We start from the raw sequence: 72089 nt of genomic DNA, 5'->3' as shown, positions 1-72089 counted from the left end.
AAAAAGGAAAAAGAACTGGGAATAATGGACTCCATTTATCCACCATCCTCATGAGTCCCGCCTCATCACTTCTCCACTAGGATGGTATATTTTAATCACCCCAACATGGGGGCTCTAGAAAGTATGGTACATTTTGTCACCTCAACTTAGGGGCTCTAGAAAGCAGGATATTTTAATCACCCTGGCGTGGGGTCTCTGGAAAGCAGGACACAGCACTTATCTGTTTTTCAACATTAAACTCTTATAGCCTGAAGCCCAAACTTTTCCATCTCCCAATTCTTATCTGAGATCTGTTTAGTAATTTCTGTTTTGGGCTCTGTATCTTTGGCTTCCCCCCCCCCCCTCTAATTCATTTACTTATCTTTCCAATTCCTGCTATTGACTTATTGCACTGAACTTCAAACTTTTATTTCCACAACAAGTGCCAGGCCTTCTTCATCTTATCCTGATTACCTTCCCCTTCATTGTCTGCACAAGAAAAAATTCAATCAGCATCATGGACCCTGACAGTGACAGCAACAACCTAGTTGGCACTCTCTTTGGGCACTTTAATTTTTATCAAAGCCAAATTGGACTCAACATTACTCAAATTTATTTCTTTCTTTCTTTCTTTCTTTCTTTCTTTCTTTCTTTCTTTCTTTCTTTCTTTCTTTCTTTCTTTCTTTCTTTCTTTCTTTCTTTCTTTCTTTCTTTCTTTCTTTCTTTCTTTCTTTCTTTCTTTCTTTCTTTCTTTCTTTCTTTCTTTCTTTCTTTCTTTCTTTCTTTCTTTCTTTCTTTCTTTCTTTCTTTCTTTCTTTCTTTCTTTCTTTCTTTCTTTCTTTCTTTCTTTCTTTCTTTCTTTCTTTCTTTCTTTCTTTCTTTCTTTCTTTTTGCCATGTTTATTTTAATTGACAGACTAGAATCATGAAAACAAAATGTGAGACTTAATCTAACATGAGTTAGAATTGAAGACTATATAGGTGAAAGAATGCCTTGAGGGATAACCTAGCTATATCGGATGCTTTGGGAGAATTGGTACAAGGGATAAATGAACAATTTGGGGGATAACATCATCTATGACTTTGAACTATTATCTTTGTGCAGGCAGAAGCACTGCTGTTGATTTCCCAAAAAGTGGGAACTATTTCCAGGAACAGTTCCTCTAACCTTTGGTATTCTGACCATAGCTTCCTTCCTTTTTGCTGTCCCTTCTACAATACTGCATTCATGGTGATTCTCAATTGCTGCTTATTCCTAGCAAAGTAATAACTAAAGTGTTTTCCTTTAGAGTCCTTCATTCAGGAGTAACTTCCACAAAACTAGTTGACATAAAATCTAAGATGAAGTCAACAGACCTTCTGTAAGACTTCAAAAGATCTTGATTAAACTTGATTAAACCTTAAGAAGGTGGAAGGGGTAGGGAAGTAATCTTGATTATAAATGGAAGATTTCATCAAATATCTCATGTGGAAGGGGAAGAGTACAATTTGAGAGTAGTGTCATGTGTGAGCTGTTTATTAGTTTAGTTTGGTATGCATGGCCTAGAAGTTCTATAGATGTAATATTGCTTATGCGTGGGACAGTATCAACTACAAAAACAAAGACTCTCAGAATAAGAAAAAGCAACAAGGAGGGCAGTAGATGGCACAGTGGATAGAGCACCAGCCCCGAAGTTAGGAGGATCTGAGTTCAAATCTGGCCTCAGACAAGTAACACTTCCTAACTATGTGACCCTGGACAAGTCACTTGACCCCAATTGCCTTAGGGGAAAAAAAAAGAAAGAAAGGTAGAAAAAAGGAAAAGCAAAAAGGAGTTTATTATGTTCTAGAGAGAAAGGGCACCTCTCATTCCATAAGGTATCTGTCAGTAAAAGGAGTCCAAAATAAGAACTACAAAATACAGGATTAAATACCCTGAAGACAGAAGTCCCCACCTCTGCCTGGCCTTTTCTCCATGGTTTGGGGGAGTCCAGGTTTACATTCTAATCACAAAAATCTAACCCAGAATAAAAGAATAAATTGCCTTTAAAAGAGGTACTTAAATGCTAATTAGAGGTGGTAGGAAATAGGAGGGGACAAACTCCTGTAACTTTTTAGCTATAGTTCTATTTGTTATTATAAAGTCTTGAGTTATATATAAAGTCTTAAAGTTATATATAAAGTTATATATAAAGTTATATATAAAGTCTATAAAGTTATAAAGTCTTGAGAGTATAGTTTAAGGTCATATTCTCATGAGAGGACTTCATTCAGTTTATCCCATACAATCCCTCCTCTTTTATTTACTAACCATTGAAGATCTCTCACACCATTTTTGATATATTTCCTCAACCATCTTGTCCTCAGTCTCTAATCCCTGTGGACCTGGCTTATCCTTTTTCTCTACGGGCTCCCCATCTCCCCTGAGGGCTCTCGGCCTTCCTGAGAAGTCAGGAGATTGTGCTGAGATTGAAACAGAGTTATAGCAGGTGGAAGAGTGATACCAGGTGGAAAACTACATACAATAGCAAGTTGTTTATGTGGTCCCTCCTGCTCAGTATATATTTAGCACATGCATATTAGGGTATAAAAAGGGGAAAATCCTTGAAATAAATGGACTCCATTTTCCCACCATCCTCAGGACTTCCGTCTCATCACTTCTCCACTAGGATGGTATATTTTAATCACCCCAGTGTGGGAACTCCAGAAAGCACAATATGTTTTGTCAACTTGGGGTGACAAAATGTTAAAGCACTGCTCACACAACTTGACAGATTGCCTAATATACAATAAAGCAAGCAACATAGTAGCTTAGATATATCACCTCTAATTAGGAGATATAAACATGTGACCTCTTTAGGAGGAACAAAATTTTTAACTTAAAAAATCAAATCAAATGCAGATTTAAATTTCTAGTTACAGTGCTTTAATATTAATTCCTACTTGTTTTTAAAATCTTATATCAGAATAAAGAAGTACACAATTTTGGTACATACTAGTTAATAGTAATTATCTCATATAATTTCAGAATTAGAATTCCAATTTAAACACACACAGCCTTAAAATTTAAAGTGGCAGAAAACTGCCCTTTCAATTCCATCCACAGGGCTCTAAGAAATTGTTGAACTTTAGGACCCTGGGTGAAGAGGGTTGGAGAAATTTGGACCCAGGTATCCAGCTACAGGTCTATGGCCTAGTGACTACCCCACCCTCTATGCCAGAAATGCTGAAGTGGCATGGGGGCCCATATCAAAGATGTTGGGGCACAAGCACAAACCCCAGAAGAATTCAAGCCAGCCAGAGACACCTCTCTAGCTAAAATAGATTCCACAAACCTGAGAAGCTTGGAAAATACCAGAAAGCACAGTTTTTTGTGGTTTGTTTTTTTTTCTTTTGCAACTTTTTTTTTTTTTCCTGTAAACCTCCAATTAAGCACTTTTAAAATTCCAAATAAGGGGTAGCTAGGTGGCGCAGTGGATAGAGCACCAGCCTTGAATTCAGGAGGACCCAAGTTCAAATCTGGTCTCAGACACTTAACACTTCCTAGCTGTGTGACCCTGGGCAAGTCACTTAACCCCAGCCTCAGGGGAAAATAAAACAAAATAAAACAAATAAATAAATAAATTCCAAATAGCCAGATCTTTTCCTTTGTAATTCTGCTGAGTGAGAGAAATACAGAAGACAAACACAATCTCACATTCACACACAAGCACAAACTGCTTTTCTAAATCAATCAAGCTCCTGTTCTTGGCCCCATTTTGAAGTGGAATTGAGGAGAGGAGTTCTGGAGGCTCTTTTGAATTTACATCCAACCCTCTCAGGATGGATTGTTTCTCCAAAGAAGGTGGGCACCTACTCAAACAAAACAAGAGTATTTAATTCCTATACATTTTGGTATGTCATCCCAATTCTTCCAAAAGAGCTATCTTCCTGGGACACCAGACAGGTTTAAAGCCAGCATGTTTCCTTTCCTAAGATTCACAGTGTCTTATCTTCTTTTAATGGAAGACTCACCTGATCTTACCAAAGGAAAATAAGAAAATCCTTATGGACTTCAACTGCCTAAGATTTTCCCATTATCCAGATGGCTCACCAGTTGCTTGGCAGAAGAAAAATCTCTTTATAAAGTCTTTCTTAATACTTAAATGCTAATTAAATGGGAAATAGAAGGGGACAAACACTTGCAACTTTTTAGGTATAGCTCTATTTGTTATTATAACATCTCAAGTCACAATTAAGATATAGTTTAAGATCATATTCCCATGTGAGGTCTTCATTCAGTGTATCCCATACACTTACATGAATGACTATTAGATAGATAGGAAATAATGCAGTCTCTTGATTATAGAGATTCCATGCACATACTAGAGATAATTTAAAACAGCTTTCTAAAAGTGATCTCTTCAAAGGATATGAACAGACAATTCTCAGATGATGAAATTGAAATTATATCCACTCATATGAAAGAGTGTTCCAAATCACTATTGATCAGAGAAATGCAAATTAAGACAACTCTGAGATATCACTACACACCTGTCAGATTGGCTAAGATGACAGGAACAAGTAATGATGAATATTGGAGGGGATGTGGGAAAACTGGGACACTAATACATTGTTGGTGGAGCTGTGAAAGAATCCAGCCGTTCTGGAGAGCAGTTTGGAACTATGCCCAAAAAGTTATCAAATTGTGCATACCCTTTGATCCAGCAGTGCTGCTATTGGGTTTATCTCCCAAAGAAATACTAAAGAAGGGAAAGGGACCTGTATGTGCCAAAATGTTTGTGGCAGCCCTTTTCATAGTGGCTAGAAACTAGAAGATGAATGGATGTCCATCAATTGGAGAATGGTTGGGTAAATTATGGTATATGAAGGTTATGGAATATTATTGCTCTGTAAGAAATGACCAGCAGGAGGAATACAGAGAGGCTTGGAGAGACTTACATCAACTGATGCTGAGTGAAATGAGCAGAACCAGAAGATCGCTGTACACTTCAATGCTGTATGAAGATGTATTCTGATAGAAGTGGAAATCTTCAACATAAAGAAGATCCAACTCACTTCCAGTTGATCAATGATGGACAGAAACAACTACACCCAGAGAAGGAACACTGGGAAGTGAATGTAAATTGTTAGTACTACTGTCTATCTACCCAGGTTACTTATACCTTCTGAATCCAATTCTTCCTGTGCAACAAGAAAATTGGATTTACACACATATATTGTATCTAGGTTATACTGTAACACATGTAAAATGTATGGGATTGCCTGTCATCTAGGGGAGGAAGTAGAGGGAGGGAGGGGAAAATTTGGAAAAATGAATACAAGGGATAATGTTATATAAAAAAAAAAGTGATCTCTTTATTTGTCACTCCTTGAATTTTTCAACCTATTCTAGGTATTCCATATTTTTGTGATCTGGATAAACCACTGTGGTTTGCTGGACTCCATCAATATTATTTTGACTTCAGTGATGCCAGTTCTTTCCCCAAAAATAATACATTTATTTTTGACTGCTAAGAACTTTTATGAACAAGATGTATAAAGATAAAATATCATGAGAGGGTGGCCTATTTGGAGCATTGCTCCTATTGATACAGTAGATCCATTGTTCCACAATGATGGATTTTGATATGATGCTATAAGGTTAAGGTGAACCATATCTTCTAATTCCTTAAAGTAATATCAATAGCAGAGATCCACTGAAAATACATTTGGTGTTAAAGAAAACCTGTGAGAGTTGTAGCCAGGTCATAAAAGTATAGAATATAATGATGGTAGTCATCTACAAATCCTAAAAAGTTGAAAATCCTTTGTGGTCATGGGTGTTCCTTGTTGCCAAACTGGATTGACCTTTCTAGATCTACACCACCCTTCCCTATATGCTAAAAGGACTCTATTTCCTCTTCTCAAATTTGCATTTCTCTACTTTTATAAAGAATTGGCTCTGTCCCAGCTCTTAGGTTATTGAAGGATAATTTTTAATCAAGATTAAACTTGATTAAACATACTGATTGGAATTCTAGGATTAGATCACAATTCAAAGTAGATTTCATATAAAAAATTTCAAAGAGAACACACACACACACACACACACACACACTGGTGGGAGCTTGTAAAATAAGGTTTTTATTGTATGTTGGCATTCCCTTCGTTACCCTACCACTCCAGTGTTCCTCAAAGGAATGGTATTTGTAGACCCCTCCCATGTGAGGGGGTACCCTGGGGCTCTATATAAATTTGAATTTGTGAATGGCTAAAACAAACAAAGCAAAAAACAACACCATCCAAACTTTATTTGGCACACTGCACACTCAAAATAGCACTCTCTCAGCATAAATTGGGAGTTCTGAAAAGCCATCATATTCTATTACATTCCACCATGAGGAAATATGGCCTAGAGGATAGAATCTTGGATCTGGAACCAGGAAGACCTAGCATCAAATTCCAACTGGAATATTTACTTGTATAACTACAGGTAAATTATTTAATCTCTCAAAATCTCAGATTGTTTTATTCTTTCATCCTCATAAAGACAATTATAAAATATATAGTAGGTCCTCTTCACAGAGCAGTTGTGGGACTTAAGTGAGATCATGTATATAAAATACTATGTGAATTTTAAAGGGTCATAATATAAAATGTTATTTATTTTTATTATTACCTTCCTGAAATCAGAAAAGAAAAAAAAAAAAAAGGTTGTAGGCCCTGTTTATTTACAATTTAGTGAACTGAATCTTCATGTACCTTTCTAACCATAAGAAGCAGAGTGTGCTGAGCCTTCACTATAAAGGCATCGTGAATCTAATAGCCAATACATAATCTTAGCCACCTGATCCTCCCAACCCCAGGTCTTCTGATAGCATAAAGGGCCCAAAAAGGGAGGTAGAAGGACTGATAAAGCTCTGTTGCAGGGTTTTTGTCCTTAGTTCCTAGTATGCTTCCTTTCTAGACCTTTGTTGTTCAGTCATTCAGTCATATTCAAGTCTATGTGATCTCATGAACTTTGACCAAGAAGTGTTCTTGGAAAAGTTACTGGAGTGGTTTGCCATTTCCTTCTCCATTACTTCCCATTTTTATAGATGAGAAATTGAGATAAAAAGGGGTTAAGTGACTTGCCCATGTTCACACAGTAAATACTGGAGATTAGATTTGAACTCAGATCATTACAGGCTTGAAACTCTCTTATATCACCCAATTTTCTCTTGCCTAGGTCTTTTCAAGGATAAATAGAATTTGAAGGGATGAAGGTTCTTGGGAAAAGATTAATCAAACAATTCCATAGTCAGAGGTGTTCAAAAGAATTGAAAAATATTTTGAGTCTACCAGATGCACCTTTAGAGCACCCACTGTCCTAGAACTTCTTAGTCAATGATCAGGAATATGTAGTTTGGATTTCCAGAAAAGCAGAACATTTGCTTTTGGATGCTCCTTCATCAAAGAGCTCCATCTTTTTTTGCCTTTGCCTCATAAGTACTCCTCCTCTGCAATCCACTAAGTATATTTTGCTGGTGTCTATTTGAGTCTGGGTTATATAGTTTTTTTGAGAGATGAAATTCTTTCAATTTGTCTAAATCTCACCCTAATATGTGGCCCTTGTTAACCTTCAATGAAGCTATATTCTGATCTCTGTGAATTAGGAAGTAAATTAGTGATAGACTTGAAGGAGAGACCCAAATTAAAATTCCTGTCTTATCTACTTACTAGCAGTGTGACTCTGGTTAATTAACTTAATCTTTCTCAGACTCAACTTTCTCATCTGTAAAATGAGAAAAATAATACCACAGACCTCCTGGGGCTGTTGTTAGGTTCAAATGAGGACATATGTTGAGTGCTTTACAGACACAAACTGAAAAATGTAGAGGGTGTGACCCTTGAGAGGATGTGTTATTGGTCTGGCTGGAAACTGAAGCCAGTCTAGACTCCAGTATGTTATTTAATGAGTTCTGAGAGGGTTTTTTCAGCTTAATTCTAGATGGTTCAATTCAGATTATAACAGCCAGATCCTTTATTAATTGATCTATGAGAACTAGCTGATTCTATTAGAGTTCATGAAAAAACATGGAGAAATTGGTGGAAGAATCTATATTAGTGGCCCCATGTTGTTTATAGATTGTAGTTTGAAATTTCTAAATAGAAGGCATCATAGAGTCCTGTGGAAACCTCCCTTTCTACTCCCCTATCCACGAACACTTCTAATTGAATTGATATAGGTAACTAGGTGGCACAGTGAATTAGGCTCCAGGCCAGGAGTCAGGAACACCTAAGTTTAAATCTAGCCTCAGACACTCACTAGCTGTTTGCTTCAGTTTCCTTATCCGTAATATGATTTGGAGAAGGAAAGATAAATCACTCCTGTATCTTTGCTAAGAAAACCCCAAAAGGTCACAAAGAGACATGACAGAAAATGACTAAATAATAATAAATGATCCAATAAACAATTTTCCCCACAATTAATAAATACTAGGAGAACCATTTCATAATGACCACAAACAAACATAGAAAGGAAAACAACTGTGAAAAACTTCAAAACCCTAATCAGTACAATGACCATTCATGACTTTAGAAGACTTAATAAAGCCTGTTTTGGCAAAGGAGTGATCGACTAGAGCAGTGGTCCTCAAACTTTTTAAATTGGGGGCCAGTTCACTGTCTCTTAGACTATTGGAGGGCCGGACTATAGTAAAAACAAAAACTATGAACACATTCCTATGCACGACGCATATATCTTATTTTGAAGTGAAGAAACAAAATGGGAACAAATACAATATTTAATATGAAGTAAAGTTAAATCAACAAACTTACGAGTATTTCAATGGGAACTATGAGCCTGCTTTTGGCTAATGAGATGGTCAATGTCTGGTTCCATATTTGTTACTGCTAGTCGCAACAAGTGATGCAAGTGTGCATCCACTAGTCTTGATCTGGTTGGAGATTTCAAATGTTTCATTCTAGAAAAAGTCTGTTCACAGACATAAGTGTTGCCAAAGATGGTTGCTATTTTGAGTGCATGGTTCCTGAGATGAGGATATGTCTCAAAGGGGAGAGATGCATAGAAATTATGAAGGCTTCTTGACTTGAATGTGACTTTCAGAGAGTCACAATTCTGCAGTTCAGCCAGTTCCATTTGGTAAATTGTATCCACATTTTCAATGTCAATAGAAAATGAGTTACAGAAAAGTTGTATGTCCTGTTCATGGAGATGAAGCTCTTTAAATCTAAATTGGAACTCCTTTTGCAGTTTTCCCAATGAATCACACATGTTTTGTTTGGGAATGCAATCAGCGGTTTTCTGCTAACAGATTTTGAGTTGTGGGGAGATGGCAGAAGTTTTCCTCCTTCACTTGTTTGATGAGGAGGCCTAATTTTACTTCAAATGCTTATCATGTGATTGCATATCACAGATGAGCTTCCCCTTTCCTTGAAGTTGCATATTGAAATTGTTGAGTAGCTCTGTTACATCTGTCAGAAAGGCAAGGTGCCATTTCCATTCTGCATCATTGAGCTCTGGTACTTCTTTGTTTTTTGAAAGCAGAAAAGTTGTAATCTGTGGAAGTAAGTCATAGAAATGTTTCAAAACTCTCCCTCAACTCAGCCAGCGAACTTCTGTGTGATACAGAACATCTTCATACTCAACATTTAGCTCAGACAGAAATTCCTGAAATTGTCTGTGATTTATTGCATTAGCTCTAATGAAGTTAACACAAGATACCACAATTTTCATAACAGAGTCCCACTTCAGTGATTTCCTACACAGTGCTAGTTGGTGGACGAGGCAGTGTATGGCTATTGGATGAGAATGATTATGTTTGTCCATCTCTTGGTTAATGCTAGCAATTACTCCTTTCTTAGACCCCACCATGCTAGGGACACCTTCAGTTGCCATGCTGGCTAGTTTAGCCCAGTCCAACTCCAAACCATTCATAGTTTGGCAAACCTTTTCATAGATATCCTCTCCTGTAGTTGTTCTTTTGATGCTTTGCAGTGCAGTAAGCTCTTCTATGACTTCAAAATAATCATTCGTCCCACGAATAAAAATTAGAAGTTGTGCAGAATCACAAACATCATGGCTTTTGTTGAGTGTCAAAGAAAAATATGATTTTTTTTTGTGGATTTTTGCAATTGCTAATGCAGATTGTCTCCCATTTCTTCAATTCTCCATGTAACTGTAGATTCTGAAAGACTCACTGTACTAAATAAATTGGCCTTCTCTGGACACATTTCTTTGCTCCCTACATGAATGGTCTGCCAGTGCGTGCTATTAGCTTGGCAACTTGAAAACTTGCTCGCAGTGATGAAATATTTAGCTGTTTCTGCTTCACAAAAATAGTTTGCTGAGTTGTCAATGTATTTTTCAGTTTTTGTGCATACCCTTTGACCCAGCATTGCTGTTATTGGGATTATATCCCAAAGAAATACTAAAGAGTGGAAAGGGACCTGTATGTGCCAAAATGTTTGTGGCAGCTCTTTTTGTTGTAGCTAGAAACTGGAAGATGAATGGATGTCCATCAATTGGAGAATGGTTGGGTAAACTGTGGTATATGAAGGTTATGGAATATTATTGCTCTGTAAGAAATGACCAGCAGGAGGAATACAGAGAGGCTTGGAGAGACTTAAATCAACTGTTGCTGAGTGAAATGAGCAGAACCAGAAGATCACTATACACTTCAACAACAATACTGTATGAGGATGTATTCTGATGGAAGTGGAAATCTTCAACATAAAGAAGATCCAACTCACTTCCAGTTGATCAATGATGGACAGAAATAACTACACCCAGAGAAGGAACACTGGGAAGCGAATGTAAATTGTTAGCACTACTGTCTATCTACCCAGGTTACTTATACCTTCGGAAGCTAATAATTAATGTGCAACAAGAAAATGGTATTTACACACATATATTGTATCTAGGTTATATTGTAACACATGTAAAATGTATGGGATTGCCTGTCATGGGGGGAAGGGAGTGGAGGGAGGGAGGGGATAATTTGGAAAAATGAATAAAAAAAAATAAAATAAAAAAAAATGTATTTTTCAGTTTTAATATTTTATCTTTTCTCACTTCTCCAACCAAACAATCATATTTATCTTTATGTTGAGTTTCATAGTGTCGACACAAATTATGTTCTTTGAACACAGATACTATATTCTGGCGTATCAGACATACAGCTCTTTCCTTGTACTGCATGAAAAAGTAATCATAAGTACACTGTTCTTTGAATATCCTACACTTCAAATCAATTTTTCTTTTTCTTGACATCATTATTTCTAAGGGATTCCAAATTACTATTAGTAAAATACCAATATTTATATACAGCGCTACAAAAACAATATACCAACAACAACTTTGCCCACACAGAGACATACAGACTGCAAGGCCCAACTTCCTCCGAGCTGCCTCTGCGCTGTGATGCCTCCGTTTCTAGCACTCTCTCTCCAGCTTCAGACCTTCACTGCACACAAGTCACCACTCAGGTGCCCCTCCAAAATGCCCTGGCTTCCTCTGAATCCTGGGATCAATTTTCATGATCCAGCGCTGCATGGTCATCCTTGCTGTACTTGTAATTTATCATAATTGCAGGCAAGACTGTGCATATATGTATATAACTGCATGATATATTATATGTGCAGAGTGAGCTTCAGTGACAAATTGCACATTGGGGCTTCCGGGGGAGGTCATGATGTGACTTGAAGCTGCACAAATGCACGGGGACCTTAAGAGTCTGGAGGGGGATGAAGCAGTACAGCAGCTCTTCATCCCCTTATACTCAGGATAAGTGGGGGGCACTAAGGTCAGGCCCCCAGTGATTACAGAATGATGACTTATGTTAGCAATATTCCATCTCTTTATGAAACTACAGAACATACACACAATGATAAAACTGATGACCACAGCAGCCAGACATGAGGTCACTATGGATACAGGGCCACGGCCTGGTACCAAGAGCCTCACTCTGGGCGACAATTAGCAATCAGTACCACAACATGCGCTAGAGAGGAAGCCATTACATTATCATTACAGCATAATGACAATGATAGAGTCAAGCTGGGACTTTTAGTACTAACTGTTACTATACCCGCGCACCAGACACAGCCCATATATTCCCTCTGCAGTGGCTGTGACACGTGCAGCATGCACTGTACATCCCTCACACCTGTCTGTTGTGGTGGCTTCCGTTACTTTACAAGGCCACAGACCGTCAGTTCTCTGTCTTCTGCATCTTTCTCCCTTCCCTACACCATACACCCGGCCTGGGAACTCACCTCACCTCTGTATTGCCTCACACTCTGTCTCCGCTGCTTCAGCCCAGTGCTGGAAGTGTGCATTGCTAACTCGAGTTTAGGTTGAATGTCACTTCCCGTCTGATTTTGCCATCACCAGGCGGGCCGCATCTGGCCCCCAGGCTGTAGTTTGAGGACCCCTGGACTAGAGACTTGGGATAAGACAAAGCATTTTCAAAAACTGTCTATGTGTTGATATGTTTTATTTTACTACAATTCATAGAAAGTTGGGTTTAATTTGTGGTTCAGTGGGACCAATAGAAAACCCAAAGAAAACAATAATGAAAGAATATCAATGAAGCATTAAAAATGCAAATGGAAACAAAAAGGTCATTCAGAATGGGAGACAAACAGTACAAATTTGTAACTTTCTCATAAAACATAACATTCTCTTAAAAACAAATCATGTAATACAATTTCCCTATTTCATGTAAAATATTCTTTTTTTGTTCATTTATCAAACTATTCCTGTTACTCCTAAAGGCTATATTCTCAATCATAGAAAGGTCTGGTTCCTATGTCAGGGAAAACTTTAGACCAGTATATCTGAAAGCTCCCTTTGTAGGGGGCTCACCATGGAAGTCAGCTCCCCATACCAGAGGGGGGTCACAAAATGAGAGTGAGAAAATAGTGAGCCATGATGTTCAGCCCTTGGGCAGGGAGCAAGGGGAGCAGGAATCGACAAAGAACTTTGACTTCTTTGAGGGTGCCATGGTAGTTCTTGAATCATTTTGTGCTTAGAAAACTTGAGGAGAGAAGATAATGAGGATATTCTATCAATTAAGGATGTTGGAAATCAACACCAGGACCTTGGTGAATGGAACTATGAACTAGTAAGAGCTAAATATAAGAAGTGAAGTCATATTGGAAGACTGATGGAAAAATTGAAATTCAGAACAAAGCAGAGTCTAAGTTAGAGGCGTCAAAGTGTTCAGTATCAGCCACTATACACCTGTCAGATTGGCTAAGATGACAGGAACAAATAATGATGAATGTTGGAGGGGATGTGGGAAAACTGGGACACTGATACATTGTTGGTGGAGTTGTGAAAGAATCCGGCCATTCTGGAGAGCAATCTGGAACTGTGCCCAAAAAGTTATCAAACTGTGCATACCCTTTGACCCAACATTGCTGTTATTGGGATTATATCCCAAAGAAATACTAGGAGGGGAAAGGGACCTGTATGTGCCAAAATGTTTGTGGCAGCTCTTTTTGTTGTAGCTAGAAACTGGAAGTTGAATGGATGTCCATCGATTGGAGAATGGTTGGGTAAATTGTGGTATATGAAGGTTATGGAATATTATTGTTCTGTAAGAAATGACCAGCAGGAGAAATACAGAGAGGCTTGGAGAGACCTACATCAACTGATGCTGAGTGAAAAGAACAGAACCAGAAGATCGCTGTACACTTCAATGCTGTATGAAGCTGTATTCTGATGGAAGTGGATATCTTCAACATAAAGAAGATCCAACTCACTCCCAGTTGATCAATGATGGACAGAAATAACTACCAGAGAAGGAACACTGGGAAGTGAATGTAAACTATTAGCACTACTGTCTATCTACCCAGGTTACTTATACCTTCGGAATCTAATACTTAATGTACAACAAGAAAATGGTATTTACACACATATATTGTATCTAGGTTATATTGTAACACATGTAAAATGTATGGGATTGCCTGTCATCGGGGGGAGGGAATGGAGGGAGGGGGAGATAATTTGGAAAAATGAATAAAATTAAAAAAAAAAAATAAAAAATAAATTAAATTAAAAAAAAAAGTTCAGTATCAGGTGACAAATGAGGTGACATATGAGTTCAACAAAGAAAATAGATTCAGTTTGTTGAATCCAAGTGGTATGTAGATGCATTTGATTTTTTCAGCTACCTTTATGCTCTGTTCTCTGACTTGCCTAATTCCCTCCTTAATAAGTGGCATTTATTAACCTTCAAGGAAATTATAACCTGATCCCTGTCAACTAGGAGGTAGATTAGTGATAGACTTGAAGGAGAGACCCAAATTCAAGTTCCTGTCTTATTTATTAGTAGTGTGACTCTGGGCAAGTAACTTAACCTTTCTCAGACTCAATTTCCTCATCTGTAAAACAAGAAAAATAATAGCACAGAATTCATGGGGTTGTTATTGGGTTCAAATGAGGACATATGTTAAGTGCTTTACAAAGCTAGCTATTTGTGGAAGGCATAAGACTATAAATTGACGTACACAAAAAGTCAAAAGTCCTAGATCCTTTCCACTATCTGTTGTCTAAGACTACTTACCGTCAATAAGAGGATAATTCAACCATCTCCTTGCCAGTTTTATGGTGACCTGCTCTTGCCAGCCCCAGAAGGGTTGGAGACAAATCCTATGCTTTGTGTGATCTACTACTATTACTAGTAGCCACTAGTAGGTGAATGGGGGAATATTGCCTTCTTTTAGAAGCTGAGTTTTTTTGTTTTGTTTTTTAAGCAAAAAGCAATGATTTAGAGCTGGATAGGACCTGAGAGGCCCAACCACCTTACAAAGGAAAAAACTGAAGCTTAAAATTGAGGAAGAAATTTGCCCAAATTAATATAGATTGTGATCTGGCTTAAAAGGAAGGTGGGGACAGAAACATAGGGACTTGTTAATAAGAAGGGGATAAATACATTAGTTAGAAAAGCAATTTGCAGCCAAAACATAAAGCATATTTTTTGGGGAAACCCAGAAACACCCACTCCTGAATTTTATTTTTTAGTAAGAAGTTTTCCTTTTCACTTTTTTTTTCTTTTTCTGAGGCAATTAGGGTTAAGTGATTTGCCCAAGGTCACACAGCCAGGAAGTGTTAAGTGTCTGAGGCCATATTTGAACTGAAGTCTTCCTTACTTCAGGGCTAGTTCTGTATTCACTGCTCTACCTAGATGCCCTTCCTTCTTACTCTTGAAAAAAATTAACATCTTTCATACAGCATAAACTTGATTATTGGGTCTCATTAAGGATGAAGACATATACCAAATATAGGAATTAAAATACATCATCTCTAATTATAAGTTATTTTATAAAATACTTTAAATGTTGTGAGGCACTTAACATACATGATCTCATTTATCTTCACAACAACCTGTTGAGGTGGTTGCTATTAATATTTTTTTTCCTTTAAAAATCTTTTTTTGAGAGGAAGCTAGATGGTATAGTGCACTGGTCCTGGAGTTAAGAAGACCTGGATTCAAATCTGACCTCAGACACTTAATACTTACTAGCTGTGTGAGCCTGGGCAAGTCACTTAATCCCAGTTGCCTGACCAAAAAAAAACAAAAAACAAAAAACTTTTTTTTTTTTTCTTTTCAATTAACAAGCATTTATTTTCTTTTTTTCCACTCCCAGTTACAAAAACAAAACAAAACAAAAACCCTGGTAACAAATATGCATAGTCAGGTTGCTATTATTCTCATTTGTTTTTTTTTTTTTTTTTTTTTTTTTTTTTTTTTTGTTCGGTCATGTCTGACTCTTTGTGACCCCATTAGGAGTTTTTTTTGGCAAAGATATTGGAGTAGTTTGCTATTTCCTTCTTCAGTTCATTTTATACATGCAGGTGCAGCTAGGTGGAGAAGTGGATAGAGCACCAGCCCTGAAGTCAGGAGGATCCAAGTTCAAATCTGGTCTTAGACACTTAACACTTCCTAGCTGTGTGATCCTGGGCAAGTCACTTAACCTCAGCCTCAGGAAAAAAATTTTTTTTAAAATCATTTTATACATGCAGAACTGAGGCAAATAGGCTTTGAAAGTGACTCTACTTGGGGGCAGCTAGGTGGCTCTGTGGATGGAGCACCAGCCCTGAAGTCAGGAAGACGTAAGTTCAAATCTGCCCTCAGACACTTAATACTTCCTAGCTGTGTGACCCTGGGCAAGTCACTTAATCCTAATTGCCTCAGTAAAAAAAAAAAAAAAAAAAGGAGAGAGAGAGAGAATGATTCTACCAAACCTAATTTGAATTTAAGTCTTGTTGACTTCAGGCCTAGCACTCTATCTACTGCAGCCACCTTGGGAGGCTTTTCTCATTAGATGAGGAAAGTGAGTTACATAGTCAGCAATTCTCTGAACTGGGATTCAAATCCAGTTCTGGTGGAACTTGATCCACCATTCTGTGATGCTGTTTTCTAGAATAATTCGATACACGAAAGGGAAACTTTTTAACATTGTCTTAGTCAGTCCTCCAATTTTGGCTCTGCCACAGGATACCTGACCTATTGTTATTGTCCTTCATAATTTAAAAAAGACTAAAATAATATCATGATGCAGGGTCAAGGGGCAGTATGTCCGACTGTGACTGATTAGCCCGATATGACCTTGAATGCTCTACCACAGATTGGGAACAAATAGTCCATTTGAATATTTGGGAGAGATGTCTCTAAATGTGCACATCTCACCTTTCTTTTGAGTTACTGCAGTTCTGCTTTATTTATAGAGCACAGTACCTTCTCTGGTGTGGACACACCATGTTTAATGGTCATGTGTCAATGTCTACCATTTCTCACAATCAATAGCAAAGTTCTTCAGAGAGACCTTGAAAATATCCTTGTATTACTTCTTCTGACCTTCATATGAGTGCTTACCTTGTGTGATTTCTCCATAAAATAGTCTTTTAGGCAAATATACATTTGGCAGCCCATCAGAGTTTTGATTCTTTACAATATGAATGATCAAGAAAGGACTTTCAGGATCTGTTATCTTATCCTGCCAGGTGATCTTCAAAATCTTCCTAAGACAATTCACATGGATACAATTCTGTTTGTTAGCATGCAATCAATAATGAGGTCAGCACAACCTGTCTAGATCTTTAGCTTTGTAGGCAGGCTAAAACCTTTTCTCTTTCATGGTTTCTTTGGGTGCCTATTAAACAATTGGCTTGCTCAGGTCATACAGCCAGAAAAAGTGTGGGGGGAGGGCTTAAATAAGTCAAAACTGAGGGAGGGTACAATTTTCTCATTCTTTTCCTAGGCATTTAAGTCCAAGGTAATTATAAGTCTCCTTTAGGGCCTCAAAATTACTAGGCTCCAGAGACTTTAGGGGAGGAAAGGTTGAGTCACTGTTATCAGTTATTACTGAGCACTTTCTATTTACAGAACTCTAATTGGACTGTGGAGGACTCAAAACTTAAGATAAAATCTTCAGTTGCAGGTATTTACCTTTTAGAGTGTGGACTCCAGTCTTAACTAACAACTAGTGTTTTTTTCCATACAGAGGGGCAAGTATATGCTCTCAAGTCAAAAATTTAACATACATTACCTTTAAGGGAAAGAGCCCAGGATACAAGGTGCTGAGAGACAGAGATCCTAAGAAGAGAGAGAGATACTAAGAAAAGAAAAAGACAGATTCCAAGTCCCAGTTCTGAGATGAGAATCCTAGAGTGTGGGAATGTACTGTGGGAGAGGCCTCTTCCAGGGAGGGACCTAGCTATCTCAGTTACTAAACTAAGCTCAGTAGCTAAGAAAACATAGGGGGCAAAAAGTGGACTGCCATATCTTAGAATTATCAAGAAAACCAGTATAAACGGAATCTCACTTGTGTGGACAGTGAACAAGGTCAATCAGTCAGTCAATTAGTACTTATTAAGTGGGGAAAGGAATAAATATTTATATAATATCTATTATGTACCACAAAATTAATATGCCTCCTTGCTAAGCACTTTCTTTAGTTTGATTCCCCCAACAACTTTGGAAGATAGATGTTATCCCCATTTTATAGTTGAGGAAACTGAGGCAAGCAGAGGATAAATGATTTGCCCAGTATTTCACAGTGAGTATTGAGACTGGATTTAATTCAGGTCTTGATTTGAGACCCAGAGCTTTATTAAGTTTCACCAGCTGCCATTGTCAATAAGCCAGCACTAATCAGAGACAAGTTTTACTATAGTTTATTCAATCAGTGAAGATAATACTGATTAATGATAACTATACAGCATACACAAAGATATCAAAACCTCTTTTTTACCATTCAGTTATATAAGTAATTCAAAGGGATGGGTTTAATGGAATTATACAAATAGCAAAAAGAGAGGACTGAGAATTCTCTATCATGAAAAACAGGAAACTAGTCAGTTAAAACTGGAGCTCTCACTGAAGTCTCAAATGTGATTTTGTAAACTTCAGCAGGGTACATGACATGTTCTTTAAACAAACTGCAGCCTGGATGTTCAAGGTGTAATCTGAGTGAGTTTTTCTTATTAAACTATTTACTAGGTTTCAGACATTGGGCTAAGTACTGGGAATACAAAGACAGGCAAAAAAAAAAAAAAAAAAATTAGTCCCTGTTCTCAAAAGCTCACAGTCTAATGAGAGAGAGAACATGAAAACAACTATGTAATAATAATGATATTTATATAGTGCTTTTATATAGCATTTGCAGAATGCTTTGCAAACATGAGATCTCATTTTATCCTTACAAGAAACCTGGAGGTAGGTTCTATTATTATCTTCATTTTACAAATGAGGAAACTAAAGCAGACAGGAAATCTTAAAGGGAAAGCACTAAGATTAAGGACTGGGAAAGGCTTCTTTTTTCTTCTTATTAAAGCTTTTATTTTCAAAACATATGCCTGGATAATTTTTCAACATTGACCCTTGTAAAATCTCATGTTCCAAATTTCCTCCCCTTCCCCCCATCTCTTCCCCTTGATAGCAAGTAATCCAATATATGTTAAAGATGTTAAAATATATGTTAAATTCAATATATGCATACATTTGTACAATTATCTTGCTGCAGAAGAAAAATCAGATCAAAAAGGGGAAAAAGAGAAAGAAAACAAAATGCAAGCAAACAATAACAAAAAGAGTGAAAATGCTATGTTGTGATCCACACTCAGTTCCCATAATCTCTCTCTGGGTGTAGATGGCTCTCTTCATCACAAGATCATTAGAACTGGCCTCAATCATTTCATTGTTGGAAAGAGTCATGTCCATTAGAATTGATCATCACATAATCTTGTGGTTGCTGTGTATAATGATCTCTTGATTCTGCTCATTTCACTTAGCATCATTTCATGTAAGTCTCTCCAGGCCTCTCTGAAATCATCCTCCTGATAGTTTATTATAGAACAATAATATTCATAACATTTATATACCACAACTTATTCAGCAATTCTTCAATTGATGGGCATCCACTCAATTTGGGAAAGGCTTCTTACAAATGACAGGACTTCAGATGAGATTTGAAGGAAGCCAGGAAAGCTAAGAAGCAGAGGTAAGAGAAAGATTTAGACTTAATGAACTCAAAGTTCTCTTTCAGTTTCAAGTCTATGATACTCCCAAATGCATATATAAAAGATTTTTTACTTTTTTGGTAACCTTTTATTGTATTTTCAGTCTATACATTGTCCATCCCAGATTATTATAATGAGTTCTGTTCAATTTACTCTTCTTTCTTTCTTCTGAGGCATTTTGGGTTAAGGGACTTGCTCCGAGTCTCACAGCTAGGAAGTATTAAGTATCTGACATCAAATTTGAATTCAGGTCCTCCATGACTTCAGGGCTGGGCTGGGGCTCTATCCACTGCACCACTTAGCTGCCCCTCAATTTACTCTTAAAGTACTGAAATCATTTCACAATTCTCCCTTTCCCTTCTATGATGTCCATGCAACCTGATATCATATCACCCTAGTCGTCTCTTTGGTGGTCAAAGAAGAAACCTATGTTTTCTTGCCCACATCAAATGAGTCTGGGACAAAGACATCTGCTTGTTGATATAAGAGGAAATTCAGGCTAGTTGGCTAAATATTTGACTAGTAGCAGCAGCAGGAAGTAATAAGGAGCAACTGTGTAACTCCTGATCTAAGCAAGATAGTCATTTACTCAGCAAGGTATCAATTAAAGACTGTATCAATTAAAGCTAGAGGTGAGTATAATCCAGTTAAACATGTTGCCAGGCTTCGGAGAAAAAGACTCATTTGAGAATATCATGTGAATTATTTCAGCTGCTAAGACACCCATACTACTCTACCTCCATGGACGACTGATAACCAAACATCTGAACTTCCTCTCATATAGACCAGCAAATCCTGTTCTCTTACAATTAATCCTTGTCCAAGCAAATAGGTCAGTGGGAGACTGAAACTTTGAACTCAATGTGAGAGGTACTGAACACTGAGAACTATTCCCAAAACTGATTCTCAAAGCATGAAATACAATCCCTCTTTACCTCCACTTCCTATGCTTCCTTCTTTACCTCTACTTCCTCTGCTTTCTTCAAACCTCATTTCAGGGCTCACTTTCTAAATAAAGCCTATCCTGATGCCACCATTTACTACATTACCCTCAGCATTCTTGCATATTTAATTTGTTTATAGTATTCATCTACATACATCAGAAACTAACATTATTTGATCAGTGGGAATGCATTTCCCTCTGCTTTGCCATTATATTTTCATCTATGTGAAGATGACTAAAGATTAAGCTGCTAATTTTTTTTTTTTTTGGAAGAAGAAGAGACAGCAGAAACATAACTGTCTTCAAATACTTGAAGGGATCTTTTGTGGAACAGGGAATAAGCTTATTCTATTTGGCTTCAGAAGACAAACTTGGGGGTAGCCATGAAAGTTGTCGAGATAGAGTTAAGCTCAACAGAAAGGAACAGTTCTGTATAATTAATGGTATTTCAAAGTCCAATGATATTTTGGGAAAGAGTAAGACTTCTATTATGAAGTTTTCAAACTGGAGTTGGAGGATCACTTGTCAGACATATTGCAAAATGGATTCCTATGTAAATACAATTTAGACTAGATTATCTCCAACATCTCTTCCAGTTTTTGGATTTTGTAAACCATCTCCTATTCAGGCTTTTTGAGCCCACACCTCAAGCTAATTGCTGCTGGGAAATTATTTGTTAACTTTTTTATTCTTCTGCAAACCTGTATTCAAATTCATTTTCACTGGTAGCTCACTTATTGCCTGGTGAGGGCAGTTGAGCCTTTAAAACATTTCATTTCTTCTAAAAACCTATATGGAGAGAGATTGGAGCAATGGTTAAGAGTTTTTTGATAGATGAGCATTGATAAAAGCCAGCCCAGAACCAATGTTTCTTTGCTTAGGATAATCACTCCTTTTCTCCCCCTCTTCCCTCATCCTGCCTTCCTGCTTCTGACGTAGGATGCTGAGAGTCTAAAGGGAACCTGTTGGAGGTTTCAAGTAATTCTTTGTGGAAGAAAGACACTCACTGTCACATAAAAGGCAATAATAAACTCATCCATTCTGCCAGTTTCACAGCTGTTACTTACAGCTAGAACTTCAGGTCACAATGTGCTTTAAGGTAAGAATTTTATTCTCTTGGATATAAAGTGATATTTATTTAAGCTTTCCTGACCAAAATACAAGAAGAACGTGACTTTAAATTTGAAATACTCTTTTACTCATTACCTAATTCACTCTTGTCCCCTTTATTCTGGCTATTTTTCATCTCTCATTTCTCTTTTCTTTGTCTTTTTTCTTGTGTCTCTCTGTATATCTTCTTTATGTTTCTCTGTCTTATGTTGTTGCATCTCTTGGGGAACTTTTTTTGAAGATGGATTTCTGCAGATAAAGGAAAATCACAATCAAATTCGTGGAGTTCTCTACAAAACTTATTTATTCATTTATTTGTTTAGGGAAAGGATTCTGATTTTGGCACTGAAGTCAATACCATCATGTTGAATGGTAGATGTAGACTGTTGAATTTGACGCCAAGAAGGTTTTTATTTAGATCCTGCATCTGAGGTTTATTAGCTCTATAACCATGGACACATTATTTAACTTCTCTAAGATTAGGTTACTTCATGTCTTAAAGGGGGGGATTGGACTAGATGTCATCTTAGTTCTAGCTCTAAATCTAGGATTCTGTTATTAATCAGTTTGTAAATCAATAGATTCAGTAGGTATTCTATACTTTCAGGAATGTAGAATAGTTCTGTCATTTAAAAAAATTAACTATATTTGCATCTGAGGAAAACAAATTATTGTTGGAATTTTAAGGAAAATCTAATGCAAGTTTGAGGCTGCCTTATTCATTTAGATCTCTGCCCAAACAAATAATTGGTTTAGTCCCTGACAAACCCTAACATTGATCTGATCTTGTTTTTTTCATTTTTAAATCATATTTTTGATGCTATATCAGTCATTAAAATAAAAATATTTACAAGTAAAATGAAATTTGCCTCAGAAACCATTCAAAGACATAATGTGTGACTATGAACCAGTACAGGATAATTATATGAAATCTACTTACTTAAAAAAAATGACTATGAATTTCTGTATTTTAGCTATTCCAAATAATAAAATCTATTTGAGGAAGGTCTTATAGTAAAAATAGGGAATTGAGATTCTTGGTCCCTGTGTGTAGCTCTTTTATGACTGAGAAGCATTACGGTATAATGAAAAGAGAATTGGCCTGAGACGTGGAAGCTTTGGATTTTTATTTTTTCTACTCCTAAGTAGCTGTGTGTTCTTGGGCACATCATTTCCTTTTTCTGGACCTTAGCTTTCTCCTCTGTAGGATGGGGTGAAGAATGGTGGATAAGATGTCTGTTGAGATTCTCTCCAATGCTCACATTCTATGATGATTTATGATCTAAGTGATACTGATCTTGATGTCTCAGACTCCTTAGTATATGTAATTAGTTTGCATGAATTGCTTATCAAGAGGGTGCTCTGAGGTCCAAGTAGAGTAAATGATAATTAGGATGCAAAAATAGTTTAGTTAGGGATTTAAATTATTGGATTTAGAGTTCATTATGCTTCAGATAGATATCTAATAGAGAATTTTGGAAGTAGTAGGTTTCTTCCCATTCCCACAAAAGAAACAAGAGGCTTAGAGCTCTGATAGAATTGAGTAGATTTTGGGTTGGGGGTGAGGGGAAAGACAACGGAACACTGAACTTTCTACCACATTCTAGACTACCCTCTGTACTTCCTGTCGATGGCTGAAAGAGGGAAGAGAATCCCGAAAACTAGTGCTGGTGGTGGTATTTGTGGCCCTTCTGCTGGACAACATGTTAGTGACTGTGGTGGGTATGTTCTGGGATCATCTATGGGCAGGGTGAAGTTGTCCTACAGTCTCATTTATGCTGGTTACATCTCTTACCCCAGGAACATTAAACCAGAGGTTTCTGTAGCTTAGAAGGGAAGGATGAAGAGTAGTGCTTCTTAAACATCCAAATGGAAGGAATCAGCATCAAGGCAAATGGGTGTGAAGGGAACTTCAGGGAACAGGAAAAGGGGTTAATGAAAAACCTGACACTAAGCAAAATTATAAAGTGCACCAATTACTCCATTCTCATCCTCCTTCATCATGCTCCCAAGGTGCTCTGTAGGTTTATACTGTCCCTATCCCCACTCCAGATTCCTACTACTCCCATATGTGGTACCCTAACAGAGATTACCTATCCTATTCTCTAGATTTTCCCAGTTCCTGTCCCATCAAATTATTTGTCTAACTTTACATTCCTCTGCTCTTAGTTTCTCCATTCTAGATTATAACCAGATAATCTGGTTTGATTTGCTCTGTTCCTATGCAGTAAGAAATGTTGGTATGTTGTCACTTCTGGGTAAGATGCTTTTGAATAGTAGTTTCCTGGACATTTTATTAAAACATCTTATAAGTCTGAAGGAACAACTCCAAAAGAGGATGTTTTTATGTATAGTGGGAATCAGAATAGTTTCAGGTTGTTGCAAGCACCTTTTCAAATCTCATCATATAAACCTACTTTATATGCACAAGTAGCCTGCTTTTCCAGTTTTTCATCAGAACCAGATAGTGGCAAAATCACAACCTGCCCTGTCATCTGTCACCTACCCTGTCACCTACCATATGTCTTTGATTCTAGTGCCCATCGTACCTGCCTTCCTTTATGCAACTGAATTCAAAAGTGCCAATGTGTCTGAGACTTTGCCCTTTGTCAGCAAAGCTCCAGGGAGTCTGCACAATGCAGACTTTTCTTCCATCTTCTCCTACTTTGATAATACTACAATGATGACTGAAAAAAGCAAACACTCAGAAAAGGAATGGATGAATGAAAACTTTGGCACCCTACCCTCACAAGTCATTGGACCCAGCTTGGCACCTAGGAACAATTGTCAGCAAAATACTGAGTTCCTGGAAGAGGAGAACCTACGGATTGGACTTCTGTTTGCATCAAAGGCTATAATGCAGCTTCTGGTCAACCCTTTTGTGGGTTTCCTCACAAACAGGTATATTTTAATGGGGACCCCAACATCCTAAAATGGTTGAGAGTTCAGGAAGGGTATAGATATCACCTATTTCTATCAAGAAATAGTCATTTTAAACTAAAGGAAGAAAATGGAGAACTTCAGCATTTCTGGTCCCTGGCGGGGGGGAGACAATTTTGAATATTTTATAATAATGAAATTAAATATTAAAGCCTTTTTTTTGGTTGTTGTTCCCAGATCTGTTTGTAGTATTCAGTGGCTTAATATCTTCCAAGCCCCTAATCAGGGCTGAATCAAGAAGTGAGAAGACAGAGGGTATGCCCATATCATGTCAGTGCTCCAGAATGTGACCTTTAAACAACAAGGGATTAGGAATATTAGAGATTTCACATGATCTGGAGTGATGGCAAAACTGACTAAGATTATTGTGAATTTTCAAAGATACATAAACACACACACATGTGCATATATATATGTGTGTGTGTATGTATACACATATATACATGGATAACAATATAAAAGTATACATATATCTATGTAAAGATGGAGAGATATGTAACTGTAATGATAGTAAGGAAAGAATATATAATTACATGAATATACAGCAAAATTTTGAACCTGGATTTAGATTTGTGTACTGAATGTTCTCCTGTGCACATTTGCAAATGGACTTGCTAATCCTGCCTGGGATATAAATGCATGAGTAGAGAAAAATTCATAGAATATCCATGGTCTTTATTATCCTTCTATCCTCAAAAGTCATCATGGCAAGGTGACATATATAATAGAGATATAGATTAGTAGAAATTGTTATCCCTTATTATCATTATACTTACTTTTCCATTTTAAATGTATATATGTACATGCATGTACATACCTATAAAATATACAAACTCAGTATGAAACACATATAAAATCTCTTAGAGTTGTTGTTTTCACTTCCTTCTTAGGATTGGATATCACATCCCCATGTTTGCTGGCTTTGTCATCATGTTTCTTTCTACAATCAGTAAGTCCTGGGTTTCTCTTCTTTGAATTCCTTGAATTCTATTTTATGAACAAAAGGTAAAGAAGCAGAGTCAGATTATCTCCGAGAAGAATCAGGAATTTCAATTCAAGATCCTTGAACATGCTCTATGTATCAGGGTGGGGTGGGGAGAATGAAGGTTAAGGTTTACCACCTCTGCAAACCCATTCTGATAATATAGCTATTGGGAATTTGATAGGAGTGAGTTGTCCAATCCTGAAATAAAGAAGAGATGTAGTAGGGGATGGGAAGTGGAAGTGGAAAATGGGGAGAGACAATGAGAACTCCATTACCTTTGACTTAAGAATTCATGGCTGCTGTTAAAATGTGGGACCTATGTATCAGTTGTCTGAATGTGTCACATCTGCCTATCTATTTAATACCTTGGACAGGATTAACATAAAAATATCACATCTTTAGAAGGGACAAATTACAGGTTTTTGTTTAAAGTGAAGGTTGATGAATGGAGGATGAAATTATAGCTAATTATAAATTTCCAGAGAGTCTACCAACAGTCAAAATAAAATTGATAAAGGTTACAAACAGCTGAAGTACAGTCAAAAGTGAAAGAGAAAGACATAATCTCTTAGAAGTAAATATGGATTATATGCATAATAAAAGGGTGATTCAAGGAAGATAAATAACTAAATAAAATAAAATGAAAAAAAAATTATAGGAGTCAAAGGCTGGGTGACTAGTCAAACTTTACAGGTACCATCAAGGAGCAACTGAGGTAGTTTTTGGTAAGCCTGAAAAGTAAATGAGTTGTAGTAGATTGAATGCTCCAAACTTTGGGTTTGAAATTTGAAATTTGAATTTGAATTTGAAAACAATCTTACTAGTTGAGCAATTCCTGGAAAATTTGAACCTGTTTTCTCATATGTATAGAAGAGTTACTGATAACAATGCCTACTGTACAGGGTTGTTGTTCTAAGGATTTTTTTTTTTTTTTTTGCTGAAGCAATTGGGGTTAAGTGACTTGCCCAGGGTCACACAGCTAGGAAATGTTAAAGTGTTTGAGACTAGATTTGAACTCAGGTCCTCCTAACTTCAAGGCTGATGCTCTATCCACTGTGCCACTTAGCTACCCCTATACTAAGGATTAAAGAAAATTAGGAAGTAAATTTTATGAGCCTAAAAGTGATACACATATGCACACACACACACACACACACACACACACACACACACACACATACATATAAAATAAGCTCCCTTTTACCCGATTCATTTTCTCCTTTTTCTTCTTCTCATCCCAGATTCCTATGTTATTTCATCCCTTCTTTTCCTTCTCACCTTCACTTTAAAAAATCAACTTTAAGAAAAATTTGTTGCTCACCACTTAGCTCGACAGCCTATTCTCTTTTTTTGCAGGGGGTGGAGAGAGGTGTATGTGGGAAATTCCTGGTATAGAAATTATTTTCACTACTGCAGTTTGATGTCACCTTTAACTTATAGTTTTAGATAGTTACCTGAAGCACTGAGAGGCTAAATAATTCAACCATGTTTTAACAGCCAATCTATGTCAGAAGCTGAACTTGACCCTCAGTCTTCCTAATTCCAAGGTAGGCTCTCTGTCTGCTGGTTCTCCTGTCTCCTTCATGAGACCTCTGCTTTCATAACATTAAGTGCTTAATGAATGTTTGTTGATTTAATTAAGCACTTACTGTGTGCCCTCAGAATCCTGTTACTTACTATAAGAAGAAAAAGTATGTCATTAGGTCTCAGATGAGTAGTTTCAAATTTAAGTGGTGCATTTGTTCAGAGTTTGTAACTCTTATATATTGGTACTACTGATCTCCCAAGATCTGTTTCTCTTTTATTTGCCAGTGCAGTTACCTATTAGTCTGAGCAAAGGGACAGATAATGTACCCTGGAGACCGCAAGAAACCTGATTTCAGGCAGTAGTAGGATTGACAATCCTGGAATGGAAAAATCAGGGGAAATTTCAGATAGAAGAAGAAATTTAACTTGCACCTTAAAGGATGGATAAGATTTAAAATATAGATGGAGAAGGGGAAAGGACATTCAAAATAGGATGAAGATACAAGTGAATAAAGGGATTAAAGCTTTGCTGACTCTTAGCCTCTATGTAATTTCTATAATAATAACAATGATAATGAATAAATTAAGCACAATGAACAAATAAGTTAAAAATGTATAGGTATACTTTTGGAATAAATGGACTTAACAAAGCAATAATAATAACTAGAAATAGTTATTTGTCCTATGTTAATCATTAGTCAATAAGCATTTAAGCACTTTGTATGTGCCAAGGTACTGTGCTAAGCACCAGGGATAAGAATCTAATGGGAGAGACAACATGTTAAAAAACAACTGTATAAAAATAAAATATATACTGGAGACACTGGAGATAATCTCAAAAGAAAAACCCTATCATTAAAGGGGATTAGGTGAGGGTGGGAATTTTAACTGAGACATGAAGGAATCTGGGGAAATCAGGAAAGCTAGGAAATGGGAAAAAAGGAGGTAGAGAAACCCAGACTTTTGGGAATAGCCAGCAAAAATGCTCAGAGATAGGAAATGGAGAGATGTTTAGAAGAACAGAAAGGAGGCCAGTTCACCAGATTAAAGAGCAAATTGAGTGAAGTGAAGTATAAAAAGCCAGAAAGATAGGAAGGGACCAGATTATGAAGGGCTTTGAAGGCAAAATAGAGGCTTTCATTTAAAAATATACATAGATGTTGGGATTACTAGGTGAGAACTCGGGTTGTCTGGATAGTGACAAGGTGAGAATTCAGGTTGGACAATTACAAGGTGAGAACTCAGGTTGACTTGATGGAAGGAGCAGGCTCATTGGCTGAGGTGGTTCTTCCCAGAAGCCCTTACATTATCCCACGCCCATTCTCTGTCGGAGAGATTTGAGTAGAAGACACAGCAGATCTCTTCCCAGAGAGTGATCCGGCAGCTTCTAGAGACGACAGCTCGCTACAATTTGGCGCCCAACGTGGGGCAAGGACTTTTGCTTATCCTGACAAGAGGAGCTAGACCAGACCTTCGCACCTTGTAATTGTCCAACCTGAATTCTCACCTTGTCACTATCCAGACAACCCGAGTTCTCATCTAGTAATCCCAACACATAATATTTTATTTTTCCCCTAATTATATGTTAAAAATCACTTCTTAACATTTCTTAAAAAGTTTTGAGTTCCAAATTATATTTCTCCCTTCCTCCTCCCCTTCTCCCATAGATGGTAAACAATTCAATACAGATTATACATATGCAATCATTTAAAACATTTCCATATTAGTCATTTTGTACAAGACTCAACAGAAAAATAAAAAAATAAAAAAAAAGAAAAGAAGAAAGAGGGGAAAAAGATAGAAAGAAAAAAGGAAAGGAAAAAAGGAAGAGAAGGAGGGAGGGAGAAAGAAAAAGAAAAATAGAATGCTTCAGTCTATATTCAGACAGTATCAATTCTTTTTCTGAAGGTGGATAGTTTGCTTCATCTTTAGTCTTTTAGGATTGTCTTAGATCATCGTCTTGTTGAGAATAGCTAAGTCATTTATAATTCTGAATTATACAATAAAAGTTTTAATAGTTTATACCAGTGATAATAGGGAACACTGGAGTTTATAGAGTGGGTGTGTTTGTATGTGTGTAACATGATCATACCTATGATTTAGGAAGTTCACTTTGATGACTGAATGCAGGATGAACTGAATTGCAATAGTCTAAGTGTGAGGATAGAGACCTTCATTAGGGTTGTAGCAGTGACAGAGGAGAGAAGTGGAAGTATAGGAGAAATGTTGAGTAGATAGAATTGACAGATTAGATATGAGAGGTGAGATTAAGGACTCAATGATGATTCCTAGGTTGACAAGGCAAAAATATGGTGTTCAAGCTAAAGGAGCTCACATTCAAATGTAACTGAAACTGATTTTATCTCCAGATGCCCATGAAATAGTTATGACCTCAGATCAAAATCACAAGATGCTCCATGAATGGCATCGACAATAAGCTCAAGTGAGAAGTTGTTGACAAATAAGTATAAATCAAACAACTTAGTCATGCAAGATTTTATTTACAGAAATAGAATGGTCCATGATAGTGATTTAAGATTACATCATTGCCACCAGAAATTTTTTATCTGTTAGATATCTAGAAAACACAATCGGGTGGCCAGAATAATACTTCAGAATTTTATTGTCCTTTGCAACTTGGCAGACAACAAATGCCCATACTACAATTACAAATCCCAAAATGCTCTTGGGAATTCAAAAAATTGTACACAAATCAGAACACTATTATAAACAAAATTGTTGTCTGTAACCAATGAGACATAACATTGTTCCATAAAAATTTAAGGCCATTGTTAATAGATGTTACTATACTAGGTAATCAAATCTCCAAACTACATGGAATAAAAAATTCTCAAAACATGAAGATATTATTGAAGAAACAGAGATTCATTAGATGAGTTTATAGAAAAACTTATAAGCCAATTCAGTTATGTTTTATTCCCTTGTGCAATAGTCTACAGTTATAAAAGAATAATAGAAGAATAGCATCATGTCTTCTGACTATTTCTATCTGAGCCCCATCAAAAAGATCAGAACGAAATAATAATAGTTTACATATACATTTTAATATATTTCATTGATATAATTTGACTCTGCATTTCCTAAATTTCTTCTATATTTCTGTTCCTTACTATCCCCCCAAAATATCTGTTGTAACTAAAAAATTTTTTTGAGAGAAGAGGAAAAATAATTCAGTGAAACTAATCAATACATAGAAAAAAATTAATCTCACATTATATGTTATGGTCCATATCTATGGACCTCACTTCTACAAAGGATCAGGAAAAGTATGTCTTCTACTACTCATCTTTGGGAACAAGTTTGCTCTTTATAAAATCACAACATTTAGATTCAATTGTTTCATGGTTGTTCTTTCCATTTTTATTCATTGTGCATATTTTTTTTCTTGGTTCTACTTATTTCACTTCTCATATTTTTCCATGATTATCTAGATTCATTATATTTATCATGCCATTACATTGATATACCACAATTTGTTTTTTAAATTATGTTTTATTTTTTCCATTAGCAAAAAATCTACCTTCTTGCTTAACTACTTCCCTAAGTGAAAACAAAACCCAAAAATCTTTAGTTGGACAAAAGAAAATTTTTCATTGGTTATATTTAAAAAGAAATGTATTCATTCTATAGTCTGAGTCCTTCACCTCTTTATCTGAAAGTGAGTAGTACATTTCATTATTAGTCCTCTAAAATCATGTACCATAATTTGTTTAGCCATTACCAATTAATTGATAATCAACTTTGATTCCAGTTCTTTACTATCATGAAAAGTACTGGTATAAATGTTTTGATATCTATGTGCACTTTCTTGCTGTCAATTACTTCCTTGGGTTATATGCCTAACAACAGAATCTCTGGGTCAAAAGTTATGGGCATCTGATTAATTTTATTTGCATAATTTCAAATTTCTTTCTAAAATAGTTTTACTAATTCACAAGTCCACCACAGTGCACCTATCTCTCCAGGAGATCTAGAACTGGCCTTTTGTTATCTATGTAAATTAGTTGAATGTGAGATAAAATCACAGCTTTGTTTTGGTTTTCATTTCTCTTTTTATTGATGGTTTGGATCATTTCTTTCATATGATCCTTACTTGTATAGTAATTTTAGTTACAAAGGGTTTTTGAATCCTCAGTCTTGTGAGGATAAAAAGAGTAAAAATTATTACCCCCATTTTATAGATGAGGAAATGATGCCATTTCCTCACCATTATTAAGTGGTAGAACTGGAATTTTAAGTCAGATCTTCTCATTTTATATTCAGTGTTATTTTTATTGACTCATTTTTGTTAGGAAGAATTAAACATAAAGCAAGCACTTCATTGTCATGGTCTCTTGTTACGTGTGTCACATTAGCTAACCATAGTTCCACTAGTAAAGTGGAATTTTTAATTTTTTCATATGAATAGATCTCCCTAAATTAGATTGGAAGTTTCTCAAGTTCCTGACCTGTGTTGTGTCTCTCACAGTTTATGGCACAAAGCTGTTCACAAAAATGAAATAAATCTCTTTTGGTTTTGGCCTTGTTAAAAAGACTTCCATTATAAAGCAAGGATGGGCATGAAGGTTATATGATATAGTGATTGCTTTTATAATAACTCAAGGGTTTAGAATTATATGCTGATTTGGCCATCCTTGGTGGTCTCCCCTCTGTTCAGTGTTTGCTTTTTCAGGAACCTATACACTTCTTCTCTTGGCCAGAACTCTTCAAGGCATTGGATCCTCCTTTTCATCAGTTGCAGGTAAGTCCAATACTTTCCTCATTCTTCCTCCATCTTCCCTTTCTTTCTTCTTTCCTTTTCCTGTAGCCATCCTCTTTTTTCCCTCCTCATTCCCTTTCTCAACTGTAGAATTTAGACACCTACATATAGGAATAGGAGAGAAACAATAGAATTCTACATTTTGAGTAGAAGAATATTAAATTTGGAGACAGAAAAAGACCTAGTTTTGAACTAGCTGCATGATGTAGGGCAGTCACAACCTCTGTGGAACCCTGCTTTCTCATTTGTAAAATGAAGTGGTAGAACTAAATGATTTCAGTTAGTTTTAAATACTATAATGTAAAAGAAATTTTGATTTTGAAAAATCAATTGGGGTAAAGCCTAGTGGGAGAAATTATTTTTTTTTTTCCTAATTTAAATCGGCAGGTTTGGCTTGAGGCAAGATTGTTAAGTGAATCTTCAGCTTGCCTCCTTTTCCTGTCCTGTTCAACCCATCCAGCTTTCAACATCCATCTAATTCTCCGGTTGTTCTTTCCTCAAAACCTCCCCCATACCACATCTCCTAGGGCTTAGGAGCCTGTTTTCTTATCTTTTTTGTTTCTCCACCTCTAGGACTTGGAATGCTGGCCAGTGTATACACAGATGATTATGAAAGAGGAAGTGCAATGGGTATTGCCCTGGGTGGTCTGGCTTTGGGGGTATTAGGTAAATAGTTCTTTATTTCCAAATATTGGTTCAAAGTTAATGACTGGGACAATTAGATGGTGCAATGGATGGAGTGCCATCTGAATTCAAATGCAGCCTCAGATACTTAACACTTCCTAGCTGTGTGACCCTGATCAAGTCACTTAATTTCAAATGTTTCACCAAAAAAAAAAAAAATATATATATATATATATATATATATATATATATATATATATATATATATATATATATATAAAGAAAAAAAAAACCTAATAACTTCTGCATATTTGGGGTACAATGACTGAATTATTCCCATGTTCAGCCTAGGTTGGGATAGTTCCTTCATGGTATACATAGGTAAGTCAAGAACAAACGCCTTCCCTCTACCCAATATTTTGAATAGAATTAACTTGTTATATGAAAACAAAGAAATAGAATATCTTTTAAAAAGAACAAACAAAAGCCCAGGAAATTATTGAACCCTGACCCTATAACCCAGGATCTCTCTTTTTTATTTCTTCCTTCTAAGCAAGTTAATATCCACCCTCCTCTCACATGCTAACATGTCCAGCTGAATTTTCGAAAGGTTTCCCCCCCTCTCTGAGACTCAGTTTTTTGGTAAAATTAGGAGGTTGTATTTCGTGCTTGTCAAGGTCACTTGAAGGGCTAAATCTATAATCTACTGGTCTTTTGATTACCTATAGGTCCCTTTTCCTTTTACTTATCATCTCTGTTTTGTTGTTGTTGATGTTGTTTGTTTGTTTATTTTAACCAGAAATGCTTCTAGTTTATTCCATAAATAATTTATTCTTGTGGCAAGATCAGGGAACCTGGATCTAGATTTAAGTTCTAACTGTTTTTATTAGCTGTGTGACTTTGAGAGGAAATACCCTCATATTTCTGAACTTTCATTATCCCATCTATAAAATGAAAAATTTTGGAAGACAAGCTCTAAGGTACTTTACAATAGTGGTATCAAATTCATATAGAAATGGGGACCACTAATCTGACATAAAAATCCCTGTTGGCTGAATGTTAGCTTCTTTTTTAAGTAATGTCACCTATATTTTACTGCATTTTTATTTATTTTGCTAAAGGTTTCCCAATTACATTTTAATTTGAAGGAACTCAAGTGTTTTAGCCCATGTATGGGCTTCATCTTTGACACTTCTGCTTTATAGTTCTGGTAATCTACAGTCGAGCAAATAAGTCTTTATTTGAAGATCTGCTATGTGCCCAACACTGAGTTCAGTGTAAAAAATATAATCATAGTCTCTGTCTCCTAAGATTCTTAAGTCTAATGGAAGTGTTGAAAGAGACAGATCTATTTGCACAGACACAAAACAATGTTAAGAAGTACCTTTTAATCCAGTCTCTGTTGTACCTGATAGTACCCTTTGCTTTTCAGTGGGTGCTCCCTTTGGAAGCTTGATGTATGAGTTTGTTGGCAAACCTGCTCCCTTCCTTATTCTGGCATTGCTGGCCCTGATGGATGGAGGTGAGTGAGTCATTCTTAAAAGTGATGTGTTAGAAACATTTTGTGTCATGGTGCTAGTCATGAGCTAGAAGTCATTTCTAATGCATTTTGACAAAAATCATGAAGAGGGAAGAAGGAAGTAGGTAACTAACTGCTATTGACATTAGTGCCCTTGAAGTCTCAAGAAAAATATAAATACTGAACTTTTTTTTCCCATTTTAGCTTTACAACTCTGTATTCTACAGCCCTCCAAGATCTGTCCTGAAGTAAGTAGTATTTGTATTATTTTTGTTGTTACTGTTACCATTCATCTCAATCTCTTCTTTTATGTATGCACTTCAGATAGAGATTTCTTTGGAAAAGTCAACATTCTGCTATTATTATTTTACATTTGATATTTTATTGGCAATTTCATAGATGCATAAAAGAACTGCTTTTTTGTAAGTAAATAAAAATAGTAGAATTGCAGGGTGTGATAGAAAGCAATCTGACTCTGAAGTTAGAGGACTATTTAAATCTTGCAGTACCTGCATGAATTCAAATAAGGCATTTAAATTTTGGGGGCCTTACTTTATCCACCTATAAAAAGAAGAAATTGAACTAGACCAGAGCTTCTTAAACTTTTTTCCTACTCAAGACCCCTTTTTGCCTGAGAAATTTTGATGTGATCTTGCTTCAAGTCTGAGGTAAGGTTTATGCTCAATGCAAAGTACACATGCTCTGGCTTCAGTGAATTCGATTGATGCAACAAGAACAAGCACTACCAGAACACTTCAGATTTATTATGTATTTGATTTTTGAATTAATTTTTGATTGTTGTGTTCAGAAATCTTTTATTGTTGCCTATTTTTTTGCATCAACCCCCACATTCAATTATGTGACCCTATATGGGGTTATGACCCACATTTTAAGAAGCTTTGAGCTAGAAGCCTCTGGTCCTTTAGGTTAGATCCTAAGATCTTACCGTGATGTAGAACCCATTTTACTAAAAGCATCTTTGTGACAATTTCAGTAGCAGATATTACTATTGTTGTTACTATTAGGAACAGTAACAATTCATATTTACATAGTATTTTTCCAGCTCATAAAATGTTTTCTGGTGAGTAATGTAATTGATCAGACAAGTATTTAAGTGCCTATTATGTGCTAGACATTGTGATTATCATAGTCTGAGAATGATCTCTTTGTAGATGATGAAACAGGCTAATAGTAAAAAGGCTAAGAAATTCTTTAGAATCCAAGTCTTCTGACTCTGTGTCTAGTATTCTTGTCATTAGATAATACTATATTCTACTACAAACTCTTCATTAATTATTGCAATTAATATTGGATAGCTGAGATTCTGAGAAGATCATCCTAACTCAATCATTGCAATTCTCATATCAAACCACAAATAAATATGGTGAAAGGAGGTAGAAAATGCTGATATTTGGGAGATGAGGAAAGTGGGATTAATTTTTTTTTGTTTGTTTTTGGGATAGCTTCAAAAAGAGAGTACAAGGTTTTATAAATTTGTATGTTACAGGTCAGAAACATTATTGAAAAAGAGGAAGCTTTGAGAGAGGTCACTCAAGTCAAGAATGTCTCACCCTTGCTAAAAATTTCCAGATCAGTACAAATTGGTATTGCAACAGCATGTAGGGTTGCATCATAACTCTGTGACAATCTGATATTGATACCATTGTACCACCAGGGAAAGTCCCAGAGAGGAATCAGTGCTCAGTGAGGAAAAGGCTAGAAAGAAAGCAAGGGTGATGGTCTCATCCCATTCTTATTTTTCACCTAAGTAGACAATTCTCCAAAATTTTGCTTTTTGGTATCCAGGAATCTCTAGATATTTTGAGATGATGACAACTCCTAGGAAATAGATATTTTTCTTTTAGGATTCCAGGGATAGTAGAAAAAAGCACTAGATAATAGGATGTCTGGGTGGGGGTGGGGTCAAGCATCCAAAACCAGTATTCTATAGCAAAGGTATAAACTGACCATTTTACAAAGGCTCTGGTACTTGGCATATTAACTTAAATAACCCTCCCACACCTTGAGCCTAAATCCAAGATAAAACTGTTCTCCAATTTTCCCTTGAATTGTACTCTGCAGATAAAAATGGCCTAAAGTGATTTATCAGGTTGTGTCTGGTAGGAAATGACCTTTTTGTGACTAATGGCTTGATGAGTATCAGTTCTTCCACATTGCCAGAGTATGCCTGAGAAGCAAGACATATAATAGAGTATCTTGGAAAATAATAACAATAAAACATTGGACTGGTAGCCAGAAGACGCAAATTCTGTTTCTGATTCTATCAAACAATAAGTCACCAAGTGACTTTGAAAATTAACTTTTGGGGGCAGCTAGGTGGTGCAGTGGATAGAGTACCAGCCCTGAAGTCAGGAAGACCTGAGTTCAAATTTGACCTCAGACATTTAACACTTCCTAGTTGTGTGACCCTGGGCAAGTCACTTAACCCCAATTGCCTCATCAAAAAGAAAATGTAACTTCCTGGCCCTCAGTTTTCCTCTTTTAAAATAAGAGTGTTAAATTACATGAACTTTAAGTTCCCTTCTTGCTGAAACATTTTGTGATTTTAAAATGGCAAGTGGAATGTCCAGAGGGCACAATAACATGATTAAAATGCAAACCTGTGCTCTTACTAAATTCTAAGCACAGATTGTAAGCAATCAAATTCAAATTTCCATGGTTTATCTACCTACAGGGGAAACCTGAGACCTCAGAGTCAAATATTTAGACCCTAGTTCAGTACCAGTGAAGACTTTCAATATAGAAGTCAAAGGATTTGAGTTGGAGTTCCCTCCAAGTGCCACTCACATTGCCCTCTGGTATAAGAATAATTGACATTTAGATAAGTTTTGGTATACTTTGCCTATATGAATTCATTTAAATGTCACAATAACCTAGAGGTAATCATTATAAGTTACTCCCTTACAATAGGTATTGTTATTCAGTCATTCAGTCGTGTTACTCTTTGTGACCCCTTGTAGGGTTTTCTTGGCAAAGACACTGGAGTGGTTTGCCATTTTCTTTTCCAGCTCATTTTACAGATGAAGAAACTGAGGCAAATAGGATTAAGTGACTTGCCAAGGGTCATAGAATTAGTGATGTCTGAGATTGGATTTGAATTCTGGCCTTCCCCTGCAATGCTCTATCCTCTTGTCAATTAGCTGCCCACAGAGTATGTAGGATGGATTCTACATCTCAGTAAGATCTTAGGATCATTCAAAAGAATGAAAAAGCATTTGAGCACTTTTTATATGCCAAGCCTGGTGCTAATAAATACTGGGGATATAAGTACAAGTCAAAGATGGTCTTTGTCCTCAAATAGAAGTGCAAAACACAGTTAGGGCAGTGGTAGTCTCAGAAGGGTATTTCCCTTAGAAAATCATCCGACTGGAGAGTAGAGCTACAGAGACAAATAGAAAAAGAAGCAGACACACCCTTTCTAAGAACAATGGCAAGTATAGATTTGATTTTGGCTACAGAAAAGAATGTGGAGGAGTGTTAGTCAGCTAAGATAGAAAATGGCTAGGAGGTAGGGAGGGGAAAAATTGAATGGAAGGCTGGGTTAGATATATCTAATTTTGGGCTACAGTTCTGCATTCATGAGCCTGGTCTCCCTATGGTCATACCACTAGCAAACTTATAAATATTAAAGGCAATTTGTACCTAGATCTATGTAATAATAACAATACTATCTAGCACTTATATAGTGTTTTTAAAGTCTGAAAAACATGTTACAAATATTATCTTATTTTGCCTTTATAAACACCAGAGAGGTAAGTACAGATGAGGAAATTGAGGAAAACTTTTCATTTACTACTAGTTCTAGGGTTGGATTTGAACTTCCTCATTCTAGGTTCAGAGCTCTACCCATTGAACCATTTAACTGTAGGCAGCTGTCTGACTCCTAATAGAATGCTATATCTATTTTTTCCACGCTGCTCCAGGAGTTTGGGGTTAGACATTAAAAGGGCTCTGTAGCTAACTAGCTATGAGATGTATTAGATTATAAATTCTATAAAATCTAAAAGTCCTTTGAAGCTGGAACTAGGTCTTTAAAATCTTTATATCCCTCATAGTACCTCAGGAAACCTGGCATTTTGTCCATAACAGATACCTATTAAATATTTGTTGAATAAGTGGATGAAAGCATGGATGAATGACCCTTCACTTACTCTGAGCTTCAGTTTGTTCCTTGGTCAAATAGGAATAATACAAACTGTTTTATCTAGTCTATACAAAGAAGATAATAGGTGCATATATGTTTTGAGAAAAACAAGATGCTATACAATTAGAAGAAATTTTTATTTCCTTCAGAGTTCCAAAGGCACTTCGATCTTAACTCTTCTGAGAGATCCTTATATCCTGGTGGCTGCAGGTAATCTTCCTCGCTGAAATAGAAAGGGAATTGGGGGTTTTGCCTGGGGCAGTTGGATAACATCAGGACTGTCTCTGTAGGTTCCCTCTGTTTTGCCAACATGGGAGTGGCTATATTGGAGCCCACTCTGCCTATATGGATGATGCAGACCATGTGTTCCCCCAAGTGGCAACTGGGTAAGTATCAAGCCTTCCAGCCATCTCAGTAGTAATGTGGAGGAGCTGATGATGGAAGGTTTCTTTTGTTGACTTGACATTTCCCAAATGGCCCAGAAGGCAGTCTCTCTACCTGGACTCCCAGAGATGGATTATCTCCTTTGAGGGGACAGTAGAACTATGTTTACTTGAACAGAATTCTCTCCTATGCCTAGTATATGTGAGCTAAATCTGAGTATACTGGGAGGAAAAGAAGAAAGGAGGAGGACACATCTGGGCCTAGATTTTGGATTTTTGGACAAGTGACAGAAATGAAGTGGTTTCTAGTTGCTGGAAAGAGCAAGAATTTGTAATAAAATGAGAACAAGCCCAGCCAATTCAAAGATAAACAAAAGGGCCAATGAGAAAGAGGATGGGGACATAGAAGTGTTTCCTGCTAAATGACTGAAGGTAGGATGCACTAAGGCTTATATTCATAGCAACAATCCATTATTTCCTTTTATTTCTCTATGTCTATCAAAAAAAGAAGTAATCCTTCTCTCTCCTTTAATCTCCTCCAACTTCCCTTTATGTTATTACATCCATGTAACATAGAAAATAGTGCACTGGACTTAGCATCAGTATGACCTGAGTTCAAATCCTGCCTCAGATATCTATTAATTAAATGTGTGACCTGGACATATCACTTAAATTCCTTTAGAGCCTCAGTTTACTCATGTATAAAATGGGGATAAATCATAGTACCTTCCTTGCAGGATTGCTGTGGGCAACAAATGGAATAATATGTGTAAAGTACTTTTCAAAGCTCAAAGTGTTTTATTAAAAAATGTTAGCTCTTCTTAGGTCTAGACCGTCAGGTGACTCTGTTGTGACTTCTTTTTTCCTTCAAGGTAGACCTTGATTTTATTTTTATAAAGAAGAACAGGCAAGTTCTGCCTGTGTGAAAATACCAGGGAAAAGGGAAGGGATTTGACGAGAAGGGAATGATTTTCTCAGGTCTAGAACCCTGTTCTCCCTTAGGCAAGGCTCTCTAATCTAGGCATTTCACTACCTTTCAGGAAGAAACCTCTGTGACACAGTTTGGGTCATAAGTGAGGTTCCAGCTTTTTCCAGGAAGTCCAAGGCAGAGGAACAGGGAAGGCTACGTGCCAATTAGTCACAGTTGCTGATAGTTGAGTGTGGTGGCAATGAGGAAGGTAAAAGCTGATAAAGACACGATAGTTGCTGAGTGCCCAATATAATGTTCCTAATCTAATTTTCTAGGGGGACAATATGAGTTTAAACTCCCATCTGTACTCCCCACTTACCCCTCAATTGAATTTCCCTCACCAGGATCTGGCTCTGGCTATGACAGTTAATCATGTTAGGGCTTATTCAGGAGGTACCATTTGTGCAGATAATATTCCTCCTGGCTCTTCTGGCTCCTGGTGGAGGGTGAATGACAGATGCAAGTTTCACTGAGCTGTGGCCAGATTGCTTGGGCACAAGTTATGGGACCAACAAAGCATTTAAAAAAATCATAGGGTCATAGATATAGGCCATTTAATCCAAACCCCTTCATTTTATAGACAAGCCAACTGAGAAGCAAAGAGATGAAGAATCCTTCCCTGAATCCCATAGAGAGTTAGCATCAGAGATAGAATTTGGATCTAGTTCCTGGAATTCCAAAGGCATTGTTTTTATTCTAGACTAGTTCACAGAGTTCTAGACTTGGAAGGGACTTCAATGGATCCTCTTATAGAACTTCTTTGTCTTCCAAAGAAAGATGCTAAATTGAAAGGAAAGAAAGTCATTTGCTCAAGGTCACATAACAACTGAATAACAGATCTAGAATCAAAACTGGGATTCTTGATTACTAGTTCAATACTTCCCCTACCACATACCACTTTTGGCCTTCTGGACGCTGTAATCATTTTGATGAATGAGGACATTGGTACATTTTCAGATTGCCAAAGTAGGAAGCATTTACCTCTTAAAAGTACTTTCTCTAAAATTTTGTCCTGAATTCTATCTAAAAGAAACATGATATGTTTATACCTGAATATCTGAGATACACTAAAAAGCAGTCTTCTACCATTCCTCTGCAGTCTATCCATGGCTAAAAGTAGCATCCTCCCACTTGGGTCCCTCTTTATTCACTGAATGCTAATCAGAGGAAATATATGACATATTAGAAGATGTCTTCAAACTCTGTTTGATAGATAGACTTCAGCTTCATGGAGTAGGATGAAACAATAACCAAGATGTCAGAGATGTATCTAAGAGACCAGAAGGTTTCCAGGAAGTAGTTTCCCCAAGATACAATAGAAAAGTTATTGCCTTTATTTATAAAGGTAATTAATCTAGACCAACAGGATCAGCTAACACAGCTATTATCTAGTGTAGACAAACCATGCCAGAGGCACTTTGCTTCCTGTCTATTGAAAATATATATTAAAAATAAATGCCATAGCCAGTAACCTTTGAAACATTTATCTCTGACTTAATTATAATTTCAGTGGTTATTCATCCTTGAAAGTATGGAGGATAGTACTTTGTTTGATCCAGAGAGAAGTAGGAAATGAGGCCTAAGACATACAGGAGGTTCCTGATTTAGCCTGCTTACTTATTCCTAATGTCTGTGGTCCAGATGGACTGAATTTCCCTCTCTCTTTGTCTCTGTCTCTTGTAGTGTTCTGGTTGGTTTTCTGAGGTCTTGAGACCAGCTTTTATTTCAGTCAGAGTAATCATCATGAGAATAGCCAGGAATGAAGTCCAAATTCTTTATCATCCCCTTCTCTGGGGCTCAGCTAGCTTTCTGGAGGCGCTTCAGACAGGCTTTGGTCTCAGTGGGGGAAGCAGGAGGACAGACCAGCCACCACAGTGGTGTGAGATGGAATGAATCTCTCTCTCCTTGGCTCCCAAAGCTTCAGTTCCCACCTCCAGTCTTCTGTCTTCTCCAAATCTGACCCTGGCTGAGTGTGTCCCAGTTTATATGCTCTATTATAATTAGATCATTTACAGTATATTGAGTATAAACCAATCATTATATCACTAGGGAACCATTATTTATTGTAAGATTAATTCAACTATTAATCACCATGTTAAACTAGATAACCATGGTCTTATCAATTCCACTTAGTTAATACCTTGTAAGAATCCTTGTTTCAAGTACAGAATTCTGGCCCATAACAGTTTGTCTCTGTCTCTGTCTCTGTCTCTGTCTCTCTCTCTCTCTCTCTGTCTCTCTCTCTCTCTCTCTGTCTCTCTGTCTCTCTCTCTCTCTCTCTCTCTCTCTCTCTCTCTCTCTCTCTCTCTCTCTCTTTCTTTCTTTGTCTCTCTCTCTGTCTCTCTCTCTTTCTCTCTCTCTCTCCTTCTCTCTGTCTCTCTCTCTCTCTCTGTTTCTTTTTATTTCTTTCCTTCTCTCTCCCCCACAATGGGAGATATACATATATGTTATTTCTTTTTGAAAGGGCTGTATAACATAAGGCCCAATAAAGACTATTGAGTTTCAAGCATGAGTTAATGTGCTACTGCTTGTCCTAGTCTTGAATTCCAAGGCTACATCTTTCTCTGGGTGCTGCTGCTACCCTTTTGGGTCAATTCAGATTGTGAAAACACTGGACCAATGAGAGGTGTCATTTGCTCAAGATACTGACACTTTCTATTTAATATGACTTCTCTTACCACTAGCTCTGGACATCTGGTAGTATGTGCCCTTATAAGGAAACATGGCCAGGAGGGAAAGTGGACAATGATTCCATAAAAATCCATCTACACGGCTGGGGTTTGGAAAGTGGGGTGTTAGCTAAAACTCTGAGCTTTGCTGCTGCTGAGTCTAGAGCTTTGCTTTCATAAATGGAGAAGTTCTTGAAGGCAGCCAGTCTTGGACATCAGAGGAGGAAAGAATAACAACTGGCATTTATATTGTGCCTTTTCATTTATAAAATACTTTTAAGCTCAAATCTCATTTGATCTTCACAAAAATGCTGTTTTAGAAAAAGGAAGTGCTATGATTAGCCAAGTCAAGTCAATAAACAATTATCAAGTACCTATTCTTTTTGAGACACTTTCTATGCCCAAAATCCTCCCTGCTTTCAAGGAGCCACTTTATTGGGGACAGGGAGGGGCAATGTACAAACAAAATATATACTGGAGAAATTGGAGATGATCTCAGAAAGAAGGAACTAACTTTGAAGGGGATCAGGTAAGAATCCCATATTCTAGCTGTGACTAGAAGAAAGCTAAATATTAAGTCAAGAGATAGTAACTAGGAAGGAGAGAATTACAAATTTTAGGAATCAGCTAATGAAAACACCCAGGGTAAAATGGAGAGCCTTTTTGGAGAAACAGCAAGAAGGCCAGTGTTGCTGGATTGTGAAGGTACAAGAAACCTGGAAACATAGGCAGGGAACAAGTTATGAAAGACTTCAAAAGCTAGGCAGAGAAGTTTATCTTTGATCCTGGGGGTAATAGGGAGTCATTAGAGTTGACTGAAGAGTGGATGGAGTGACATGGTCAGACCTATGCTATTAGCACCTCATTCTACACATTAGGAAACTTAGGCTGTAAGAGGCCAGTTAGAATCCGGACAATGACCAAAAAAATTTACCAAAGTACAGAGATTAGATTCCTGAATCCATGTTCTTCCCACCACACAATGGTAATGGATAACATGAATAATAAGCATTTTTCTCTGCTACCTCCTTTCACTCATTTCACCTGTATTTTGAGACAAGAGCTGCAGTGCTTGCGTTAATATTCCTTTTGTATTAGTTATTTTATGTCATAGGGGAAAAGTATGGGTGGTAAGGCGATACATATCTGCTTTGCATAGAGATTTCCTTTGTTGTATGGAGCCCAGAGTGGGTGGGGGCTTTGTGAAATAAAGATTTTCTCTATGTTGGAGGGTAAACATAAGATAGAGCCATAACTTTCTTTAAGGGGAGAAGTTTCTATAGGAACAAAAGAAAAAAAAATCCTAAGAAGTATTTTTCTCCCTATAGGTCTAGCCTTCCTGCCAGCCAGTGTGTCTTATCTCATTGGCACCAACCTTTTTGGGGTATTGGCTAACAAGATGGGTCGGTGAGTAATCTGTGGAGTTGGAGAGGAAGTGAAGAAGCAAGACAGTAGTTATAGTGGTTATAGTATCTGTTCAGGAGATCTTGAAATCACACAAAGTTAGAACTGAAAGAGGGAGGGCACATAGGAAATAGGACACAGTCCTTATTGTTTAGGACTTTATGATTTAGTTGGGAATGGGGTGGACATGCTCATATAAAAAGATCATTAACAACACAAGGCAGGATATGGCCAGCAAAAATCTAAAGGAATAGTGTATTCAGTTTATAGGGTGTCAAAAAAGAAAAGTATATCATGGATTAAGATGATCTGGGACAGAGTTATGGAGGATTTGTTCTGGGGCTTGAAAAATGATTAGGATTTAGAAGGTGGACATTTCAGATAGGGAAAGGGCCTGAGCAAAGGCTCATGAGCCATTCTCATAGCTCAGGTATCCACCACATGCCTTCTAGAAAGACAACAAGAGAAAAATATCCTTCTTTCTATCAATTGAAGTAATATCTATGTTTAGTGAGCTATTGTTTGTTTAGAGAGGAAGTAGCTTCTGGAAATGGTACTCAAATAGTGTCTTTATTGGTCACCCGTGGTAGTAATGGGTCTGGGGTAGGGTCTGGAGGTGAATGACGTCTCCCTAAAGTAAATTCTTCCTTCCTTTTTTAAAAAAAATATCAATGTTATATATTACTTTTAATTATTTCTTTGAAACCTCACAACATTAATGATTGATAGAAAGAAGACATTAAGCATGAAATGATAACATATATGATATGCAGAAAGGCAATCAATGCTTTAGTCTAGCAAGATGACTATAAAAATATGAAATGCCCTTCAAAACTTCGTTTTTCCTCTTTTTGAAAACATACAGTTCTATTGATTTTTATTTTAGTTTGTAAACAACATGAGTCAAATTAGAAAATGAGGTCATCTCAATATTATGTAGGATAATTAAAAAACCTCACCAGATAGGACACAATATTAAAAACAAATAGAAAGGAGGCAACTAAGTGGTGGAGTGGATAGAGCACCAGCCCTGAAGTCAGGAGGACTTGAATTCAAATCTGACCTCAGACACTTAACACGTCCTAGCCGTGTGACCTTGGGCAAGTCACTTAACCCCAACTGCCTCAGAAAAAAACAACAAGAACAAGTAGAAATCAGTGTTTACTTTGGTCTCTAGTATGGTTATGGTTGTCATCATAAAACATCACAGACTAGTTAAAGCCAGGCTGGTGGTAGTTGCCAATAGTTGCTAAAAAGGAATTCAAAAGGTAGCCCAAGGTAGTTATTTTGAAACTGGTAACTCTGAAATGTGTTAAGCAACAGATGCAGGACATAGCCTAACTCTTTCTCCTGGTACAATATTAAATTCTACAACCCCATTTAAAGCACAAAATGGAAAAAAATAGCCCTAAATATTCATAAATCAACCTCTTCCTACCACTCAACAATTATGAAACAGCTAATATAACCACCACATCTTCAGAGATTGTTGAAAGATATGTTAAAGAGAATTGGATGTTCTCTAAAACAAACAGATCCCATTAAGACATCTAGAAAATTACAATCTTGTTTCCTTTTTTATAGGTGGCTATGTTCTCTGATTGGGATGTTGGTAGTAGGTACCAGTCTGCTCTGTGTGAGTATAAATAGGAGTCTTTTGGCTAGACCAGCCCCTAGGGACTCAGCTTCAATGCCAAATCTTTTGAGAAACAAAGCAGGACAACAAATGCCTATCTTCCAAACCCTGGTAGAAAGACCTTCATTGAAACAAAGGCTTTATTCAGGGACTCAGGTTCTGAACAAGAGGTGATGACACAGGTTGAAACTAGTTTGAGTAACCACAAATAATAATTCTCCTATCACTATTCAACATGAGAATTGAAAGTAGGAAGAGGGGAGGAGAGAAGATAAGAAGAGGATGACATAATGAAGAAGGAAAAATCCAGAATGACTGAGAATCAGTCTAATATAGTCTGGGACCTTTGGGTTATTGATGTTTTAGGTATTCACAATTTCTCAGAAGAGGCAAATTGTTCTTTATCAAGCCCCTCCCAAGACTAGAATACTGACAATAGATGAAATGGAAAAGCTCATAGTGACAACATTCCAAACAGATCAAAGAATGGGAAAATGATTATTCTTTTTTAAAGAATCTCTTTTAAAATGCAAATATATCTGATAACAAGTTATCAGTCATTAGTTAATGTTTACTTATTAGTTAATATGTCATTGGAGATTAGTATATCCTCAAAAGAATGGGACAAAGACTATGGATGATTGAAAAATGGGAATCCATGCTGAGAAGTTTGTCTCTGTGTGTGTGTGTGTGTGTGTGTGTGTGTGTGTGTGTGTGTGTGTGTTACTCTTGCCAATCTATGGGCTCCTTATCATAATAAATTTTTATGCACAGACATAAGATAGTGTTTGTTGAAGACCTACTTACTCTCCCTTCACACAAAAAGACACACACACACATACAATTAGGAACTTAATAAAAACATTTTGATGGCAACAGCAACAATAGAGAATAAAATCTGTAAAGGTTTAGATGTGAGAAGACTCTGTGGTACAGAGTTACCTAGTCCCTTTATACATTCATCAGAAACCTTTGGATAACATTTCATAAGGTGTCACACTCTGAATACTCTCTGCTTTTGTTTTTTCCTCAAAGGTTCCTCTTGCTCAGAATATTTTTGGTCTGATTGGCCCCAATGGGGGATTGGGCTTTGCTATTGGTAAGAATTTTTTCTCAAAAAGGGAGGCCAAGAATGCAATTCTTACTCCATCCTATCCCACTTCCATCCTTCTTACCCCAGCTTCCCTGAGCCTGAGACCTCAATTTGATATTGGGTTCTGAGTCAATTGGCTTCCCTGATCTTTTCTCTGATCCAGGCTGGGTGTGGGGAGTAAATGAGGGAGAAAGAGGAGAAGAGATGAAAGCAATAGTGGGAAGTTGCTTTTTTGGAAAGGCCTTATAATTCCTACTTAAGGGAGGGAAGATAGAGGAGATGAGCAAGGAAAGAATCCAAGGGGATGGAGTAGAGGTAGAATGACAAAGAGAATCCAAGAAAGGAAGTGAAAGAGCACATAGGCAGAAGGAAGCAGAGGAATGATAGTGACTGTGTTGTTTGCTTTGGCAGGCATGGTAGACTCTTCCATAATGCCCATCATGGGACACCTGGTAGACCTTCGTCACACATCTGTGTATGGGAGTATCTATGCCATCGCTGATGTGGCTTTCTGTATGGGATTTGCTATTGGTATGGCACTTGTACAGACCTGTTTCTCTATAAGCTCCTACCCTTCTTCCAAATTCTCATTCCCACTTTAATTAATCAGTGAGACAATTAGTTTTAAACTAAGATAGATATCCATAACTGACTCTCATTTCTGGAACCTTTGATACATAGAGCCACCTCTTTTCTGTATTCTTCCATCTTCCTAACAACACAGCATCTATTCTCTTTTTAGTCTGTTTGATGGATCTATAATAAATGCTTGATTTGACCCTTGCAGGTCCGTCTACTGGGGGTGCTATCGTCCATGCTATTGGTTTTCCCTGGCTCATGGTCATTTTTGGAGTCATCAACATTGCCTATGCTCCACTCTGCTACTACCTTCGAAGCCCCCCAGCCAAGGAAGAAAAGATTGTAAGGGACTGATTCTAATCCCAACTGAGAGTGCCTATTTTCTTTTTCTTTTTTTTCTCTCTTCTTTTCTTTTCTTCCTTTTTCTCTCTTATTCCTCATGTTTCTATATCTTCCTCCTTTTCCATTCTTTCTCTCTTCTCTCATAAGCTTCCTCTTTCCCCCATGATAATTATGAAGAGAGTCATGGATTAGTGAGTAAAGGATTGTCCTTGTTGTGAGGAAGTTCTGGAATCAAACCCTGTCTCTGACACATACAAGTTATTTGTGATTCATGGACAAATCACTTAATTTTTGAGTTCTCCAGCCAACTCACGAGAGTATCTGAAATGCAGTAGTATATGGAGTTTCCACATTGGGAACCTTACTGATGAAATCATAGATTTATAATAATAATTATTATGATAATATTAATTTATCTTTCTGTTGAAGATTTCTCCCTTTCTCCTTCAAGATTCATTTTATTCCTCTTCCCCTTTTTCTCCCCCTCCCTATGTATGGGTACACAGAGCACAGAAATACAATTCAGTGACATCTGAAGGTTGACTACTAATGATGCATTTAGTTGAGCTTGAGTGGATGCAGGAAGCTTAAAAAAACATATCTTGGGCCCTTTCAGGCTTTGATGTGAAAACTCAGTAAAAACTTTAGGAATAGTTGGAGAGTGGATGAGAAGGAAGGTTTATTGAGAAAATGAAATTATTTTCTCCTTCTATCTCTTGCTACAGGCAATTTTGAACCAGGAATGCCCAATGGAGACCAAGATCCATGGAATTCAGAAGTTCCAAAGGGAATTCCCCCTGAGTGAGGGCAGTGAAGAGGAAGCTGGAAGTGAGGAATAGTGGGAAAAATGGACACTCTTACTTTGGGTATCTGGTGGGCATTGCTCCATATGAGGTTTCTCTCTTCTTTCCTGGAGAAGTCCAATCTTGAAGGATACAGAACAAAATGCCTTCTAAATACTCTGTCCTGAGAGGGGTCTTCTTCCTTTTCTATCATCACTTGGTGATGACAAAAAAAAACCCTATGGATTAGGTTCCTAACCTGTAGTAAATCTGACTTTATTTTTCATTTATAGCATGTTTCAACAGTATTTTGGTCACTGACAGGATGGATCCAGATTTATTAGTTTTTAAGGGAATGAAGGAATATATGCTACAAAATCTCTCTAGTTCAAGAAAATCATGGGAACATTGGGATTTAATAATTTTACTCCAAAAGGGCCTCCATTTCCCAACAACCATTCAGGATAATAAGGCATTAGATATAGGACAGATTTTATCTAACTCAATCCAAAAATATATATAATAAACTCACACTAGAGCTCTTCATTTGCCTAAATCCAATATATATATATACATATACATATACATATATGTATGTATGTATGTATGTATGTATATAAAATAGGCTTCTACTGGAGCTACTTACTTTCTATCATTGTGAGCAAGTTATTTTACTCCTTGGACCTAAATCCCTTTATCTATAAAATGAAAGGTTTGGACTAGATGACCTCAAAGGTCCTTATAATTCAAAATCTAAGATTTTAGGATCCCAAGGTATGTTAATTCTTATCTTATCATTCCTGAGTTGATCCTAAGGGTTGTAACAGCTTGAAGATTGGGAATTTGAGTTAATGCCAAAACAAAGACCTTGTTCTAGGGCAGTTACAAAGAGAATTCACATATTGTCCAGGAGCACCAGGAGGATAAAGGGACTGCCTACAGTGTTCATTTTCATGTAACCCAGGGGCTTTCTCAATGTGTTGCCTTCCTTTCTAGCCTTTGGAGGCACTTGGCTTTCTAATTTAATATGCTCCCATATGGTCTTTTCTGGCTGGGTTGAAAAAGCTGTTCAAGAATCTTACTGTCTGTTTCATAACAACAACAACAACAATAATAATGATAGCTAGCATTTATATAGTGCTGACTAAGTTGTGCATTAGGCATGGTGCTAAGCACATTCCAAATATTCTATCCTAGACAGGAATCTATTTTTCTGTTTTTGAATCTATAGTAGTAAAATAGTTTCATCAGCATGCAAATGATAACATCATTATTCTCAAGTCCTCACAGTTTAATTTTTACTTCCATGGAGAGTAGGGGATTTAGAGCTGAATGGGACCTTAGTAATCACCTTGGCAAAACTGCTCATTTTTTCAAGAAGAGCCTTGAAGATTGCCTAATGTCACATAGTAAACAAATGCTTGGTTGAGAATGTAAGGTTTGGGGCTTTAAATTTGATGCTGTTTCCATTAGATACTTAAGCTCCTTGTTCTTTCCTTTCCCCAGAATTCTATATATTAGAAGTCTTAATTTTAAGTATCTTGAGAAGTGGGGGGGGAGGGAAGGATATCCAGAAATATACACTGGAGCAATATAATTTGTGATGAAAAATTAAAGGTAAGATTAATGAAATTGAGTGTAAGAAAACTATTGAATTAATAAATAAAGCAAGAAGTTGTTTTTATGAAAAAAAACCCAATAAAATACATAAATCATTGGTTAATATGATTGAAAAAGAGAGAAGATGAAATTATTAGTATTATAAATGAAAAGGGTGAATATACCATCAATAAGATGAAATGAAGCAACTATAAAAAGTTTTCCCTAATTAATTATATGCCAAAAAGTTTAACAATTTAAGTAAAATTGAGTAATATTTATAAAATGCTGAATATTTATTATCTAATACAACCTGTCATTTTAACCTCTCTCTTTCTCTCTCTCTCTCTATATATATATATATAAAATCATAAAAATAGACAAATATAGTAATATATCTATCTATGCATACGTATAGATAGATAGATAGATATGGGTATATGAATATAAGCATTATTAAGACTTTATCCCATTGAGCTCTTTGACATTTATTGAACACTTGCAATGTATAGGGGTTGAAACTGCTAAGGTATTAAGACATGATTCCTGTCTCATAGACTTCACAATCTAGTTAAGAATACAAGACAATACACTTTTCAAAATATCAAGTAGCATACTTTAAGTGTTAACTATAATAGCTAATATTTATATAAGTGCTTTAAGGTTATAAAAGAGATTATATTTATTATCTCATTTGATTCTCACAATAACTCTATGAGTAGGATGTATTATTCCATTTTTCAGATGAATAAACTGAAGGAGAGTAAATGATGTGCCTGATCTTCCTAACTCTAAGTCTGTCTTTTTTTTTTTTTTTTTTTGGCCCTACCAGGCTGCCTTCTATAAGTATCCTGTAATTGCACCATTTTTGACAAATGAATAGTATATACTAATAAGTAATACAAAAGGAATTCAGAGGATGAATACTGTGGTTCTCTGAGGCAATAATTACTAAGTGCTGGAGCAAAATGTAGGAGTTCAATTGGACAAGAAGAAAGTTAGAATTGGAATATACAGTAATAAGGAGGCCATTCCAGGCAAGAATGAGTAAAGATGAAGAAGAAAGATATAAATGGCATATTCGGGAAACAATGAGGAGACAAATTTGGCTAAAGTACAGTGTTTATGGAAGGAACTAGTGGAAAATAATGTGGGAGAGATAGGTGAGAGCAAGATTTTAGAAGGCTTTGAATGCTATCTTGTGAGTAGTAGAGTACCATTGAGGATTTTAAGTAGGATGATAAAATAATAGAATTAGAATGTTCCTTAGAAATAATCTAGTTCATTAATAACCATATGAAAGGATACTCCAAATAATTAGTAATAAGAAAAATGCAAATCAAGATAATCCTGAAATTTTACCTCACATCTAGAAAATTAGCATAGATAGTCAATATTGAAGGGCATGTACAATGACAGGCATACTAATACATTATTGTAAGAACTATGAATTACTACAACCATTTTAGAAAGTATTTGAAATTATGCAGACAGACTGACTAAAATGTCATACCTTTTGCCTCAGAAATTCCAGGGTTAGGCAAATACTCCAAAGTAGTAATTGACAGAAAGCCATATAGACCAAGATATTTTTAGCAACATTTCTTGTGGTAGGAAAAACCTTAAAATAATGTAATTGCCCAATAATTGGGGAATGACTAAACAAATTGTGGTAAAATAAATGTAATGAAAGGCTACTGTACTATAAGAAATGATGAACATTATGAATTCAGAGAAATATGGAAAGATCTACATGATCTGTTGCAGAGTGAAGTAGGCAATTCTAGCAAAACAATATACACTACAACTACAACGACATAAAAGGAAAGACGCAACCATACCAAACGATTGATAAATGAAAACTGAACTTGTAAAGAACAAGATTGGCCTCTAAAAAATAAGAAATTACCTTTATGTGAACCTTTGCCAGCATAGGGAGATCCATGGATATAGAACATTGCATATATCATAATTTTTTTTTTTTTGGTGGTTGTTGTATTAATTAATTAACATTTTTTTTCTTAGTCTTTTTTTTTTTTTTTCTGAGGCTGGGGTTAAGTGACTTGCCCAGGGTCACACAGCTAAGAAGTGTTAAGTGTCTGAGACCACATTTGAACTCAGGTCCTCCTGAATTCAGGGCTGGTGCTCTATCCACCCCGCCACCTAGCTGCCCCAATAGAGATTTATTGTTGACAGGGTGGCAATAAGAGTCTGTCACTGTCTTAATTCTTTACCAATATTATGATATGTCAAGGCCAGACCGCTTTCTTCCTAGCATTAGAGCAGGGTTTTTGTTTGTTTGTTTGTTTGTTTGTTTTGTTGTTGTTATTGTTTTTGATATATAATTTGCCATTAGAGATACTCTGGAATACATGCTCTTCTATTTTTTCCCCTCTCTTCCTCTCACTCTGTTTTTGTATGAATTGATTGCCTGAATTAATTGGTCAGTGACATCTTTGGCTACAAAAACCCATGAAACAGTTTCTTGCTACAGTTAGAACAAAATTTCCGCTAAGTTGGATACTTAGAATTTGAATGCTTCTGAAAGTTCCAGAGAGATTTTTTTTGAGGTTCATTGATGGAAAGAAACCTTTCTCAATAGTAAGACCAAAGAAAGAAGGAAATAACTATCCCTTAAGCACTATGTGCCAGATTCTTTGATAAGTGCTTTACTATTATCATATCATTACTACTCCCTTTGTATAGCTGAGGAAATTGAGACTGTTTAAATGATTTGTCCAGAGTTACATTACTGCTAAGCATTTGATGATGCATTTGCACTTAGATCTTCCTGGCTTCAGGTCTAGTGATCTATCCATTGTGCTACCTGGGTGGACAACAGGCAATGAGACTGTGATGCATCTGCAATGTTTTCATTCATCAGAGTGGTTAAAATAAGAACAACTTGATTTTGAGCTGAAATCTCAAGGAAAACTGGGGTGAAATGTAGCTTTTCTTTTATTATCCTTTGAAAAAGCAAATGGTAGTTTTCTGAATCTATTTGGATAACACTGGGAGGATTGGATGACAACACGTGGAGATATGTGGAGATAAATTTCCTTCTATCCATTATTCAACTCTGTCCAAGGCTTGCCTGTCAATACCTGCACTTGCAAAGGATAATAATGGACATTTATGATACTATGTATTAAAAAAAATACTTTAAAGTTTGTAAATCATTTTACACATTCTGGGAGTCCCAAAAGTAGTCAAGCTATTGAAGCTTAAAATCTCCCTAAGACTTGTGGGAAACCCATTTGTCTTATTTGAGTCTTATTTGATAGTATGAAGTTCACCCTACCATGTCTAGAATTCCCATTTTACAAGTGGAGACTGAGACACATTAAATACTTGCACAATGCCATACAGCTATTATGTGTCAGATGTCAGATTTGAACCCTGGTCTTGAGTTCAAAGTCTTCCTGTCTAGTAAGATGTGAGTGATTACTTTGGTTATTACTTTATTTCTCCTTGCATGGAAGTGATTTACTTCAATTTCTACTATCAGGCTCATTTGGATAGTTACTCAGGGAGGAAAAGATTGTGACTCCTACCTGGTCTCCTTCCCCACCCTGCAACTGTTGTTCTGCTCCCATGACTGAGGAAGTGACAAAATAGTGCAGTCTAAGTCCTCTAGAAATTCATGCTTTTATCAATCTCAGCTAGAATCTTTGAAGATATTGCTAAATAGCTTCCTAGCTGCTAGGAACCAAGGCAGGATTTCAAGCCTTCCAACCTTCTGTCTTCTCCAATTCATCATTTTCTCCGTTGGTTGAATCATCATAGTAAATTCCCAAGTCTGATCATGTCACTCCTCTACTCCTCAGTTCTCTGTGGCTCCCCAGTGTTTACCAAATCAAATTAAAAATCTTTATTCTAGCATCCAAGTCCCTCTAAAATTCTTTCTAATCTATCCTTTTATCATATTTCAAATACTTCTTGCCAATCAGTAGGGCTTTGTTACTCACATCTATGCAAATCTCTATTTCCAGCTCCACTTTTGGGTCTATATTTGTAAATATATCTGTATTTTTCACGTTTGTCAGAGTTCTAGAGTCTAAAGAGGATTTCCTATTCTCCATCACTTATTCCTATTCTATCCTCTTCTATCTCTTTGTCTTTGCTTATCTGTGGACAAACAACAAACAAACCTTCATGTGGTTATATTATTCCTCGTACACAATCAGAATGAAACACTGCCCATCCTTTTGTCTTTACTTATTACCCTGCATGCAGGGAATGGGAATCTCATGTGCTTCCTTCTCTCCTCAGTCCCTACCCCTCATTTTGCCTGGAAAGTCACTTCCTTTCTTCAAGTGCCACCTTTTCCTTAAAATTTCACTTGGTACTCATTCTATCCCACCTCTGTTAAAGGTGACTTCTCCCTCTTCTAAAATTTCTCATACTTTGCTTGAAACTTGATGTTTTCTTTAACCTACTCAGCCTTGTATTAAATTTCTTAAGATCAATTTAATGCTGGAAAAGGCCTTAAGGATCACCAAATCCAAGGTTTCTTAAGCTTTTTGTGTCCTGGACCACTTTGGCTATCTGGTAATGACTTTGGATGTTATTCAGAATGAATAATTCTCAGAAGAATGTTTTTAAATGCATAATATAAAGGAGATCAATTATATTGAAATACAATGATTGTTATATATATACACACATATATGTATATACATCTCTACAATATCAATATATTTTATGTGTATAGTGTCTTTCAATGGTATTATATTACAATTACTGATATATATAACATATACATATGTACAATATCAATATGTTACATGTATATAGATTATATTTCAATATAACTGTGTTGTATTTAAATAATCATATATGTATGTAGTGATAATTTTATTCTAACAATATGTATTAATATATATCAATATATACTAATATATTCTATTGAATTACATATTATACCATATATTATATTATGCCATTTTATATTGTAATATAACATTATATTATATCATATTATATCACATCATAATGTATTTAAAGTCTACATACTCTTGATTGTCCAGTTGCCCTATTTTACAGAAACTGAAAACCAAAGAGTTAAATGACTTAACCCGAACAAGGTAGGAATTTGACCCCAGTGTTCTGAATCCAGAGCCAAGGATCCTTGTACCATGTCACATTATTTATACACATCATTTCCTTCTTAGGAAAGGAAGCACTGAAAGAAGCACTTCCTTGAATTTCCAGTTCCCTGCATAGTACCTTGCTACTAATGCACAGCAGATGCTAAGAGTTAAGAAAATGTTTGTGCAATTGAAAGGAATTGAAAGGAAACCCTCTAATCCCAGGATTCTAAAAACCAATGGGTAGATTACCTAGCACAGACATGATAGTAGCTTGTCCTTCCAGAAGAGGGCAGTGGAATACAGCATATAGCATCACAACACTTTAGTCCACTGGCTAGCTTTCTGAGAAGCCTTAGGCAAAATGGTAAAGTGATTGAAGTTAATTTGTAGTACTTTTCCCCATAGTTCCTCCATCAGACCACAGAGCTTTATTAATCATTCTCCTTTTTTATCCTTCAGAATTAACTTTGTAATAATAAAATCACAGACTCTCAAAGAAGCAAGGGACCTAAGGAGTCTGATCAGTACAGAACAGGAAATGTTTCACAGCATTCTAACAAGTATTCTTATTCATGTTTACTTAAATACCTCAGATAATTGGAAACTCACTACTTATTGATGTAGCCCATTCACTTTCGGAATTGTTAGGAAAATTTTACTCATGTCAGACAAAATCGGATCCTCTTTGATTTCTGACCGTTGTTCCCAATTCCACACTTTTGGGTAAAGCATAACATATCAGAGCTATCTTCCACATGGCAGCTTTTTGAGTCTTCTTGAGCTTTTTCTTCTCCAGGTTAAAAATCCTTAGTTCTTTCAAAAGAACTTTTTAAGTCCTATCATCATTCTAGTTATCCTTCTCTGGATACCCAGCAGCTTGCTGCTCCTGAAGCCACTTAAATCAGAATATTTATTAAACCTCTATAATATATACTCTATGATGAACAGCTGGATGGTGCAGTATTTGGAGAACTGGGTCTGGAGCAGGAAGTCTCATCTTCCTGAGTTCAAATCCGACCTCAGACAATTCCTAGTTGTGTGACCCTGGGCAAGCCATGTCTTGAGGCATGTCTGCCTTAGTTTCCTCATCTGTAGGGGCTGGAGAAGGAAAAGGCAAAACTACTCTAGCAATTTGTTGTTGGCCCTTTGTTTTAAAAAGAGAACTAATGACATTATAGGTTATGTCTTGATTCACACAAGAAATGGATTTAAGTGACAGATTTAAGTACAGAGTTGCAAAAGTCATCAGTCTCACTCTTTCTTCCTGAGTCATTGAAGTCAAGTACTTGACAAGAGTCAGAAAAAAAATTTGAGTTCAAGTCTTGCAGACATCCTAACTCTATGACTGGGCAAGTTACTTAACTTACTTAACATACTACTCTCTAAAACTACAAATTGCAGAGATAGTGGTGACCTGCATTAATTAGTAGAAGAAGTTTTCTCGCTTTGGAGCTCCTCATTCGAACAAAAATCACAGGCTCAGTACCATTCATAAATAAGTAGAAAGGAATTCTTGAAGAAAAGACACTAACAGGAATCAGAAAATGTAGACAAAAATACAAAGTAGAGCTCAGGAGAACTTGAAAAATATAAATTTATTTAGAAATAGACATTTAGAGGCAGCTAGGTGGCGCAGTAGATAGAGCACCAGACTGGAAGTCAGGAGGACCTGAGTTCAAATTTGATCTCAGACACTTAACACTTCCTAGCTGGGGGACCCTGGGCAAGTCACTTAACCCTAATTGTCTCAGCAAAACAAAAACAAAACAAAAAAGAAATAGACATTTAATTGTAGAGCTAGAAATATAGATGTGGATAGATGTGATTAACAAAACCATGGGACTGGATACAATTACTAAAGGAGAAAGGGTAGAAAGAAGAAGGAAGAGGGTTAAGAACAGAACAGTGAGGACCACCCAAATTTAAAGAGCAAGTGGAAAGTGAGAAACCAGAAAGGAGATAAAGGAGGATCACAGAGGTAGCAGACCAGCAAGAACATATTGTTATAGAAGCTAAGGAAAGAGAGAGTGTTAAAAAAGGAAGGGTAAATAACCATGCAAATAGTATAAGGGCAATGATTATCAAGGAGCACTGGATGTGGAATCAGGAAGGCATGACATCTTGGCATCAGACACTAGCTTTGCGATCTTGGACAAGTCATTTAATTACTGTGTGTCTCAGTTTCTTCAATTATAAAACAGAGATAACCACCAGCACCTACCTTGCAGAGTTAACGTGATTAGTTTTGGAATACCATGAGCATGAGTTTCCAGTAGAGTCCAGTTTTAATTCCAGGGATGATTTTGTGCATCAGACTTATTCTTATTACTTGAAATGTAAAGTGACTTGATCATAATCTTGAAAATTAGAAAGGAGAGTTGGTAAAGGTTTAAAAACCAATTCTCTGGGGAGAAAGTATGCATACAACACATTTTTACTTTTCATTATTAACATTTTCTTCATTATTTTCCTAAGTCAATAATCAGCAAAATAATGCAACAATCCCCAATTTATAGTGTGTTGATTTCTGATTGTAAATTTAACAATCAACTCTCCTTGAAGCTGGTTTCTGCACACCCTTTTGTAGGAAGGGAGTATTGGTGCTAACATCATTTGGAATAAAAGGAGTGTGTCCATTCATTAAGCTTTTTGTTATAGGTTCAGCTTCCCCTTTATATATGCAGAATCTCTACAAATGCTATCCTTAGGAAGAGGCTTGGTATATAAAAAAGTGGGAATATAGAATCAGAAACCTTCTTATTAATACCACTTAGAGAAGAGCAGAGAGTCTAAGATCGAGGGGAAAAAATCCTTAGTAAGATCTCATAAACCACTCTTTTATGAGAGGGTATAAAAGTCACAAGAGATACAATTATTTCTTGTTAATCTAATATGTAATGGATGTTCTTTTACACTTTGTTAATTTTTTTCACATAATTGTGTTCCATTACAATAGTTCAATTTCTATTCATTGTTGCTCTGACCATAAGTAGAAAATGAAATGAGGAGTGAAGAAAATTCTCAAAGGCTAGCAGACTGTTGAGAGGGAAATCTTTATTCAGTGGTGAGATGGTTGATATACTACTGCAGGATAAAAGCTATACCAGTATTACTATTCACACTGTAAAGAAACTAGAAGATATAAAGAAGGGGCAGCTAAATGGAAAACTGATTCACAGATTTCCAGAGGCAAATAATGGAGTTGGAGGAGTTGATCTCATCCTTTGTCTCAAGGCAACATAAAACATCATTTCATAGGATACTCGTTCATCCGACCTGGTAGTGCTTTTGATCAATATAACCTACTATGAAGATAAAGGCAATGCATACATCTTTTGAAAAGAAAGAAAATTCTATCATGCAATGTAATTAGGGTAGACTCAGAGGACTGTAAGAAAAATGGCACTTTATTTTAACTGATATAGATTTTAACTGATGTAGATTAGGCATCTACATGGTGAGTATTTGGGATAGGGAGCTGGGCCTGGAGTCAGGAAGATTTGAGTTGGAATGTGGCCTTAGATACTTATTATCTGTGTGACCTTAGCCAAATCTCTTAACTTTTGTCTGTCTCAGTTTCTTCATCTGTTAAATGGGTATAATAATAACAATTACTCTCTCAGGAAGGATAATATAAGGCTCAAAGAAACTAATATTTATAAACTACTTTGCAAACTTTAAAGTGCTATATAAATTCTAGCTATTGTTTGAAGTCTTATTTATCTCATTTAGTGATTTCTTCTTATACATTTCAATTCAATAAACATTTATTGAGGGCCTATTATATTCAAAACTCTATGTTGGCCCTATAGAAGATTAAAAAAGAAAAGAAATATTTTTGCCCTTAAATAGCTCACAATCTATTAGAAGAGATAAGGTATCTATAAATAAATATGTACATAATATGTTAAAAAAAAAAAACAGGTGGTTTTCCTGAGGTGAAAACAGTAGAAAAGGTAGACTGTGGCTTGATCATGGACAATACTGAATGTCATGCTAAGGAATTTGGATTTAAGCCTCTAGGTAATGGAGAGCCATTGAAGGTTTTGGGGCAAGTGATTTAAAAAAAGATAAAAATCATGGATTAGAAAACCTAATTTGGTAATAATATATAGAATGGATTGGTGTGTTTTGGAAAAGATTACAGGAAGAAAGGAACGTCAATTAAAAAGCAACTGTAATGAAAGGGTGAGGAAAAGGGAGGAAAAAAGGTTTTGAAGCAAACTCTTGGGTGTGGAGTAAATCAAGAAGGGACAATAATTCACATTTCTAATTTGAGTAATTGGAAGTATGATAATGTGAAAAGGGCTGAAACTCTGAGATGCACTAGGGTTGGACAATTGAGCACTTAAGACTAATTACTGATTGGACAATACTCTATTAGCATATGCTTGGAAAATGGCCCCTCCCAATATTCTCTGCTGGTTCCTTTTTTTGGAGACTTGTGGGAGGGATTAGGGGTGGAGTAAGACAAGTCAGAGTCACTTTGGTGGTAGAGAAGGAGAAGGGAAGTTATGTAGATCCTGCGACCATCCCATTCACTTCTACCCCTAAAGACCAAGAATAAAGATCAAGGACTTTTGCTTATCTTGACTCCAGCTGATTCTAAGGTATCCAGGGTGCTAACTCGGTCTTCACAGTACTGCCTTTAAGAGAAATAGAAAAGACAGCATGGAAAGCTGATTATTAGGAAAAGAATATGGAATTGGTTTTGGATATGTTGAAAATGAGTTGCTGGAGTGGAGGTGTCCAAAAGAAAGTTGGAAATAAGGGTCTGGAGCTTCAGTGAACTTCTGACACCTTCCCCCCCCCATACACTTTAGCTCCCTTTTATGTGGTCATCCCCCAAGGATAACATAAGCTCCTCAAATTAAGGGATTAGCTTTTCTTTTGACTTTCTCTGAATCCCCAGATTCTTAACACAGTACCTGGCATATTGTAAATACTTAAAAAGCTCTTGACTTTATTATCATCGACTAGTAATCAATTATGTACTAGTGACTGTGGAAGATACATATTTCCTGCTGTTCACAAGCTTCCACACTAATTTGGAAGAAAAGACATATCCATATGTAAAGTTTGCTTACAATATAGAAAGTCATAAATGAGTAATGAATGTCAATGAGAACTCAGAAAAGGTGGGTAACATTGCTAATCTAGGAAGACAAAAAAGAAAAAAAACAAAAAAAAAACCCTATTCATTAAAGAGCTGGAACTTCCTATAGACCATGAAGGATTAATAAGAAGTTTTATTAGATTCCTAGGTTTATGGAAGTTAGAATTAGAAAAAATCTTAGGGATCGTCAAATTTACACAATCCTCCATTTTACAGATAAGGACACAGAGGTACTGAGAAGTTAAATGATTTTCCCAAGGTCACATTTACAGTAAATGACAGAGCTGAAACTGAAATCAGAACCTCTGATGACAAATGCAGTATTCATAGAAAGATGAAGAGAGGTAGGCTGGAGGTGGGGTGAAGGCCTATGGAACAGAACTAATGTCACGGGAAATCAATAGCAACGTGGGAATGCATGAGGTATGCATAGGAAAATTTGAAGAGACCAATCTGGCAGGAGATGAGGATCTGATTTGGGAAAGTGATTGAACATAAAGTCTGAAAATATGGGTTAAGTCAAGAATTATGGGGGCAGGAGAGGTTATATTTCTAGATAAAAATTTCATCCTATCAGTAAAAAGGAGTTAGGCAAGATTTTTAAGCTTTAGAAAATTTAACTTGGCATCCTGCTTAGGATATTTGGATAAGGAGGAAGAGCTTGACTGGAGATAGTGAGAAAAATTAGGGGGTTACTACAGAATTCTTGGCAAATTTTCTTTTTCTATCAGATAATTTGACAACCCATTTTCAAAGCCAAAAATGAAGAATCTAATATATTCACAATAGATTAGAGAGTTGCTAATTCTCATTAAAGACCTGCTCCATTTTCTTGATAAATGTCACATCTGCCAATTACATTTTATATTCACATATGTCTGTGTTGTTTCTCACCAAGCTATGCCCATTGAGAAGTCCTTGTAAATAACATGAGGCTTAAATATCAAGCCCATCACTTGTCTTTTTTATTCCAGCACAAAAGCTCATTATTTGGCTGTAAGGCAGGCAACTAGACCTGGGCCAGAAATCTAGACCTGCGTTCAAATTATTAATGGTGTGACACTGGGTGAGTCAATTAATTTGTCTGCCTCTGTCTCTTCACTTATAAAATAGAGATAATAATAATCGCTCCTATATCCCAGAGTTGTTATGAAAATCAAAATAGATAATAATTGTAAAGTGCTTAGTGTAGTGCCATAGTAAGTGCTATATAAATGCTAGCTATAATTATTATGATTACTAATCAGATAATCACAGCAGTTTAGAAAAGATTGTAGGGGTCACCTCTGCCCATCTTGATCTGAACAAGGATTTTCTCTACAATGTACACAATGAGTATCCAGGTGCCATTTGGGGAGCACTGGTGTGAATCTTTCTCTTAGAAAAACCTATTTTCCTTTTGGATAGCTCCAGTTATTAGGAAACTTTTCTTTATTCTGACCTGTATGTAAGCTGCTTCTGTGTAATCTTGTTCATTGTTCATGAACTTCAGCCCATTTTGGCCAAAGACAAATCTATATTTTCTTCTACTTCTTCCATCCCTGACAGGCTTCAAATACTTGAAGACAGTGATCCTACTCTCATGCCCTCTCCCTTCTGCACACATGTCCCCTCAGCTCATCACACTTCAGATTTTTTTCCAGGTCACAAAACTTTGAGTTTCCTTACCTCATCTTCCCATGGTGTCATGGTGCAGTCTCCAGCTCTTTTATTCTCTTCATTGTCAGTATAAACTGAGATTTCAGATCTAGATACATAACAACATGTTATGATTCTTAATTCAGTCCTTTGGAATTGAGCAGGACAAAGCTAATTTCTCATGTAATGAGCCTGAATATTGCACCAGAATCCATGAAATATGAAAAGACCTAGAGGAAGTTCTTGGATACAGAACTGTGGAAGATTTATGGAAGGATATAGATAAGAATTGAAAAATGACATGGTGTAGTTAGAGAAATGAAACTCAGTAATATATAGAAATGCGGATGATTTGTGTGGGTTTATTTTATATCCTACAACATTGTTAGAGTTCTTAATTGTTTCTAATAGGTTTTGGGGTGATTCTCTCAGTATACCATCATATCATCTGCAAAGAGGGAGCTTCCTCATTGTCTATTCTAATTCCTTTAATTTATTTTTCTTATTGCTAAAGCCAACATTTCTAGTACAATGTTGAATAATAGTGGTGATAGGCATCCTTGTTTCATCCCGATCTTATTGGGATGCTTCCAGCTTCTCTCCCTTACAAATAATCTTGCTTTTGGTTTTAGATACTGCTTATTGTTTTAAGGAAAGCTTCCTTTATTAGGGGTATGAAGCTCAAATAGAAATATAGGCCATTAGGCTTACAAGAGGCAGCTAAGTGGTGCCATAGAGTACACAGTGCTAGACCTGGAATCAGGAAGTTTCATCTTTCCAAATTCGACCTTAATCACTTACTGTGTGACCAGTAACTTAATCCTGTTTGCCTCAGTTTCCTCATCTGTAAAATGAGCTGAAGAAGGAAATGGCAAACTCTTCTAGTATCTTTGCCAAGAAAAACCCAAATGGGGTCACGAAGAGTCAGACATCACTGAAAAATGACAACCACAAAAAATCTACATAAGGATTTCTGTGGTTATATATTGACTTAGTTTTAAAATGTATTTTTTAGTGTATTTTATTTATTTTGTTAAATATTTCCCAATTACATTTTAATGTAGCTCAGACCACATTTGGGAATGTTATGAGCCCCATGTTGGACACTTCTAGTGCAGTTGAAAAAAGGTCAAGCCTCAGAAACAGGATGACTTTATTTGGATTGTGTCTCTGACTGTATTTTCAATCTTATCTTAGCCATTTATTATCTGTGTTGTCTTAGACATGTTACTTCACCTTATTGGATTCCAGATTCCTCATTTCTGAAATTAAATGATTAGATTGAATGATTCACAATATTTTTCCAAGTCTAAAACTCCTAAAACCCTATAGTATCCCCTCCTAAAAGCTTCCATGTATTGAACAGCATTGCCCTCTCTATCTATCTATCTATTTATAATAATAGTTTTTTTTTATTTTTCCCAATACATGCAAAGATAATTTTCAACATTCATCCTTGTAAAACCTTGTGTTCCAAAACTTCCCCCTCCCCCTTCTCCCCTACTTTAGATAGCAAGTAATCCAATATAAATTAAATATGTGCAATTCTTCTAACATATTTCCACATTTATCATTCTGCACAAGAAAAATGAGATCAAAAGAGAAAAAAATGAGAAAGAAGAAAAAAGCAAGCAAACAACAATAACCAAAATGATGAAGATACTATGTTGTGATCCATATTCAGTTCCCATAGTCCTCTCTCTCTGGATGCAGATGGCTCTCTCTCACCAAGTCCTCTTTAAAGAGGTAGTTCCCAGTTATTTGAATGGACAGTTTGAAATCCTGCAGCCCTGCATCATTAGTGCCATTGGGGTGTCAAATAGATTAGGGAGGAAGAGAGCCTCAATTGCAGATGTGGCCAAACAGAAGATCAGGTTATTACCAGATTTCTTCCCCTCCCTTTCTCCGTCAATAGCCAAATCAAATGGTTGAGGGGCATTTACATTTCCTCTCCCTCTTCCTCAATTACATAGACTTATCCTTCTATTATTCACACTGACTTTTTATTGTTGAAATGATATTTTATATGCCCAATTAATTTTTTGATAAAATATTTGTTCTCCATTGTCTTGTACTCAGTACGTCTTTAAGTCTGAGAGGGCAAGGAGGCAGCACTGAGGAGGTTTAATTTTTCATAGAATCTGTTAAGTTAAATCTCTTTTGTATGGCTTGTCAATCAAAGGTACTGCCTAGAGGTGAGCCAGTTTTATCACAATTTTTAAAACCCTTTAATCTCCCAAAGACCACAGGGAGAATTTCACATGTACTTGAAGAAAATTATTTCCTCATTGTTACTGTATGTGGAGTTCAAGAGGGGCAGTGATGTTCTTGAGGTGATCCCCTGTCCCTGATGTTGGAGAAGGGCAAAGAAGAAAGACAAGAGAACTTACAGACTAAGAAGGAAAGCCCTATAACTGAGCCTGAACCAATAGGCAGTGACAGGCTTATCTGGGAGGAATATGAACCTGTCCCTTTTCTAGCAGGAGTCTAGTAGGAAGAATACCTGAACATAGTTATACCTGAACATAGTTCCTAGGTTTGTGTTTTGATGGCAGCAATCCATATCCTAGAATTTTCCTGTGATACTTCTCCCCAGCTTCAATCTTACCTCATTTTGTGCTCTGCCTTTTAGGGCCCTTTTTCGTTCTCTTCAAGCTAATAGCTGATCTAACACTTCTCTCCCCTTTCAGACAATAGGAGATTTCTCTTAACAGAGACCTAAAGGATACAGTGGGGCAGCTAGATGGCACAGTGGATGGAGTGTCCAATCTCGAGTCAGGAAACTCATATTACTGAGTTCATGTCAGCCTCAGAAATTTCCTAGTTATCCTGGTCCTAGTCAAGCACTTAACTCTCTTTGCTTCAGTTTCCTCATCTATAAAATGTGCTAGAAAAGGGAATGGCACACCACTTCAGTATCTTTGCCAAGAAAATCCCAAAGCGCGTCATGAAGAGTCGGACATGCCTGAAAAACAACTCAACAACAACAAAAGATACAGTATTTTAACAAGAATGGTCATAGTATCTTAACAAGAATGATTATGTTGGAAGCCTCAAGCACCACATTAGACTGGAAGGAAGGAAATGTAGGGCTTTGTGCTATCCTCTGAGTAGCATTTTTCTAACATCATTAAAAATGATCACAGTGTACAAAACAGTCAGATCTTATTTATCATTTAGTCACAAAGCATTTAAGTGGACAACCATTGTGACAGGGACTGGTGATATGAAAAATAAAACTATTCCTTATTCTCAAGAAACTTGTCAACTGGGATTCATTCATGGGCTGACTGGAGTCATGAGACATTTGTGTTCTATTCTAGACTTCTCCTCTCATTAATCATGTAATCTATAGGCAAGTCATTTCACCATTTGTATAAAATATATGCCCTATCTATACATCAGGTAAATGGTACGGAACCTGGAATCAGGAAGATCTGAATTAAAATTTATCTCATATACTTATTAGTCATATGACTCTGAGCAAGTCACTTAATCTTTATCTGCCTCAGTTTTCTCATCTGTAAAATAAGGACAATAATCATATCTACCTCTCAGGTTAGATGTTGTGAAAAATAGATAAAATATTTTTAGAATGCATTACAAAACTTAAAGTACTATATATAAATGCTTCTTCTTCATCTTCCTCCTCTTCTTTCCCCTCCTCCTCCTCTTGCTTTTCCTCCTTCTCTTCCTCCTCTTCCTCTACCTCCTCTTCTTTCTCCTCCTTGTTTTCCTCTTCTCTTCTTCCTCTTTCCTTTCTTCTTGTTCTTGTTCTTGTTCTCCTCCTTCCTTTTCTTCTTCTTCAGAAAAACAAATTAAAGAAATTAGAGTAAGTAATGAAGAAACAAAAACATCACTCTTTGCAGATGATAGATGGTATGTTTAGAGAATCTTCAAAGATTCAAGGAAAAAACTACTAGAAACAACTAACAACTTTAGCAAAGCTGCAGGATACAAAGTAAATCCACATAAATCATCAGCATTTTTATATGTTACCAACAAAGTTCAGCAGCAATAAATAGAAAGAGAAATTCCATTTAAAATAACTGTAGATAATATAAAATGTTTGGGAGTCTACCTGCCAAGACAAAGTCAGGAACTATATGAACACAATTACAAAACACTTTCCACACAAATAAAGTCAGATATAAATAACTAGAAAAATATTAAATGCTCATGGGTAGACCGAACTAATATAATAAAAATGACAATACTATCTAAATTAATCTACTTTCTTCTTTTACTTCCTCTTCTACTTCTGTCTCCTCCTTTTCCTTCTCCTTTTTTCTTTTCTTCCTCCTTTCTTCCTTTTTTTTCTTTTTTCTTCTCCTTCCCCTTTCCAATTTATACAAACACTCGGAGGAGGAAAGAAAGACTTCAAATTTAATTAAAGGCAGAGCTATTCAGTAATAATAATAATAAAGAGATAATAAAGAATTTAGACTTTAACACCTGGCTATTCTTTGTGGTGATTACTCTGCTGAAATGAAAGCTGGTCCAGAGACCTTTAGAAAACCAACCAGAACACTATACCAAACCCCCTCTGAGCCACAAAATAAACCTGAGACTGACACCTCAATTGACTTTTGATTTTGTGCTTGACTGCAGCCTGGGATGAACGTTTTTGTTTCTACATTTCATCTCTTCTTTTATTCCCCTCTTTATCCTCTCCTCCCCAGTGTCTAATTTCCAGCACCTGGCATACAGACACTCAATGAATATTTGTTGCCTAGCACAACTTGGAAATAACAAGGGGATGACAGATCATAGAATAGTGAAGAACATAGAATTTATGGTTAGAAGGGACCTTACTGATAAGCTAGTTCCACCCTTTCATTTTGCAGATGGACAGAGAGAACTAGAACATCTGAGTTCTGAATTTGAAGTCACATAAAACCTTAGTTCTATAACAAATCTTCCTCCAATATATTAATTTTATCATCATAGACAAGTCACAACCTCTTTGAGTATGAAATTCTTCATCTATAAAGTGGGAATAATAACATCTGTAATACCTGGCTCACAGGGCATTTATAAAGTTAAACAAGATGTGTGTAATGTGCTGTACAAATCTCAAGATACTATAAAAAGTGTCAGATACCAAGCATTTTTAATGCACTTTACTATTTCTGTCACCTCTGCTGAAGTGAATCCATATTAGAGCCCTTAGGGTGGTCCTGAAAAACGAGCATGTGACATTTGCTAGGACACTGTGGGCTTACACTGATGTAACTTATTGTTTTGGAACACTGGAATTCCATTTTTTCCTGTCTTGTTCCTCCCCTCTTCCTCCCTATTCCCCATTTGCTTATAAGAGTTATACTCCAAAAAGATTCCTTCAGTTGTATTCAATTCTGTTTGTGAAATGTGAAATAATGTCATTGTTCCATTCAACATGCTTATCTTGTTAGCGTTTTTCCAGTTCGTAGGCTGCATTTTCAGAGCTCTTGTTTTTGAAAAATGGAAAAATCTCAATTTTGGATATTGTCATGTTTTCACCTTTTTATTTTATTTTTTTGTTTGTTTGTTTTGTCTTTTGTTTTTTTTAAAATAAAGCTATATAAAACTTGTGGATTAAACAGAATAAATTTCTAAATTTTAAAAAAAGTGTCAGATATTATTACTGTAGTAATAGGCAAGCTAAAAATGTCTATGTTTGAATGGAATACTTGCTAAATGCCTTGCATTGTGCTGAGTAATAAGAAAGGAGTCTGCTCTCAAGAAATTATTAGGGAACAAATCATTACTAAAACATCGGGTATATTGATTATAAAACACAAAAGAACTTCAGAGAAGGGACAAATCATTATGACCTCAAGGAAAAGGTGCTGAACTTGGAAGTCAGAGGTCACAGGCCTGTCATTGCAATTCAATGACACTGGATTCCATGATGTTCACTGAACAAGACATTCCATTTATTTTCTTAGGCTGTCCCTCATGCTTGAATCTCTGTCCCTTTTCATTTTTGCTTCCTAAAGTCTCTGCTTTCCATAATAACAGCTAAAATCTCATCTTCTATAAGAAGCTTTTCCTGATACCTTTACTGATTTTCCCTCTATTGATTATCTCTAGTTTATCCTGTACTTAGAGTGAAACAGAATTACAGTAGCTCAAAATTTAGACATCTCTATCCCAAATGTTTTATGTGGACTATTTATAACCAACCTGTTATTGAGCCTTTCAAGGTTCTATTGGTCTGATGAGCCACAATTGGATTGTACCTTGTTCCCAATATCATGATGTCATTTCGGTCCTTTTTGGGAATGAAGGGCAACAGCTAACCAGCTTGCTTGTATATAGTTGTTTGCATGTGGTCTCTGGGCTCTGAGAGAGCAAGGACTCTCTTCTGTCTTAATTTGTGTCCTCAGCACTTAACACAATGCCTGGAACAGAGTCAGCACTTAATGAATGCTTGACTGACTGGATCACTGATGTGATCTTAGAAAGTTATTTTACTTTGTGAGCCTCAGTTTCCTAATCTTCAAAATGCCAATAAATACTGGTAGTATCTACCAAACAGGGTTGTCAGGTTGTGAGCCTTCAGTCACTATATAAATGTCTATGGGAGCAATTACAAAATTGAGAATAACAATACTTCAGTAACAGGAACTTTGGAGCATGATATTTTTGTCAATCAGTGACATTGATCACTTACCATGGAGGCATCCTGTTTCTCAGGGCTTCTCTTCTCATCTCTCCTTAGTCAGACACATCATTTCTGTTAGGTGAATTATTTCTTTTGTTTGGGTTAGTTTTGTTGGGCATCTTCATGGATTTCATGGATGCCTCTGCTACCATTTTTTGGCTTTCAGTCATTCAGGATTTTCTGTACTCTGATCTTTCATAGTCAAAGGTACAGTCAATGAATAAATATTTATGAAGTATTTACTATGTATCAGGGGTTGTGTTAAATGCTAGGGACACAAAGAAAAACACAGTCCTTAATTTGGACTGGTTTAAGCTGTTTTAGACCAATTTGAACAAGGTTGAGCTGGATTTAACTAGTCAGAACTTGTGTAAGCCAATTGGAACTGATGGATTGAACTAGATCGAACTAGTTTAAGCTGAATTTGAGGTGGGATCAAACCAGTTTGAACTGAATTAAATGGAACTGATTTAAATGAATTGAATCATTTAAAATATCTTCAGATTTGTTCAATCCAGTTCCAACCAGTATAATCCAATTTAAACCTGTTCAATCCAATTCCCCCCAAACTGTAACTTAAGAGTTAGAAAAGTTCTTTTAAGCTCTTTTTTCCTCGACGAGAACATGAACCCACCAAACTCTTTCTGAGGTTACTGCCAAAAAAGAAATTAAGAAGCCTCTTGAGCAATTATGTTGAAGTTGGACTACAGATACCACTTACAAAGGTGGGGTTAAAAACATACCTTTTGATTCTGGAGCCTCAACCAGATGCACTTTGTGATTTAACCAATTAAAAATAAGTTGGTACAGGCCCTGTATACCTCCTTCACTCAATTGAAGCCATTTTATGAAAGAATGAGTCAGTATCCTAAGCAAATTATATAAAATGGACATTATCCCATGTAAGGTTCTGGTTTGCTTTCTGGAGGTCTCTGGATCAGCCTTTGTTTCAGCAGAGTAATTACCACGAGAATAGCCAGAGATAAAATCTAAAAATCTTTATTGTCTTCTTCACAGTTTTGTCTCCTTGCCTAGGGCCCAGGCTAGCTTTCTGGAGGTCCTCTGGAATGTGTCTTGGTTTCTGTGGGGGGAGGCAGGAGGACCACCACAATGGTCTCTGTCCTGAAGTCTCCCTGAGTCCAGGAGCTTGTGCTCCAGCCTCCGGTCCTCTGTCTTCCTGGAGTCTGTTCCAGTCCTTGTTGGCTCTTACATACTCTATAATAATTACATTATCATAGGTGTGAATCTTGTAGAATAGATGTCAATCTTGTAGAACTATATTAAGTTCCAAGTACATGTACTGAACTAGAGAACTATTAATCACCATGCTAAATTAAATAACCATTGTCTTATCAATTCTATTGAGTTAACACCTTGTTGTAAGAATTTCTCCAGAATTCCGGCCCATTACAATCCCAGACTTTAGGGAAAGAAATATTCTGAATATCTGAATTCCAGAGGTGGAGTAAGTATGGTAATAAAGGGAGAACTTAAGCTGTGGCAGACATGGTAGAAAACAAAGAATTGTTCCTTTTATATAGCATCTCAGAATGGAGGACCCAGCCTGGGGAATGTTACAAGGCAAAGTCAGATCTTTCCTTCCCTTCTTCCATGCCTATTTATCCATAAGCACTATAATATAATGTATTATTTCATTACCCAAGTATTTCCAGTAAATGGAATTTTGCCTCAACCACAGGAAGAGCAGGGGTTACTGAAGACAGATATAAATGTAAGATTAGGCAGAGAGCCCAACCTCTGGCTGTTAGGAATTTTCCCAAATGGGGGGGCTCAGGAAATTGTGACTGAAATTAGAACTTTTTGTCTAAAACAAACTCCCTACAATTGAAGAAGAAAAAACCCAAGCAGACCTCTGGGGCCATGTTATTGCCCTCTATGCTTAAAGTGAGCTGATTATTTTAACAGGATATTGCATCACTTTGCTCTACAAACCTCTTTGGCTGAGTTGCGGATAATATTGAATGAGAAGAAAATGCAAATATAGAAAAAGAAGGCAAGGTCATTGCCCTCTTCTCTCCTGCCCCATATTCCTGCCTTAATTGTTCTATTTACCAACAAACTGAAGCAAAAATGATCATAATGGCAGAATTTGCAGCAAAGGAAGTTGTGGAATGGGAGTAGAAAAAAGGTTAGGAACAATATGATAAATGTCAATTGCTTGAATTAATTTGTCTACCCAGATAAATTGTGAGCTGCCTGAAATCAGGGATTTTATTTGATCTTCTTCTTGTGGACTCTATATCTAATACAATATTAGGCACAATGGAGACATTTGGAAAGTGGGTATTGAATAAATAATTGGAGTACTAGTTGTTCTAAGTCAATGGCTGAGGAAGGAAGAAGGGAACCTGAAGGAAAAGATTGGCTTCTTCATGCATTTCAATATGCCACCTTCAGAGGGAACTCTTATCTCACAGTTCCAAGTTGGTTACTTTGAGAGCTTCCAGCTACAGCTATTCCAGAGAGCTGACTTTTGTATTCAGGAAGCTGCCTTAGGTAGGGTGTGTTATTAGCAAAGTGCAGACTCCCTCCTCACCTCCTGTGACTCAGTGATCTCACACATCCCTTCCACATAGTTTCCCTTAAGTCCTACATTAGATTTCTTCCTAAGTTTTGCTTTCTCTAGGCATTCATATAGACCCCACCCAGATTTTTATCTCTTAGTCTTTCCCCATTAAGCTTTCTAGACTTATGTACAATATAATAGACTAATTGGAATCATAGATGCTGGGACATGAAAGAGCAAGTTTCTCCAATTCCAATGAATGCTAAGGTAGTCAATATGGATGATGGCTTAATCGTCTTGAGAGTTAATAATATAATAATATACCCATTTTATAGTTGAGGAAATAGAAGTTTGTAGGCCTGAAGTGACTAATCCATGGCTTACATAACTGACAAGATTAAGAGGCAGAATTCAAACCAATTTCTTTTTGCCTTTAGATCTTTCTAAATAAAGGACTTGATGTGGTTTGTCTTGGACATGCAATATTTTTGCATTTCAACAGGCCAGTCAGTCAATAAATATTTATTAAAAATGCCCACTGTGTACCAGGCATTGAGCTAAACTCTGGTGACACTGAAAAAGGCAAAAAATTGGCTGGCAATTCTCCAAAAGCTGGGGTTTGCCCTATCTCTGCTGTCAAAGAACACAGCATGATGGAGGAGACAACATGAATTGGAGATAATTAAGAGAGGGGAGACACTAGAATTTAGAAGGAATGGGAAAGTGGGATTTTAGCCAGGAGACAAAGATGAAAGGGAAGAACAAGTTGGGCATGGAGGACAAAGAGAAAAAATGCCAAATTTGGGAGATGGAATGTCTTGTTTGGGGAATAGCCTGGAGACCAGTGTCATCTTATTACAGCACCATAAAGTAAGTAGGGATGGGGGACTGCAAGGTGTATGAAAACTGAACAGGTGGAAGGTGACCAGGTTTGGAAGGATTTTGAAAGCCAGAAGATTTTCAACTTGATCCCGGAGATGATAGGGAGCCAATGGGAATGTGGTGAGAGGTGATCTTATCAAATTTTCACTTTAGGAAGATGATTTTGGCAACTAAATGGAGGAAGACACTTGTGGTAAGTAGACAAACCAGAAGGCTTTTGTTAACAGTTTAGGCATGTTGTAATGAAGTCCTATACCAAGATAGGTAATGACAGTTTCAGAGGAGAGAAGGGAGCATATATGAGAAATAGTATGAAGGTAAAATCAATAGGCCTTGGCAACAAATTGAGTATGGGAATGAGAGAGAATGAGGAATCCCCTACTTTGTAAGCCTGGGTAGTAATAACAGTAAATAATAAAAAAAAAAATTGGACACCAATAGTTAAGTTGGGAAGAGGGGAGGATTTGGGGGGAAAGATAATAAATTCAGTTTTTGACATGTTGAGCTTAAAGAATTTAAGATACACCAGGTTGTGAGATATTAAATAGGTAGTTAAAGATTCAAGACTGGAAGCCAGAAAAGGTCAGATGTAAGAATCAACTGCTAATGATGATATTTGAATTGAAAGCTAATAAAAAAGTAAAAACAAGAGGGAGAAGAG

The 72089-nt window shown here is 36.5% G+C and overlaps 1 protein-coding gene across 6 annotated transcripts; it reads left to right on the top strand.

Moving 5' to 3' along the window:
* The first annotated feature begins 21351 nt into the window (after positions 1-21351).
* SLC18A1 (solute carrier family 18 member A1) lies at positions 21352-50291 on the top strand. Of its 6 annotated transcripts, none has more exons than XM_074287449.1 (16): positions 21352-21515; positions 23134-23248; positions 24064-24427; positions 25357-25415; positions 31672-31740; positions 32332-32424; positions 33815-33904; positions 34106-34149; positions 38216-38276; positions 38357-38452; positions 43417-43495; positions 45077-45128; positions 46164-46227; positions 46633-46752; positions 47009-47142; positions 47868-50291. In XM_074287449.1, exons 1-16 carry the CDS (start codon positions 21504-21506, stop codon positions 47979-47981), a joined length of 1566 nt encoding a protein of 521 aa, XP_074143550.1. In that variant the 5' UTR covers positions 21352-21503; the 3' UTR covers positions 47982-50291. The 6 variants fall into 6 exon arrangements, with proteins under 6 accessions (XP_074143550.1, XP_074143551.1, XP_074143549.1 ...); XM_074287450.1 differs by having other exon boundaries at positions 21353-21515; positions 23134-23244; positions 31657-31740; XM_074287448.1 differs by having other exon boundaries at positions 21353-21515; positions 31657-31740.
* Positions 50292-72089: the final 21798 nt, after the last annotated feature.

Source organism: Sminthopsis crassicaudata, chromosome 2 (assembly GCF_048593235.1).
Source record: "Sminthopsis crassicaudata isolate SCR6 chromosome 2, ASM4859323v1, whole genome shotgun sequence".
Classification (NCBI taxonomy): Eukaryota; Metazoa; Chordata; class Mammalia; order Dasyuromorphia; family Dasyuridae; genus Sminthopsis; species Sminthopsis crassicaudata.
This window is presented reverse-complemented; position numbering and strand designations above follow the sequence as displayed.

Excerpts from the sequence above, each read along its gene's own strand:
- SLC18A1 (XM_074287448.1), top strand. Across the intron at positions 24,428-25,356 it reads GTGGGTTTCCTCACAAACAG|GATTGGATATCACATCCCCA; the intron begins GTATATTTTAAT and ends CTTCCTTCTTAG. Across the intron at positions 32,425-33,814 it reads TCTGGCTTTGGGGGTATTAG|TGGGTGCTCCCTTTGGAAGC; the intron begins GTAAATAGTTCT and ends TTTGCTTTTCAG.